At 48.4% G+C, this 71,109-nt stretch overlaps 1 protein-coding gene across 1 annotated transcript; it reads left to right on the top strand.

The window, feature by feature from the left end:
- Positions 1–27,078: 27,078 nt before the first annotated feature.
- On the top strand, positions 27,079–59,013 carry LOC137675738 (mitogen-activated protein kinase 4-like). Its single transcript, XM_068421935.1, has 5 exons — positions 27,079–27,624; positions 44,743–44,887; positions 50,258–50,419; positions 52,985–53,186; positions 55,523–59,013. The coding sequence occupies exons 1-5, from the start codon at positions 27,079–27,081 to the stop codon at positions 56,208–56,210; spliced, it is 1,743 nt and encodes a 580-aa protein (XP_068278036.1). The 3' UTR covers positions 56,211–59,013.
- The last annotated feature ends 12,096 nt before the right edge of the window (positions 59,014–71,109 follow it).

The following is a 71,109-nucleotide window of genomic DNA, read 5'->3' as shown; positions in this document are numbered from 1 at the left end:
GGGAAGATGAGCGAATCCATGTGCGTTTGCTTCTCGCCGGTTTTATATAGGCTGTGTGTGTATATATGTGCTTTATGTGTCTATACATCCAGACCTGGGGGCTTGCACAGCTAAATCTCCTCACAACCAAGTTGGCGACAGTGTGCCTGGCCCCCTTCCCCATGTCTGGAGAGGGAAACCTCCTTTTCTCCCTCTTTCCCTCTCCAAGGCAAGGTTTGTTCTCGGTCTTACTTATTTATTCCTAGCCTGAACCAGACCCTGGGGTCCGAGAGTGTGCGTTGGAGATGGCAGGTGGCGATGGTCCAGGCTTTAATAGCATCAAACGTGCTCAACGTGTGGTGAACGTGTCTTTGGCTGCTGCACCGGGAGGCACGGCACCTCAGGAGGATTCATGCCGGGCTGGGGTAGTGTGAGTATCAGAAACGGGGAAAAACCCAACCCCCATGTCCCAGCGGCTCTGACGGGTTGTTCCCGTGCAGTGCTTTGCTCAGCTGCATCCTTCAGCCCCAAGGCATGGGGTAGGTTAGGGGAGAGAGGTCCCTTAGGGTCTGGTGTGCATCCAGAGCTCAGCCTTTTCTGGATGTCGGAGGCATTTGGGTACCTCTGCTACATGTCCCTCGAGTCTGTCTCGTGTCTGTGTGCTTGGGGGATGTTGTGGCTGGAGAAGGTGATGTGGAGTATCAAGGGTTTCTCTTGATGAAGGAGGTGGCTTGGTTTTGGAAATACAATGCTTAGGTTACTGCTGAGAGGGGTTTTGGTCCCTGTGTTTAGATGTGCGTTGCTTGCTCCTTGCTGTTAATTAGGCACGTCTAATCCTACCTGGTGCTGGGAACTTCCCAGGAAACGCCAAGTGCTTTTCCCTCTCCTGGTCTGCAGCAGGAGCCCAGCCTCCTGCAGAACAAGGCTTGGGGACGATGACATCTTTTTCACCACCTTGGATATGATCAAGGGATGCAGCTGAGACTCAGATTCACAGGGCATTTCCCTCCTTTTGGATGGACAGACATTTATCAGGTTGAAGGTGACAAAGCAGCCCTGCGGAGGTGTGTGTGTGAAGGATTGCAGGGAAAGGGAGACCAGTACCGTAGCGAGGATATCGCAGGAGCTCGGGCTGGAGTTGCACGTAATATTTTGAGGATAATTCTCACACCCAGTAGGTGAGCATCAGCATTCCCCCTCCCTGCAAAAGAGGGAGAGGGTAACGGGATGTGATAACTCGCGTACCATCGATTCCCCTGTGCTTGGTAGAACCACTGCTGTGAGCCTCTGCCTGGCCTTGGAGCCAAAGCAGAGAAAAGTCAGGCTCGACCACAGTCCTTTCCCTCCTCAAGCTGAGCCCAGTCTGTTAGTGAGGAGCGATAAGGGCTGAAATCCCAATCAAATAACCCGTGGTCAGAAAGGACGCTGAACTGCGAGCGTCTCGGCCAACCTCAGGCTCTCTAGGTTGAGTGCTTCATGCAGGTGGTCTCTGTTTTTTTTCTTCTTTATACCTAGAAGAGTGACATGAAGACCTGCCTCCAGGTGCTGGAGTGTCTTCTCATCCTGCTTCTGGTTCCTGGGTGCTGGGCAGCTCAGCAAGGCAAAATCGCCAGAATTGGTATCATGAGCTGAAATTACCTCTTGGTTTTCCAGGTGGCATGAGGCAGCTCACTTGCAGTTGAAGCTGTTTTGGTGGATGCGGTTCGTTTGCCCTCGCTTGGGCATCTAAAAGTGTCTGGTCTGAGCTGCCCCCGCCACCCAATGGAGAGGACGGGCACCTCCCGAACGGCATTCCTTTTGCCCTGCGGTAAAGCTCAGACGCAAATGCCTTTCAGGGTGCCGGTTCTGACTTGGATATCTGAGTTTGAGGTCTAAATTTAAGTGAGATGAATCTCCCCCAACACTTGCAAACCTTAGTTTTTAGTCCTTTCGCCTTGATCTTTCCTTTTTTTTTTTTTTTTTTTTTAGCATGACCCTGCTGTTCTCCTACCACTCAGGCCTTTTTTGAGGCATAAATGATGCTTCTGAAACTTTCCATGTCCCCAGGTGGGAGATGTTGCAGAAATGCAACTGCAGGGAAGCATTTGCAGCTCATCTTCCTGCAGACACAGAAGGCTGGCTTAAAAACCAGCCTGTTAATTTTGTTTTAACGGCTCTAAGCGATGGTGAGCCCCCCCTCACCTTCCTCCAATACCTTGTGCCAACATTTAATTGTTCTCACTTTGGGGAGATGCTATCTCGTTTCAAGGTTGAACTTATCTAACTTTGACTTGCAGAGGGAGGATGTTGTCCTGCCCTTGTCACAAAGGTGACTTCTCACTCCCAGCTCCTTGCCTGCAGTGATGGGGTCACCTCTTCACCTGCTCCTCAGGAGGCTGAAGTATTTGAGGTGCTATAACCTCACGCTAAAAGGCTCCTGCTCCATCATGGATGGTTTTTGTGGCCACCCTTGGGACTTTGGTGGTGTGACCGCCTCGTCCAGGTGCCAGTCTGGATGCAGCTGTGACCTTGGCAATGCTGTGCGTTGGCGTGAGCTTGCTTTCCAACTTCTAAAGGATGTGTTTCCCATTGCACCTACAAGGACCACCTCCTTTTGCCCTGGCTTTGCTCTGGCAGCATATGCAGAAGAGATGCCCCACGCTCATCCCAAATCCTTTCCTGGCTCGGGCGGAGATCTCTTCTCGGGCTTTGTGTATCACTTTGCCGCATGAAAACATGATCTGTAGGAGTGTGACCTCCACCGAAGTGATTTGGGTCTCCATGCAACTGTGTCATCAACCAACCATGCATTAGTTACTCCTTTTTTTTGTGTGTTACAGGTTTATATTTAATATAATCCCCCAGAAGGAATCAGATGAGACTGAGCAGTGACAGAAATCCCTGAGGACCGTGCTTGGGTGCTGGCTTCCCTCCCTGGTCTTGTCCCGTCAACAGCCACGCTTGGGGCTGTGCCGGCACGTACCTAATGTGTGTGGGGTTCATTTTACCTGGTGTGAGATTTATCCTCAAAATATTACATGCTTTGGAGAAATTTGGGCAAATGCTGTGTTGAGGCAGTTGCCTGTGTCGTGCAGCCCGGTTGGCTGTCAAAGAAAAAAATAAGTCTTTTAAATGGACCTAATTCCAGGAAACTCAGCTGGCTGATCGGAATTGTATTTTTAGTCTCCGGTTCGTGTATTTACCTGAAATTTCTGTCCTGCTGTTCTAGCCAGAGCTGACCCCGGTTGCCTGCTGCTCTCCTGCCTTTCACCTTTCGTCCTTTCTTAAAATACCGCGACTACGCAGTTTCCCTGTCTTTTACCAATTTATTTTTAAAATGCTTTATTTTAGCAGATGTTTGACAATATTGAAATCTCTGCCATTAAGGGGTTTTAAGGTAGGTTATACAGGAGGTTGTTGGGAAAGCCCCTGCTTTTGCACAATGGGGTGCACATGGTTAATCTGTAGACAGAGTTTCTCTCGTCCTCTTTGGTCACTGTTTTATCCCATCGGCAGCACAGGCGCTCACTTCCAATTTTACTGATGGTACCTAATAGTGAATCTAGCAGCTATTTAATTCTCTATTCCTAGCATGCTTAAAAAGTGCCTTACTTTATAATTAAGTCTGTTGGCTGTTCAGATTTAATGGATTCCTTTAGAGATCCTCATCAGTCACCGACCCTGGACATTTCAGTGCCATTTCTTTTTCCTCTTCTTTTTCTTTGCCTTTTAGAAAGATCATATTCCCATGCATTTTCCACATCTCATTTTTGCCAGAATTGTTTTTGCCTGATTTAACTCTTGCTGCTTTTCTGGATTTGTAACTTTTGGGGTTTTTTACTCTCAGTGACGCTAACGATTGCTTTCGGCTTTGTAAAACTTACCCTTTTAAATTTAGACACTGCTGCCATTATTTTGGGCTTGTGAAGAGCACAGAAATGGAAAGAAGCTATAATGGAAGAGGACTTGCGTTAGACATGGCAGTTCATTTTGGCTTCATCCTCGTCACATAGATCTGCTGCTGCTCCGTGGGCAATTAACACTGAAACGTGAGCTACTCCACGCACCAGCAGCGGCTTTTCATCCGAAAGACTTACTGGTGTGTTCCTTGGCTTTGGTATTGATTGTTCATTAGCTGTTTGCATTGCGGTATTTTTATTTGCCTCTTTGGGTGTACGTAGGTGATGAATAGCGGCAAGATGTTATGTCCTCCTTGTACCAGTGCAGCTGAATGTGTAGAAGAAATTCAGTGCTTACGGCCTGCGAACGCCCGGCAAATGGTTTTCGAGTGTCTTTGGCACCACTGTGAAAGAAAATCACATACTTCATACAGTTTATTTTTGCGTGTTTAAGCACTGAATCTCTTCTTTTGTGCCCCGACGTCTTCATACTCCTCTCCTCACCGACCGCTGCACCTTGCAAACCTCATCGATTGCTCTTCCCAGGTGGGCGCGATGCCAACCGGTGCAGCTCAAGCTTGGCACGGGGAAGCCACTGTGTGTTTCCCGTAATCCGTGCTAGGGTGAAGTTAAACAGTGATCTGCTTCGAGGGCTTTCCAGGCAGAATCGCATGCGAGGATTTACAGGAACCGATTTCAGCCCTGCTGAAAGGTGCCAGGATGACCTTGCGGGCCTTCCCTGTCCCTGGGGCCGGGTCAGGAGCGGGACAAGCTCCCAAATCTCCCTACCAACAACGTCCCCTGGCTTGGAGGCTGCAGGGGGAATTAACACTGCTTGTTCCTGTGGCACTTTGCATCCAAGCTAAGCCTGTCTTTAAAAAGCAGCCGGCGTGGTTGTGCTTGGAACAAGCAGCTCAGTTTCTATATTATCCACAACAGTCATCTCTGTAGGAAGCCGGCCAGCCCACGCCGCTGCAGCAGCCCAGTGCTACATGGCTCTTAGCATGCTTGTCCTCGGGGCGTTCCTGGGAGGAAGGGAAGGAGCAGGAGAGCTCAAGGAAAAAGCTTTCCAATACGCTGATGTGAGTATCCCCAGTGGTGTGAGAAGTGGTGCCCGGGTACATGCGTGTCCGTTGGGTCACTGGCAGGGATGCTCACGTGTTTTTCTGGGTTCACTGTCGCTCTGCGGAGGGGAGAGCGGTCCCCTCCTGGGACCTGGTGTGGATCCGCCACGTGCAGGTGGGAAACCTGCGTTCTGCTCGTGTGCCCTTAGTCTTGCATCTGCTCTTGCACCCTTAGTGCCTTCCTCACGGGCTGTGACCTGCCACGGATGAAAAGTTCCCCTCTGCTGTTTTCTTACTCCCAGGCTGAGCAATGGGAGACTTTCAGAGTCTGTACGATTTCCCGGGGAAGCGGCTCGGCTGTGTCTCAGCTTCATGTTAGGATGCCTCTGGATTCAGGGAAGAGCAAACAACCCCCCGGGCTGATACCTGTTGGTGTCCATCTGTCCCAGCTGCTTGGATTGTTTGCACAAGTGGGTTCTTGGCTACACCTGATTTTACAGCAGTATTAATTACATGGTAACTGATACACCTGCAACAATTAGCTATGTAAACTAAGATAAAAAGCCTAATCAAATGTCATGTTTCAGAGTACAGGCTGCTTCCCTCTGGAGGCTTCCCAAGCCCTCCCCTCCTGAAATCCCTTCCTAAAGGAAACTCTGCAGATCATCTCCAGACCCTGAGAGAGGCTTGTTCCTACATGTAAGTGAAGCAGGGCAGGGGGAATGCAGCATATCAGCTACGGAGGCATGAGCCTTTCTGGAAGGAGTGGTTCCCCTTTTCCCCATCTCTAACTTTTGTGGCTGTGATGCTGCTGGTCCTTCTGGAAGGAGCTGGGGGTATTCCCCAGCCCCAAACCGCATGCTCCTGGTCTGGGGGTTTATGGAGGAGAAAAGGTGGAAGAAAATGCAGGCTGGATCACATTTGCGAGCGAGGTGGAATATCATCCCGCTGCTGCAAAGTAAACTGCTGATGTGGGGAGGAACTGCCCGGTTTGACCCACTCGGTGCCGCTCGGGGACGAGCACACGGACGAGCAGCCAGGCAGGTCTGCTGGAGGTAAGGAACCAGTGACCACACATGCCTCCAAGCAGGTCCCAGCTGTCGCTCCCAGTAGTTAATCTCCGCTTCGGGAGGTTTTCCAGTGCTTCTGATGCAAAACGCAAGCCAGGGCACAGCCTGCATTGTGGTCGGCCGCGGGGCGTAGAGGTGTCTCATTCCTTTTTATTCCCAGGAGACCCAAGCCTGCTCCGCACACTGGGCATGCTGCTACTTGGTGCCTACATCCTGGGGACCCGGCGTTAAATCCTTCCGGACTGTTCCCGAAGGACCTGGGGGGATGCCCCATCCTCGGCACCCCGGCAAACCAGATGGCAGTGCTACGTCTGCCATCACAGCACCGGTTGTACCTGGCCCCTCGCCGGGGCTGTGTGCTCCCTTAACTCCCCCTGCCCCGTCCTGTGAAATATGGAAAGTTTTTGAACTATTAGAAAGTGCCTTTGGGTAAAGGTAAATTAAAACCCTTGCCTGCTGTGAGGAGGCAGGGCTGGAAATGTGAATGTGGAAATAGGTCCTAGGCTTAAAATGACTTCAAGGACAGAGGGTAGGTGCTGGGCTTCTTGGGATCTGATTCAGCTGGGACCGGTTCCAATTAAAATGAGATCAAGGAGAATGGGAAGAGGAAAAAAAAAAAAAAAGTATTTCTGTCCATATTACTGGTTGTAACGTTAGGACTGGTTTGCATCTTTTCTACAAGCAGTGAATCTGATCCAGAGAGTATTTCAGATGATTTCTTTTAAGAATTACAAGTCTTTTGCTCTCTGGGAATTCTGCTTTCTCCCTGTTTTGTTTTTTTTGTTTGTTTTTTTTTTAAATTCAAGGTTGTACCAACTTAAGAAAGCCTTTCCTCAGAGCCTGAAACGAGCAGGCCAGCCTTAGTTTCCTTCCACATATCTCCCAGGCTGAGCATGGTCAGAAATGCCATAAATTAGAAATAATTATGTGCCTTTTAGTAAGGCAGTGAGCACGGAGCAGACTGCTGCTGTGTCTGTGAAGGTAGGCAAGGCTTGTCGTCTCGCTAAGGAAAGGTGGGAGTAGGAAATGGGTGAGCGGGTTTATGGGGGAGCTGAAAAAGGGAAGCCTCATGAAGCAGAAAAAAATGCATGCAGGGTGGAAAGGAGCAGCTCTCGCTGCTGGGTTGAAAGGGATGCTGCAGAACTGGAGCCAGATGTGCATACAGCCGTGCCAGCAACAGCAGGTGGCACGTGTTCCTCGCTCCTGCATGCCTGTGCCACTGTTTGCTGAACTCCAGTGAGCTAAGTTTTAATGCAAAGTTGAAATTTCATATGCACGTTTCTCTTTTTTTCCTGGGTTTGCTTTTACACCTGAGGTCAGTTTTGGGTTCTTTGGTAACAGAAGCAAAGAAGGAAACGTGAAATTTGATGAGTCTCTTTTAGGAAAATAAAGCTCAAGTCGTAACCGGTGGCTGTGAAGGGTACGGTATCATCATGAGGCATCTCCTTTCTCACTTGAATAAGGGGCAGGGAAATCTCAGCCGGCATCTCGATGGGCTTTACATTTGCCAAACAATATCACCGATTGGTATTACTGACTTTTCAACTTGTTTCACATTCCAGCTTTACCTGAGTCTTACCTGCTCTTGTTACTAGGCTCATTCTGCTTATTTAAAAAGAAATTCTGAGAATAACAAGATGGCCGCACCTGCTTCCAAAATACCTGCTCGATTTTCGGCACGACAGACATCCGTGCCATCTGCACACGCCTTCGGCGCTGGGTTTTGCCCGGGGTTAACGATTGCATCACTGCATCCCCTGACATTAAGGCAGGTGAGCAGGGAGAACCGCTCTGCACAAGCGACCTCGAATTTCGAGTAAAATACCGACTGATGAACAAAGTAAATGCTACAGAGAGCGTTTTGCTGAACTGGGCGAGGATGGTGGAGACACGAGCAAGGTTGTTAGCAGTGCTAATCGGGCTGGTAGGAAGGAGCTTGATCACGGCTTCATTATCTTGTGTGTTTGGAGAGCGCGGAGGCAGTTCTGCGATTGGGAAAGGCTTTTACAGTCTTTATCTCCTTAAGTCATTAGAAATGCCATGATCTCATCTGTTAGAAAGATGGGTCTAAGGATGAAAAATAAAAAATATATATATCTCTGAGCTGGAAAGCTAATTGCTGTCTGCTCTTTAAAGGCAGCAAAATGGGCAGTGTGTGTTTTGCATAAAGGGAAGAAGTTTGAAGGAAATTCTGATTATAACACTTGCAACATCTTTGCAGTACGTGAAAATGTTGTGTGTTTCAGCACATCGCAGGATTAACGCAGCAGCTGAATAGCTAGGGAAAAACTGATGGCAAAGTTTGGAAAACTTCTCCTTTTTCCCTACAGGGGAGTGTGGGTTAGTGCTTTTGCTCATCTCACCTGTTTCATTTCACCAGTGCTGTGAGACTGAGGAGGGCAGAGAGTCCCACGGACCCTGGGAAGGGGATGGGGATGCTGGACTTCCCCTGTCGGGGATGCGGGATGCCTGTTCCCTGTGGAGTATCCAAATCTCCACATGATTTAGGTTTATATCCTGGAATATAAACTTATCTCCTACACTGGTCTCTTTTATCTGAATAAATCTCATGTGCCTGCTACTGCTCAGACAGAAAAAATAATCTTTATTGCCGTAATATGTTTGTCAGCTTTCCTTTATCCCACCAAAGTACTGCAATATCTGCAAAATGCTTTAGAAACATAAGTGGTTTTTGAGCAATAGATATTGAAAAGGAAAAAAAAGTAAGTCTCTGAGACTCGAGTCTTGCAAACTAAACCACTCAGCCAGGTTTTCTTGGTATGCTTCCTTTTGCAAAATGGGTATCTTGCTGCCTGCTGGAGCCGAAAGTCAAGAAATGGATTAAGGCTGTGAAATTGCTCCATCCTCATCACTCTTTTATGGCCCTGTGCAGAGCAGAAGGCTTATTTCAGAGTGATATTTGGCTAAACGCTGGGCACTGGTGGCCTAGAGCCCAAGCTGGTGCAGAGGACTTTAATTGTGTTGTTCTCAATGAAGCAGGAGCAGCTCACAGCAGCTGAAGTGCTGCCACAAGGGCCGGCTGATGTATGGCCTACGTTGAAAGCATCACATCTGAAAACAGAGCAAACCAGCCCAGATCTTCAGCAGCTCGCAGTTCAGCCGTGGTGCTCCCTGCACCCAGGTCTTGATGGGGACCTTTTCACAGAATCACAGAATCAATCAGGTTGGAAGAGACCTCTGGGATCATTGAGTCCAACCATTGCCCTGACACCACCATGTCAACTAGACCATGGCACTAAGCGCCACGTCCAGTCTTTTCTTAAACACATCCAGAGATGGTGACTCCACCACCTCCCTGGGCAGCCTGTTCCAATGTCTAATAACCCTTTCTAAGAAGAAATTCTTCCTAATGTCCAACCTCAACCTCCCCTGGCCAAGCTTGAGGCTATGTCCTCTTGTCCTATTGCTAGTTGCCTGGGAGAAGAGGCCGACTCCCACTCCACTACAACCTCCCTTCAGGTAGTTGTAGACTGCAATAAGGTCACCTCTGAGCCTCCTCTTCTCCAGGCTAAACAACCCCAGCTCCCTCAGCCGTTCCTCGTAGGTCAGACCCTTCACCAGCTTGGTCACCCTCCTCTGGACTCGCTCCAACACCTCAACATCTTTCTTGAAGTGCGAGGCCCAGAAATGGACACAGTACTCAAGGTGCGGCATCACCAGTGCCGAGTAGAGAGGGACGATCACTTCCCTAGACCAGCTGGCTACACTATTCCTAATAGAGGCCAGGATGCCATTGGCCTTCTTGGCCACCTGGGCACACTGCTGGCTCATGTTTAGCCTGCTGTCGATCAGCACCCCCAAGTCTCTTTCTGCCCGGCCGCTTTCTAACCACTCTTCCCGCAGCCTGTAGTGCTGCATGGGGTTGTTGTGGCCGAAGTGTAAGATCCGGCACTTGTTCTTGTTGAACCTCATGCCGTTGGTCTCGGCCCATCTATCTAACCTGTCCAGATCCCTCTGTAGGGCCTTCCTACCCTCCAGCAGATCGACACTCCCACCCAGCTTGGTGTCATCTGCAACTTTGCTGAGGGTGCACTCAATCCCTACGTCTAGATCATCTCTAAAGATATTGAACAGCACCGGCCCCAGAACTGAGCCCTGGGGAACACCGCTAGTGACCGGCCGCCAGTTGGACTTTGCCCCATTCACCACCACTCTCTGGGCTCGGCCATCCAGCCAGTTTTTAACCCGTCGAAGAGTCCACCCATCCAAGCCCCGGGCAGCCAGTTTGTCTAGGAGGATGCTGTGGGAGACAGTGTCGAATGCCTTACTGAAGTCTAGATAGACTACATCCACAGCCCTGCCCTCATCTACTAAGCGGGTCACTTGGTCATAGAAGGAGACCAGGTTGGTCAAGCAGGACCTGCCTTTCATGAATCCATGTTGGCTGGCCCCGATGCCCCGATTGTCCTGCATGTGCCGTGTAATGGCACTCAGGATGATCTGTTCCATCACCTTGCCTGGCACCGAGGTCAGGCTGACAGGCCTATAGTTCCCTGGATCATCCTTCCAGCCCTTCTTGTAGATGGGCATTACATTTGCTAATTTCCAGTCAGCTGGAACTTCTCCAGTTAACCAGGATTGCTGGTAGGTAATCGAGAGTGGTTTGGCAAGTTCATTTGCCAGTTCCTTCATTACTCTGGGGTGAATCCCATCCGGGCCCATAGCCTTGTGGGTGTCCAACTGGCACAGCAGGTCACTAACCGTCTCCTCCTGGATTACGGGGGGTTCACACAGCCCCCCGTCCCTAACTTCAGGCTCTGGGGGCCGAGTCTCCTGAGGACAACTGGTCTTGACATTAAAGACCGAGGCAAAGAAGGCATTGAGCACCTCTGCCTTTTCCTCATCCCCTGACACTACACTGCCCTCCTCATTCAGCAAGTGGTGGAGGCTCTCCTTGACCCTCCTTTTGCTGTTGATGTATTTGTAAAAGCTTTTTTTGTTATCTTTGACCGTAGCAGCCAAATCAAGCTCTAATTGAGCTTTGGCCCTTCTAATCTTCTCCCTACACGACCTGGCAACATCCCTATAGACCTCCCAAGTTACCCGACCCTTCTTCCAAAGCAAATAGGCTCTCTTTTTTTTCTTAAGTTCTAGCCTAAGTTCTCTGTTTAACCAGGCCAGTCTTTTTCCCCGACGGCTTGTCTTCCTACACACCGGGACAGCCTGCTCCTGAATATTTAGCAATTCCCTTTTGAAGCACGTCCAGCCTTCCTGGACTCCTTTGCCCTTCAGGACCGACTCCCAAGGGACTCTGTCCACCAGCCTCTTAAACAGGCTAAAGTCTGTCCACCGGAAATCTAAGGCAGAAGTTCTGCTCTTGCCCCTCCTTACTTCCCCCACTATCGAAAACTCTAACATTTCGTGGTCGCTACTCCCAAGATGGCCACTGACCCTCACATCTCCCACTAGTCCTTCTCTGTTCACAAACAACAGGTCAAGCAGGGCCCCTCCTCTAGTGGGCTCATTTACCACTTGCATGAGGAAGTTGTCCTCCACACATTCGAGGAATCTCCTAGATTGCTTCCTCTCTGCCATGTTGTATTTCCAGCAGACATCCGGCAAGTTGAAGTCGCCCACGAGTACAAGGGCCGGCGACTGGGCGGCTTCTGACAGCCGCTTGTAAAACACCTCGTCCGCCTGCTCATCCTAGTTGGGTGGCCTATAACAGACTCCCACCGTAATGTCCGCCCTGCCGACCTTCCCCCTGATCTTTACCCATAGACATTCAACCTTGTCATCCTCACCATCTTCCTCAATTTCGACACAGTTGTTAAAGAAAATTGGCAGAGTCCGGGTCTCTAGGTTTGCTGGTTTTATTAAACAACTCAGAGTTGGACCACCACCGCAGTGAATGGTACCTGACTCAAATTCACTATCGGTTTATATAGAAACTAATAATCAATTACATCATAAACATTTCATAAGTTTCTGTTAAAGATCCACTAACTATTTCAATTCCTCTTTCTTCCTTCATCAAGAGTCCACAAAAGTCCATTCTTTTCCATTGTTTAGCTGATCTTTATGTTCTGGTTCCGCTCCGACTCCGGTCGACACCCCGTCCTCGATGTTCTTGCTGTGATCGGCGTCCTCGATGTTCTTGCTGTGATCGGCGTCCTTAATGTTCTTGCCGTGATCAGCGTCCCGTCCTGATCCAGGTTGATCAGAGTCCAGTTCCCACCGCCAGTGTCTCCTAAACATTCAACCTTAAAAACAACTGAAGTTATGTTTAAAACCTTATCTATACTAATTTTTATTTCTAAGTGTCCTATATTTCTTTTAAGGTAAAGAAAAGGTTAACCATACATCCCCTTTACTAAAATCATCAGAAGGTAATACTTCTAGGCCTACTCCTGCTTAGCTACTCATTAAGCTTTGATTGATGATTTGTTCAGTCCTAGGTCAGGATTACACAAGGAGCTTTGAGAACAATATTCATGGATTGTGAAAGCCCACCTGTGTTTATTCAGATAGACTTATATTAATTATTCTATTCTTCATTCTATTTCACCCTTATTGATCCTTGTCTCCCTAACTCATAAGAACTTTTACATTAATTATGTGAAAATTTCTATAACAACAGTCCAAGCACTCCCTAACATACAACGCTACCCCACCGCCTCTCCTGCTTCGCCTGTCCCTCTTAAAGAGCTTATAGCCATCCATAGCAGCACTCCAGTCATGAGAGTCATCCCACCACGTTTCTGCGATGGCAACCACATCATAACCTTCCTGCTGTACAGTGGCTTCTAGCTCTTCCTGTTTGTTGCCCATACTGCGTGCATTGGTGTAAATGCACTTCAGCTGGGCTAACGGTCTTGCCCCCAACGCAGGCCCGTCGCCCCTAGGTTCATTTGTGGTTGCCCTGGTCTTATCCCCCTCCCCCATCAAACCTAGTTTAAAGACCTTTTAACCAGCCCTGCCAACTTCTGGGCCATGACCCTTTTCCCCTTCTGACTCAGCTGTTCCCCATCCGGCATAAGCAGGCCCAGTGCCATGAAAGCCACCCTGTGGTCAAAGAACCCAAAATCCCACCTACGGCACCAGTCTCTTAGCCACGTATTAATCTGTTGTGTTTTCATAGTCCTTTCCCTATTTTCACCTAACACCGAAGGAATCGAGGAGAATATAACCTGTGCACCTACCCCCTTCACCAAACGCCCCAGGGCCCTGAAGTCCCTTTTGATAGCCCTGGGACTTCTCCCTTCAATCTCATCCCTACCCACCTGGAATACTAATAGTGGGTAGTAGTCAGAGGGCCTCACCAGTTCAGGAAGCCTCCTGGCTACATCCCTTACCCGAGCCCCAGGGAGGCAGCAGACTTCCCTGTGAGTTGGGTCTGGCCTGCATATGGGGCCCTCCGTTCCCCTTAGCAGGGAGTCACCTACAACAATTACTTTTCTTTTCTCCTTTTTGGAGCTGGTTGCAACCCCTCCTACTTGGTTGCTTCTGTTTACGTAGCCCCTTAGAAGGTTCTTCACCTAGATTTGTGTCTTCCTGATGCTCAGGAAGACGCTCAGGCTCCAGCACCTCATACCTATCCTTCAGAGGGACACGGGGAGGGGAGGAAGGTTGGGATGGGATTTGCCTACCACCCCGAGCAGGGACCTGCCTCCATTCCCCCCCCATCCCCTAGGTCTCCTCCTGCTCCTTGTGGAGGAGGAAGAGGATCCTCCACTACCTGGGGAGCATTAGGCCCATCCGTTTTCCCCAGGACAGGCAGGGAACAGCACTGCCCGCCAACCTCTTCCTGGGATGCTCTTGTGCTCCTTAACCTTTCCACCTCCTCCTTGAGTTGTGCCACCAAGGAGATCAGGTCGTCGACCTGTTCACACCTCACACAGGCGAGGTCTCCGTTACCCTCGAGTGCCAGGGCCAGGCTCTGGCACTCCCTGCAGCCTGCCACCTGCACTTTTGTTCAACAAAAGTGGGGTGGTGGAACATTTCTCCTCCTGAGTAGCGGTCAACTTGGACACGAAGTGCTGGGCAGTGTCTGTGAAGCACAAACCCCACGTGGGATGGAGCACATCTTCCCAGGGCTCTGGAGGACCACAGTGCGTGGTTACACCCTCTCAATTTTCTCATTCTGGTTAAGACCACTTCTGACATGACACTAGGGTGAGAGGAAATGGCCTCAAGTTGTGCCAGGGGAGGTTTAGATTGGACATCAGGAAAAATTTCTTCACTGAAGGGTTGTCAAGCATTGGCACAGGCTGCCCAGGCAAGTGGTGGAGTCCCCATCCCTGGAGGGATTTAAAAGCCGTGTAGATGTGGTGCTGAGGGACATGGTTTAGTGGTGGCCTTGGCAGTGCTGGGTTAACGGTTGGACTTGATGATCTTAAAGGTCCTTTGCAACCAAAACGATTCTATGATTCTAATATCAACTTTGTAACTGTCTTAGTTGCATCTAGGCAGCAGCCTGGGTGGTGTGTCTCAAAACAGATTGGGTGCCTGCAACGGGGGGCCTGTGGTGGAGCAAACCCAGCAGCGCTGAGCCTGGTCCTTGTTGCACAGGAGCCGGTTACGAGAGCTGGAGGACTGGCTGGATCTGTTTCCTCTCTCGCCACGACCCCATTAAAATTTAAGGGTAAAAGTGGGAGGAATGGAACAGAATTTGCTTTTTAGGGCTTTAATTCATTTTTAACCTCAAGCATTAGCTGGAGTTTGTGCAAACCACTGGCAAGGCAATTAAAGTGACTTTTTAATGGGTTGTTTTTGTCGCTTTACCAGTGTGGGAGCTAAAGATCCCAGGCTGTGAGCTGCCTGGGGTAGGGGCCATCCTTCCGCTGTGCTGCTCTGATGTTTAATCCCTAATTGGGTTTTATTCATGAGCCCTGGCTGAGTCACAACGAGAGGGAAGGCGCAGAGATGAAGCTGGGGAGCAAAATGTCCAGGCTTTGGTCCCTAAGGCTCCAGCTTGGATCCATCCTGGAAAAGAAAAGGACTTTGGACAGTGCGGTGTCCAGTTTATTTTGAAGTTGCTGGGTATTTTGCAGGAGTAAGCTCCAAAAAACAATGAAAAAAAACAAAAGGGTTTATCTGAGAATTCCTCTTAAATCCTGACGATAGTTAGAAGAAAATGAGTGAGTACATGAGCATTGGGTTTTTTGAGTGGGATGGGGGAGTGCAGGTGCCCCGAGGGCACCGGGCACAAACTACAGTGCGTTCATCCTGGATCATCCTGGCTTCGCGTTTTCCTCCCTTAGCAGAGCGTGTCCCGTGTCGCTCATTCCCTCCAACGTTTGAGTACGTTTCACAGCATTGGAGGAATGCAAGCTCGAGTCCGGCTGAATTAATTTCTTGTGCGAGAAGATAATTTCTCGGCCAAGAGAAACCAGGGATGAATCTGGCCCTGTTTTTTCTTTGCAACATTCATTCGTTCAGCTCCTGCCTGCATTAACGCACCTCTGTTGCCTTGCCATCTCTCTCCACCTAGGTTACTTAGAGGAATGCTTTCTAAAAATAGCCGCCTGGTTTGATGTCTTTCCATTATTATTCTGTCCAGCGCTAAAAACCTGCCTAGAAAGGCTGTGCAGTTCATTGACGTTCCCTTAAAATACAGCTAATCCACATAATCTCATTATAGTAGTAGGTGATTATACTGAGAGCAAGCTTTAGCAGTGGTCCAGCAAAGCCTTTTATTCCCCATCTATTATCTGGATGGCTAACAGTCACTGGGAGTGTGGTTTTGGTTTTACTTGGGCTATTTTAGGACCGCAACTCACAGCATTTTTGTTTTAAATCTCTAGAAAATCTCCCGCATTATTTTTGACGATGCTGGCACATTTCTTCCGCTGCCGCTGGCTTTCAGCTTTGCCGGCTGCTGACATCCCATGACTACACACCCCAGTCTCCCAAAATCCTGCAACTGAGAAGGATTAAAACAACAGAGAGCTTTTTCCCAGAGCAGAAGAGGGGAAGCTTTGCCATGTGAAGTTGTTAGCGTGGGATTCCTGGTCTCCAGCGTCTGTTTGCAGGTGTGAGATGTCGTGGCCCCACTCTTTAGGGAGTCAGACAAACAAAAGGGTTGAAGTTTGGGATGCTGAGTCCCCGTCGTTGGGAAGGACCTGCCTTGCTCCCCCAGGCAGGTTGGATGTATGGGGTGGGCAGGCTGGATGTGTGGGTAAGGCTGGGGTGGGGGTGCTGCCCTTTCGGTTGTGCCAGGAGATAACGCGGGGCAGAGGTGTGCGCTGGGGCAATGTGACTGTGAGCGAGGGCTTGTGTGTGTAGGAGCAGTGAAGCACTTTGGGCTTGAAACGTGGCTCAAGCCTGCCCTTGAAGAGGAACATCTTCCAGGAGACGTTGCTGCCTAAATCCCTGTACGCTTGGATCAAGGTGGCCAAATATCAGAGAGCTTATGGTTAAATACCACCTCTGAGCGGTCTCATGGACATATGATTAATTCTCCTTGAGGTTTGAACGTCCTGTGTTGTTTATCATAGAATGGTTTGGGTTGAAAGGGACCTTAAAGATCATCTAGTTCCAACCCTCCTGCCATGGGCAGGGACACCTTCCACTAGACCAGGTTGCTCAAAGCCCCATCCAGCCTGGCCCTGAACACTGCCAGGGAGGGGGCAGCCACAGCTTCTCTGGGCAACATGGGCCAGTGTCTCACCACCCTCACAGGAAAGAATTTCTTCCTAATATCTAATCTAAATCTCCCCTCTTTCAGTTTAAAACTGTTCCCCCTCATCCTATCACTCCATGCCCTTGTAAAAAGTCCCTCTCCAGCTTTCCTGTAGCCCCTTCAGGTACTGGAATGCTGCTAGAAGGTCTCCCCAGAGCCTTCTCTTCTCCAGGCTGAACAGCCCCAACTCTCTCAGCCTGTCTTCATAGGAGAGGTGCTCCAGCCCTCTGATCATCTTCGTGGCCCTCCTCTGGACTCGCTCCAACAGCTCCATGTCCTTCTTCTCTTGGGGGCCCCAGAGCTGGACGCAGCACTGCAGGTGGGGTCTCATGAGAGCGGAGTAGAGACAGAGAAATGATGGGTTACAGGTCATGTTCTCTGCGTACTCGGTCTGGCCGTGCTCAGCGGCCACGTCCCTCGGTCCAGCAGCCCCGGCGCTTCAGGGGAACGTTGGTTCGGCGATGGCTGCCATCACCCTCCCCGAGGGTTGTTCATAGATAGGTGTCTCTGATTGCTCGCTCCTCTTGAGGACGATGGAGGCAAGAGCATGCGACTGGAGGTGCAGCTCCCCCAAGCCCCTGGTGATGCCGCCTGGGAGGAGAGAGGGGCATCGGGGGGGTGTTTCTGGCTGGGGCACTGGGCAAGTCTCTGCACCACGTAGTTTTACCCCCTTTCTTCTCGCCATCACCGGGGGAGCATCTCTCTTGCTGCTTTGGGTCTGCGGCAGCGTGGGGCCATCACTGCGCGCCCGCGGTGGGAGGACTGGGGGTGGAATCTTTTCACAAAGTGGTTTCTGCAGACAAATGCAGGTTTTTGGTTGTGTGTTTTTTTTTTTCCATAAAGCCTGTCTTCGTTGTTTTCCCAAACTGAGCATGCAGATCTGCAAGCGGTCCAGCCCCGTCCCCCAAAATAAACTGGATGAGATTTGTCAGCAAGCAGAGGGATTAAGGGGGAGTTTAATCTCCAACAGACACAAGTGCAAGCACTTTTGTGAGATCCCAGCACAGTGTTTTGAGAGGATGTCGGGCTCTGCTCACAGAGGTACCTCTTGGGGCCCGCGGAGGGTAGGGGCGAGCCGAAGGACTCGCTCTGCCATCGCTCCGGCTGCCGGTGCGTGTTGCACATACCTCCTTTGGGGCAAATTCCTGGCGCGGGCTCCTCAGTCAGCACAAAAACCTCTAGGGCTGTTTCTATATATATTTTTTTTAATTATTTTTTTTTAATAACCATCCTGCTTTTGCTTATCTTGCTCCAGCCCCTCCAGTGATAACACAGGCAAAGCCCTGACCCGCGGTGTCCTGGGGAGCGATGAAGTGCCAGCAGAGAGTGGTTCTTGTCTCTTTTTGAGAAGAAAAGACTGTAGGTGTGTCACGGTTTAAAGCTGGGCCGGCTATTAAACCTGTGGCAGATGCTCTCTGTTATCCCCCCCCTCCCCCCAAAGGGAAAGGGAAAGGGAAAAGGGAGAGAGACTTCCGGGTTGGAAAGTTAAAACAGTTTTAATAAACTATAATAATTAAAAAGAGTATAATAATAATAATAGAAATAATCAAATATATACAAATATATATACAAAACCAAGATTGAGCTCCCCTGAAGGCAGCCACGTCACCACCAGCACTGCAGGGCAGGCTCCGGGAAGGCCCAGGCTGGGCCTAGCGACGGTCGAGAGCTGGATTCAGAAATGCACCGATCGGGATCGGGGGCAGCAGGAAAACAGACGGAGTCCTCTTTGGACACCGGCCATAGCAGAAAGAGAGCAAGACCCTCGTGATCCCCCCGCTTTATACTGAGAATGACGTGTATGGGATGGAATACCTTCATTGGTCAATTTTGGGTCACCTGCCCTGTCCGCTCCCCCCTGCAGCTGCGACCCCCCTTCGACTCTTCACTCGTAAGCAGTGAGGAATTCAGCAGTGACCTTGGTTTCTCTAAGAACAAGTACAGCAAGAGCCTTTCTGCACAATATCCCTACCGGTGCCTCAGTGATAACTACAAACTTTGAGCGTTATCAGTCCTGGAAGCAGACACTGTCTGCAAAACATGCAGTTAGTTTCAGAAAGTGCAGTTACTTAGAGGAGACTTAGCTGAAAGTAAAAATCACTGAAAGGAAAATTGGCCTGGTTTAGGCCAAACCAGGACAAGGTGCCAAACCAAAAGGGCAAAATGATTTGCCCCAATGAGGTATCGTGGTTCCGCTCTGATTTATGGCTAGGGGAGAGGCTTCTGAGTCGTCCATTCAAGGAATTGCTTTATTTAGGTGACGGAAATAATTCTGCTGGTTTTAAATCAATGTGTTGCCAGCCATTAAAAGCATGTGTGGCAGGAAAACCACAGCTGTCAGGACTAGGGCTGAAGAGGGAGCAGGATGGAGCCTACAGGGGCAGCAAAATGCGCCGGCTATGATGCCTGTCCGTCCATCATGGATGGCTTGACACAGGTAGATGCCTTCATAGAGATGGAGCTGGGCTTTTCCAGCTTAATACCATGTCAAACAAATGTACTTAGGCTGGTGGGAGAGGGTGCGTTGGCTGCGGGGCGCATGTGCTGAGCCGTGTTTGTTCAAGGCACTGTCTGGTTGCTGTCTGGCTGCAGACTGCCAAGCCCAGAGCAGTTTCATGTGCTGGATCCCGTTGGGAAACGAGACCTTTCCCCACGCCTCGTGTGCGTTCAGCTGCTCGCAGCCCTCTGCCACGGCTGATTTACCAAACCCGGCTGTCTGGCCCCAGCAGCCAGGTGCTTTTCCCCGCACCGCTTCAAATCTCTGCGAGTGTCAGCAAGTTCTTCATTGTTTTCTGTTCTTTCCATGAGCTAATGAGCGTTGTCTGATTTTTCTTTCTTTTTTTTTTTTTTCTGAATGTAATTTGGCCTGGCCACAAGCGCCCTGGCTGCTAAGGAGGAAAATTCCTATTTTCCTGCGAGAGGTTTGGGCGGCAGAGGTGGATTTGCAGTGCTGAGTGATGCTGCTCCCCTCGCTTACGGTATGGTGATATGCATGGGAAAATTGTGTGTGTGTTACTACCGTTCAAGCCAGGACTCTGGGGTCATTTTTGCGCTGCTTCCCTTTGGTTTTGCCTTCCTCCTCCGGCTTTTTCCACAGGCTCACGGAGATTTCACCTTCCTTCTGGCCTTTTGCTGCTGGCAGCTCTGCTCATCTCCTTCTCAATGGGTTTCCCTTTGAATCCTGGCATTAAAGGCACCTGATAAGTACTATTTTTGGAGAAATAGGTACATGATCCACTCCTGAGCAGGTTGCATGGCTGTTGTTTGGTACAGCTGGGTTGTCAGGGCATGATAGATCCTGAAAAGCAGGTTACTTCAGATCACCCAGGATATATGATGTGCCATGCATTGGCAGCTTTAGCGAAGCTGGGAGGATAAAACCCATGTTCAGAAACCCGGAGTGCGCTCATCGATTTGACTGTAGTAATCTGTGACTCTTTGCTATAAGCAGCTCTGGCATAAGAGGGTCTGATTCTGCCTAGGGGCAGGACTCTGCCAGTGATAATTAGCAAGAGCTTCACTCAGAGGAGCTCACAACAGCAGTCTTCTGACTTTGCAGCTTGCTTTTAGACAGGTCCAAGTGCTTACCAGTGTCTTTGCGATGCTTTCTGGGATACCAGGGTGGGGTGTCCCTGGTGGAGACCCCAGCACCGAGGTAGCTGAGGACACAGAGCACAAGAGCATCGCTTGTTCTTCAGCATCTTTCAAAGGCTGAGCGGTTCCTCTCGTTGGCTTTATTCATCATGAGGTTTGGGGAAGAGCTCATTCCTCTGAGATTGGGTTTTGCTGGGGTGGGTTCTTGCCCCCCGTTTTCCTGTTTCCCTGGGATCCCATCTGCCAGAACTGGTCTCCTGTTGTGCTTCTCCTGGTGTGGGGCTGGTGCACTGGGGCACGTGGAGGGTCTCAGGATAGGCAGAGCATGGGGCCCCCAACTCTGCGATAGAAACCTCGTACTCCTGGGAGGTGCAGGAGGTTGCAAAGCAGGGAACCAGGTCCTGTAGCTTACAGCTTGAGCTGCAGGAGGGAAGGGAAGAGAGTGTTTGCCAAGACGAGAGCAGAAGCGGTGCCTTTACCTGCGTTCAGCCCTGAAGAGTGACCCTCCCTGGGGCTCTCTGCAGGATGTTCCTGCAGAACCGAGCACCAGGAGCCCGTGTTCATCGATGGGAAGGACTAATTAAGTTTCAGCCTTGAAGCAGTGGCTGGCCTGGGAGCTTAGAGCTACAGGAGACTTGCCCTTATTTCCTCCTGCTTCAGTAACTCCATTACTGTGACTAAAGCTCGGAGAGATTTCCTAAAGATGTGCAAGTCCATCACGGGAGCGGCGGGCACCAAACTCCCCGGTCTCGGCCCGCTGCACCCTCTGACGTGGGGTCTCTGCTGCTCGGCTCCTCTGGGTGGGAGATGGTCCCCACCATGCATGGTGGGGATGCTGCTGCTGCGGCGCGGGGAGCGGCGAGGCAGAGATAAAGGATGTTTGAAAGTCTTTTGCTGGGGTGGGGAGGGATGCTAGGGCGAAGAGAGGGAACAAAAAAATGAGTCTCATCGTGCTGCTGCCAGATCTACCCAATATGGGGATCAATAAGCTAAGCCCGTGCGATGAACATGGCCCCTGCTAGACCCCTCCTGCTTTGCAGCGTGGTGTTTAATCTCGGGCCCCGTCGAAAAGGCTGCTGAGATGTAATGGCTTGCAGGATCCGGCCCTTTACAAGGTGTTCAAGTGAGAGATCACGGTTATCCTCCTTTAATTAGCACCTGTGGTGCTCTGTTAATAACAGGCATCTTGTTACGACACTTGAGCTTTAGTGAATTAATCCAACTAGAGAGATCATTGCCACTTGGAGTGTGTTTGGTGAAAAGGAAAAGCTCATCACAACCTCGTGGTTGGGTCTTGCGCTGGGAAATGCTGGGAGACAGCAGCGGAGAGCCCGTGCGAGGGTACCCAAAACCCGCCCTAAGCCTGTGCGAGGGCACCCAGAGCCCCCCGAGCCCTCGGAGGAGCAAAGGGAGCAGAAAGGTCAGTGCAAATCCCAGCAGCAAGGCGAGGGCAAATGCTTTCCTCACACAGAGTGGTGTGGGGGAGAGAGAGAAGGGATGGAAGAATAAAAGAAACTTTCTTCATTCCCTCATCCTCATATTTTATGGCACGAGGGGTCCCGATTATAAAATCTCAGGGGTGATACGCTGTGCGAACAGTGAAACAGATCTGCTGTGCTCAGTGGAAAAGCAAGAGAGAGGTAAATTGAAACTGTAAAGTATGTTCAGTGTTCATAAAGAGGGAACATGTCTCTACATTTGCGGCATTATTCTTATCCTCACAATGTTTCTTGGGAATCTGTGTAATTCTCTGTATAAGCAACTGCATCCCTTCCTCGGTCGCCTCTCCATGCGCAGGAGACTGGAGGGCAGGCTAGTGGGAGCAGAGACATCGCAGGAGCTCCTGACCCTGCCCTCTGGCTGAGCTGCAGGTTTGAACGATGACTTTGACCTCACATGTACTTATTAAACGGACAGATTTATTGTCTGCAGACCAGGAAGATTTTCCAACAGAGAAAATTTTCAGTATATGCTTTCTGAAAGCACCCCAAAGCTTTCCTAGCTTTAAAACTAGGATAGATAGAAGGTGGGAAAAAGAACTCCTGGAGCCTTTCAGGGAAGGCTGGTCAGCCTGATCCTGTCCTCTTGGTTGGAGGAGGCGGAGATAAGAAGGACAAACGGAGATGGTGGTCAGTCCTGCTGGTCCCTCAGCCATGGTGCATCTCCCTGTATTCACCGACAACTTTTCCCTGGGTGATTCAGTGAGAGGGACCCAGCTGTGAGAGCGAGGACAGGAGCACGTCTTGCCATCCTCTGGGGCCATCCTTTTAGGGGTGATTCTGCCTCAACCCCTCTAATTGCAGAAGATACTGCAGGGTCATCACTCAGCTGGGGACTGAGATGTAGCCAGGAGCACTGCGAAGGCCATCGCTTTGCTCGTGAGATGGAATAGGGCTCACTCTTCCCTTGTCTTATGCATTGCATTTTCCCTTTCCGTGCTTCTAGAACTGTACTAATTATTAATAATTAAGCTGACAAGGCAAAACTTGGTTTCCTTCCATTGCATCTAGAGTAAGCCAAGAATCTCGGTGTGGGAGCTAGCACCGTGTCCCATCCAGCCCTATCTGGTCTCGGCAAACCCTGTGGACTTTGGCTCGTAGTTCCAAAAAGCTGAGAAATGTGGTGGGTCCTGGGTGATGGGGCTGAGAGGTGAGGTACAGAGATGGATCTCAAACCCAACGTGGCACCTTGTTGAACCCAAGTGTTATTTTAGAGTTCCCTTTGCCAGGAGAAAATTTTTGGTACTTTTCTTGGGGTTTTTTTCCTCCCCAGACTGAGGTCTTCAGCGCGGGCTTAGGAAACTCAGGTTAGTCACCACAAGTGGAAAAGCTCCGTTTTTGCTGCAGCCAGATGAACCTCTTGCAGCTCCCTGGTTGCTCGTCAGATCCAGCCTGTCCTTAAACCTCCCCGGAGTCCTCAGACCCCTGACTACCTTCTTGGGGTTTAAGCAATGTGTGTTCCCTTTCCACGGCCATGCAGCAACGCAGGGGTAACCTTCCCGCACAGGGTGCTCTTTCCTGCTGTCCTTGCAGAGCCTCGGGATTTATTTACTTTCCTTTTCCCCTTCACTCCTTGTTTCTCATCCTTTTTTTCCCCTCCTGTGACTATGGACCAAGGCACCTCTCTGGCTTGCTCCACAAGAGTGGCTTTCTCTGTTCAATCCTTGCATGCAAAAGCCGGCGTTAGATAATTGCTGAATTGAAGAGAGGCTGTAATTATTTTTGCTTCCAACTAGAGGAGCGAGCAATGTTTGCCAAACTGCTTGGTAACTGCTGGCAGATGCTCCTTGGAGGGTATCCCTGCCCTGCCTACATCCCTCCTCGACGTCATATGGTCCGTACGTCTATTTTAACCGTTAACTGGATCCCTCTTCAAATAGCTGCTCTGTCTTGGCCTGAAGCATTATGGTTCTCTTCCACCTTTAATGATTGATGGTTGCAAACCAAAACAAAGCTCAGTATTTAATATTTTCCCTATCATTACTCTGGATAACTTCTGCCAGAGAGCAGGAGGGCACTGTCGGCAATGCCCGATGCTTGGGGATTGCAGAGTGAAGGACCAGACTGTGAACCCCCTGCCAGGTTAATAGAGCAGCTCTGGTCATTAAAAGCTATAACAGAGGCATTAATCTGGCGTGGAGAACACAATGGGAGCAGATCCACAGTAATTTTAGTTTATTTTCCCCCTCTGAGCAGCACTGGAACTGGTTGGTAATCTGGGAAATCCCCATGCAAGGTCACAGCCCTTGTCATGCAGCTGGCTGGTCCCTGCAGATCTCCCCAGCTTCAGAAGGACTTGGTGGTCCCCTTGGTGGGTGGCACAGGGCATTGGTCTGCACGGGGGTCTCATGGCAAAGAGAGGGTGCAGCAAAACAAGGTGTCGGGGTGGTGTTTGGGAGCAGGATGGGGGCCAGGGTCAGGCAGGAGAGGGTGTCCTCGCTTGTCTGAGATTCATAAACATCTGCAGGGAGCCGTGGTAGGTTGAAAGCTTTGATGAGCTGATCATCTGAAAAAAAGAAAAGCCCATTTCCTAACACTTCATGCCTTTTGTTTAATTCTATTTCTAAATGAAGTAATTGTGGGTGAAAAATCGCAGTGTTTTATCTGGAAGCTTGAAGTGCTTTGAGGGCTTTGAGCTGTCTTTTCCCAACTGAAACATCTGCAAGAGATGGTCCTTTGCTCATGGCCACCCCTATGTGGTGACCTGCCACTGGAAAATTACATTTCGTCAGGAAAATCCCCAAAATATTGAGATCCTCCATGCCTCTGGCTAAATCTGCATCCTCATCCCCAGCAGGCGTTGGTATTTACCCATTATGCCATTGCCAGCAGTTGGGTGAGGGGTCTGCCATGGTGCCAGCAGGTTCCTCTGTGGCTTTTCTTCTCTTTAAAAGCCAATGCATCTCGATAAGAGATTCCTCCATTACTCAGGGGAGCACGTGTTAGCAGAGAGAGGCTTTGAAATACGGGGTTACGCTCCTGAGACGCAGCAACTCGTTGCTGTTGCTCACCTTGCTTGCGTTGGGTCCACGTTCCTTTGTTCCAGCTTCTTAATGCCAAGGGTGTTATAAAGTCTTTTCATATTAATAGGGGGTGAAAAAAACACAACTTAAATTTTATCATTCATATATTTTTATATAGATATTTATCTATTCAGCTGTACTTTCAAAGAGGACCGTAGGACCCGACGTCTACCTTGTAGCATGTTTTTGCATGGAGAAGTTCTTGGGTCTGTGAAACCACGACCTCCTGGAGCAGAAGAGCGAAGCTGTGAGGCTGCGAGCTGGCTTGTGCCCCTGAACGGAACAGCTGCTCAACTTGGACAGACGGGGGAAGTGTTTTTGCGGCATCTGGGTACCAAGCGCATCCTCACGGAGGAGACAGTGAGAGATGAAGTCACCTCCTATTTCCATTCCACCCCTGCGTTCATCACCGGCAAAGCTGTTGGAGAAGCAAGGGGACACAGCCACCCATGCCGAGCGGCTCTCGGCAGAGCCGGGCGCCTGAGCTGCGGTCGTAGGCGCTGCTGATGGATGGTAAATCCCCGCAGCTAACGACATGGCTTGTCCATCTTAATGAGGATGTTCTCCTTCTTCTCCCCCAGCACACTGGAGGAGAAATGAGCCCTGTCCTTAGCTGCTTGTGTGCTCCAGGCAGAGCAACACCAGAGCATCTCTCTTTATAAAAGCACTAAAATGATGTGGTTTGCTGCGTGAAGGAAGGGCTTGGCAGCTCCCCATGACCCCCCAGTTCAAGAAAGACAAGGAACTACTGGAGAGAGTCCAGTGGAGGGCTACAAAGATGATCAGAGGACTGGAGCATCTCCTATGAGGAGAGGCTGAGGGAGCTGGGTCTGTTTAGTCTGGAGAAGAGAAGACTGAGGGGGGATCTTATCAATGCTTACAAATACCTTAGGGGCAGGTGTCAAGGGGATGGGGCCAGACTCTTCTCAGTGGTGCCCAGTGACAGGACAAGGGACAATGGGCACAAACTGAAACATGGCAAGTTCCATCTCAATATGAGGAAAAACTTTCATTTGAGGGTGCCAGAGCACTGGAACAGGCTGCCCAGGGAGGTTGTGGTATCTCCTTCTCTGGAGATATTCAAAACCTGCCTGGACACGACCCTGTGCAATGTGCTCTGAGTGACCCTGCTTTGGCAGGGGGTTGGACTAGATGATCTCCAGAGGTCCCTTCCAACCCAACCAGTCTGTGATTCTGCGACCACGGGCATGGAGCCAGCGGCATCCCTGAGGTTTGCTGTGGGACCCCGAATTCAGGCGGTGTCCCACCCTTGTAACCGGTTTTTAAGGTTATTTGCAAAACCACACAGGGTGCCACCGCCTCGTTTGCCCAAGCGATTTTGGTCATTATAAGCTGAAAAACTCCGTGAGCCCTATCTGAAAAATGCTGGTAACGATGCATGCTTTTGGAGGGGATAACTAATGAGTCTCCGAAAGGTCAGAGTTTTACTCATAGTTAACCTTCAGCAAGCTGTTACGTAGGCAGGGCACAGGCAGTGCTGCTATCAAATGAATCCATCTCCTCTTTTCTTCCAGGAGCGGGACTGAGACATGCTGAGGGATAACTGGGCTGTGCGGCACAGGGAACTCCTCCGGCAAGCCATAACGATCCGATGGTGCTTGGCTTCACCAGCGAAAGACCTACAAGGGGAAGGTGTTGGAACTGCAACCGTGGAAATGTGTTGTGCTGAATGCAGCCGATAAAGTGAGTTTGGGTCTGCAAAACGTCGAGATTTCTATCTGCTGATGGGGAAGATGGGGTCTGCCCGTACCAAAAAGGGAGAGGCGAGAAGGGCGAAGCTTTGCTGATTGTTGGGAGAGTTTGGGGCAGCAGAGGGGCCATGGGGCTGCTCTGGGCTCTGCCCCGTGGCGGGGCTGGCTGGCTGTCCCAGCACTGAGACGCCGGGGACGTGGGGCCGGGCGTCCAGCTGCACCGCCAGCCCCACGCTTCGGCATCATCTTGAGGATATCGCAGAAGGAAAACAAGAAAGTGGCTGAAAAATGTAGCAGCGCTGATCTTTAAGTCTCAAGAAAAAGAACCTTTCTGTTTTGCTAGAGATCTCTGGGTTGTGTTTATCCACGCTGCTTGGAAAGTCTCTTCTACCCCTCGATTTCTCACCCAGTTTAAAACATTTTATTTGTGTGTGTGTGTGTGTGTGCTCGCAACTATTTTCACTGCATCTGCTCGTCATCTTGAAGCAATGGGCATCTGTAAGTAATAATGAGGCACCTGATTTCAAACCACACTTGTGATCTGGAAGCCCTTCGGATCTCCCAGCTCTTCAAGTGACGAAGAGGAAAAAAGCCGAAAGAGAACGGAGCCCGCGATGGCCGAGAAGTGCAACTGTATCGCCAGTGTGTATGGGTACGACCTGGGCTGTCGCTTCGTTAATTTTCGCCCTCTGGGCTTTGGGGCCAACGGGCTGGTGCTGTCAGCCCTCGACAGCAAGAGCTGCCGCAAAGTGGCGGTGAAGAAGATCACCATCAGCGATGCGCGGAGCATGAAGCACGCTTTCCGGGAGATCAAAATCATCCGACGCCTCGACCACGATAACATCGTGAAGGTGTACGAGGTGTTGGGGCCAAAGGGGACTAACCTGCGCAGGGATTTTTTCAAGTTTAACATGGTGTACATTGTCCAGGAGTACATGGAGACGGACCTGGCGCGGCTGCTGGAGCAGGGGAAGCTCGCCGAGGAGCACGCCAAGCTCTTCATGTACCAGCTGCTGCGCGGGTTGAAGTACATCCACTCGGCCAACATCCTCCACCGCGACCTCAAGCCGGCCAATATTTTCATCAGCACGGAAGACCTGGTGCTGAAGATCGGTGACTTCGGGCTGGCCAGAATCGTGGATCAGCATTACTCGCACAAGGTAGGCGATGCTGAATCAGCGAGGCCGGTGCTCTCTTGGCGAGCTGCTGGAGGGCACAGGGAGACGTAGATCACATGTAGGGTGAAGCAGTGAGACTGTGGTAGATCTTCTCAGGAGAAACTGGTCCTTGAGGCTGTTCGGGCAGCTGTAAGTGCTGCTGGGGTGGTCACTGGTGGTAGTTGCTCTCCCTGCCCCAAGCCAGGACGTATTTCCTGGGCAAAGCCCGTGGGTTGAGCTCTGCCAAGCGCGCCCCAGGGCTCTCCAGCGCCGCAAAGCACCGAGCAGGTCACGGGAAGGGTTCAAGTGCTATTCAGGTGTCTTTCATTGCTTTATATCATATATATCTAATATATACTTATATATTTTATTCCATCCCAGCAACGGACTGTGGGGAGGCGTGCATTTGCTCGCTTTACTTAAAGGACTAAACTTTCTGTTTCTTGCTTTGCTGCTTTTATAAAACACGAGCTGCCATTCATCCCTGCAGCGGAAGCACGTGGAAAGGGTACCTGGCTCATCCGCATCCACTCTGCTTGTCTTTGTCCTTGCTTCGGTGCCAGCCAGCTTTTTAAAAACCCAACTCTGTCTGAATTACACTTATTTAATTGTTGGGAAAGAGGGATGGGTCTTTCAGATACATATTCTTTCATCTGAGGTCAAGATCCAAATAATGTATAAAATTTTTTGCGCTTTAGTACTTACATAGTGTATTATAATGCCATAATAATTGTGGGTGGCCGGGTGCAGCCTGGCATGCCCCACTGCTGCCCTGCTCAGGGCAGGGGATGCCCAGAGCCCCCTGGGACCCCCAGCCTGGACATCCCCTGCGATCCCGTCCATCGATCTGCACACGCCTTCTGTCAGTGTTCGCGAGAGGGCACGGAGACACCGCACACAGACCAATATGATCGTTAAGCAGATCTCATTTATTTACGTATCTGAGGGTACATTTATACTATTCTATTGAGGGTACATTTATACTATTCTATTTTTGTACACACTCTGTGTACATGTCATTTCTATTATGATTGGTTAGTATGCTTTGTTCACACACCTCTATATTAGTTCTGATTGGCTTATGCTAAAAAGTTATATCTTGCAGGTGCAGCATTCTTTCTTATTTTTCAGCTTCCCCATATCTTATTTTTCTCATAGCCAAGGTCCTCAACTTCCCCCATATCTTGTTGGTCTCATAGCTAAGGCCCTTGTTCTGTATTATGATTGGCTAATTCATTACCACCCCCTGGACATGCCTGGACATAGCTCGTTCAGTACCTCGTTCCCACCATTGTCCTGTGGGAACCCCACAAATCCCCCTTTTTGTTTTTGAACGAGCTATGTCCTGTTTTGTCTTTGTTTTTTACTTAACCCTGATTCCCTGTGTCTCGCAGAGCCCAGTCAAAGAATCCCAGCCTTGGTTACCCATAAATCCTGCTTTTTGTTTTTGAACAAGCCAGGTCTGATGGAACATTTTCAGCAATGCCTGCTTGATACAACTCATCATACATCCCATTATTAGCAAGACAATTATTACAACAACCAACACAGTCATTCCTTGTACTAACAAGTCCTGTATCCATCCTGTGATGCCAATAGATTGTAGACAGTCCAGGAAAGGTGATGTTGATACAGTAAGTTTGCGCATGTTATCCTTCAGTTGACGAAGATGCTGATGAACAGAAACAGAATGATCTGAAAGATTCATGCAACACATTCCTTCCACATCCTCACATCCATGCCCTTGAGCTAAAAGCAAAAAATCAATTGCAGCCCTATTTTGTAATACTGCATGTCTAATGCTATCAACATCAGTAGCTAAAGTTGAAAGTATCTCAGAAGTTAGATTTAATTGCTTCGCTGTCCAGCACCCTAATGTTTTTGTTAGTTGTAATGCTTTTGCAATTCCTACTGGCGCAAACAAAGCAGCAATAAAATTAGTAGGTTTGTTCCAGAACCGTACATGATCGTCGCATTCTGGTCCTAGCGGTAATACGGCACGCTTTTTTCGAGAGGCCATGTAATTCCATAATGTTTTGTTTAGCAATTCCCCCACTGAAGGTCGAAACAAGGTAAGTTTCCCTAGGTAACATGGACCTCCAATTGGCCTACTAGGAATCCCTGGCCAGGCCCGATCACCACAAATTAAAAACAAGCCTCCTGGTAACTTCCGGCCTAGTATGTTGTTTCCCTTCGTGTCAGAATATCGACACCCTAATGGACAAAAGTCATTTTCCCTTATTCCTGTATACAATTCATTTTTTGGAGATACATCTTGTACAGCATATAGTAGTGTATTGTCGTTAATGAGGGCGTGATCAGTTGCTTTGTCACTTTTAAACATAACTGCCCCATAGGTAGGTCCTAAGGCACCTAACAAATCTAGCTCCTGTGGTTCTATCATAGTGTGATTAAGTGACATGATTATCTGTCCCTGCCACCATGCAGTATAGTTGACACCTGGATTCATGGAATTTGCACATTGACTAGCTGTTGTTGCACTCATTGTGGCAAGGGCAGGGTTTTGTATGTAACCTTGAAAACTAATTGGATCGAAAACAGGAACTCCTATCAGGCAAGTACGAAAAGGCTCTCCAGGGGTTGCCATGGACAAGCAAAATGATTCTTGTCCGGTCGCATTTGCGATGGTAACCCAGATATTTTGTCTGATATCTATCACTGCCTGCCCAATGGTTGTGATACATAAGACCATTGCGATTGCTGTCGCTCCCAATCCTCGGGAGAAACTTCCCATGATCGTGGTATGTTAATTTGCTCCCCACACTGTACCTTCACCACACTGCCTGCCAATATAATTTGCTGCTCCAGCACACGTCTTTGTAATGAACTAGCTATTTCAGCTATATGAATTTGTTGACAGTCACCAATTCTATTTGCCACATTAAGTGCTGGAATATCAAATCTCCCAAGCGAGTTAGCCTCTCTCCCTAATAATTGAATTGCCTGTCTCTCTAGCGAATTTTCTGTTACCCACTGTCTTACACACGGTACACACCCGACATGTCTCCACCACGGCTCAGATTGTCGAATAACCCGCCATTTACTTTCCCCACATACATTACAGTTTTTTAGAAACCATGGTTCGCAACAATGTCCATGTCCATCACAACCACGTGCCAATTTTTCTTCTACTTCAGCTGTTGCATGTAAAGGTGGTAATGACGTAAAAGGATCCTCAAGGTGGCTTATCGATGGCGTTGCAATCCCCAGAGTCTTTAGGTACAGGGCCAAGATCCTCAGTGCTCGGTGCTGCTCTCTCTGTCGGATCTCCGGATCTAGATTCCACCTCCACATATGGTTTAATACACTTGATCGGAAACCACCGTACTCCTGTGCCTGTAGAGACAGAAGCATAACCTCGACCCATTAGTAATAGTTCCCCTGGTCCTAACCACTCGTTAGTACCTGGTTCCCTATACCACACTTTGCCTTTGTTTTTCACATAGCTTGCTCCCTGTCGAACTGCCTCCCAATGTATTACAATTGGGGGTCGCTCCTTATCTCCTGCTAAAGTTAAATGGTTAAGTACATAAACAGCTTTTGCAAGTCTCTCAGAAGGTTCAGTCACCTCTCCCCCTTTTTGTTTTTGCAGAAGCTGTTTCAATGTACTATGAGCACGTTCCACAATCGCCTGACCTGTAGGCGAATGAGGAATCCCAGTGACATGTGTAATACCCCATAGTTGACAAAATTGACGAAAAATCTGTGAACAGTATACTGGTCCATTATCAGTCTTAAGTTGTTGTGGAACCCCAAGACTTGCAAAGCAAGCAAGTAAATGTCGTTTGACATGACGACCTGTTTCCCCAGTTTGTGCTGTTGCCCATATTACATGTGAAAACGTATCAACAGATACATGAACATATTTGAGCCTTCCAAATTCTGCAATGTGAGTAACATCCATTTGCCACAGTTGCAACGCACTCAACCCTCGAGGATTTACCCCTATCCCAATTCCCACGCCAATTTTCTGACAATTAGGACAAACACTAACTAATTCACGTGCTTGTGCCATGGTGAGCTGAAATTGTTTTGCTAGCATTTTCGCTGATTGATAAAAGAATTTATGGGATAGGTGTATTTGTTCAAATAAATTTGGTGATATTTGCGTATAGGATACAAGTGTGTCTGCTTTATTATTTCCAATGCTCAAACCTTGATCAAATTGATGACTACGAATGTGAGTAACAAAATAAGGTACCTCTCTGAGGTTTATTGCCTGATGCAACTGTAGCAAAATGGTGTAAAGTCGCATATTCTTCACTGGTCGTATAAAAGCTCTTTCAATTCGATTTACAATGCCTGCTGCATAAAGAGAGTCTGTTACAATATTTACAGGTAAGTTCTTCCATTTTATAAAGACCTGGTATATTGCAAAAAGTTCAAGTGTCTGCAATGAGTCCTCAGTTTGTCCTGAGAATTTGCAATGTTTCCATTGTCCATCCTCTTGCCAGGTAATAACTGCTGAGTGTGATCGCTTTCCTGCATCAGTAAAAACAGTTAGTCCAGTCACAGGTATCTCTGATCTGATAGGTTTTTCTTCCCAATCCTGTTTGCAAATAAACTGTAGCTTTTTATCTTTTGGTAAATGCGTTAACAATTGTCCAGTAAAGTCCTGTAAGGCTATTTGAAAAATAGTTGACTGATTTGTTAACCACTGTAGATATTCCTTCTTGATAGGTAAATAGATAACATCTGAGTCTAATCCAGTAATGTCTGTAATTCTTTTACGCACTTTGACAAGCAATTGTGCTATTGCTTCCACTCTGGTACAAATTGTTGTTTTAGGATGAAAAGGTGGAAAAACCCATTCAATAATTCTGAGAGTTGGTTTTAACTGAACTATTAATGCTTTCAAATGCTTATCTTCCATTGATGTATTAGCAATAATTGCTGAAAGTGGCTCATTTTCAGTAATTCGAGCCACGTCCTGTGTAGCCACCTTGTGTGCAATTTTGTTTATAGCTGCTTGTTGGTCTGCAGTGAGTGTACGGCTCACAGTGACATCAGGGTTTTGTCCAAGCAATGGCATTAACGGTGCAATATCATCATTTGTAATGCCACAAGTATTCCGAACCCACTGTAATTCTCCTAACAATTTCTGAGCATCAGCCAATGTGGATATATCAACTTTCAGGGTGATTTTTTGAGGTCGAATGGTTTGCTTAGTTACCTCCCAGCCTAAGTATCTCCAAGGCTCTGATCTTTGTATTTTTTCAGGGGCAATTTTCAGTCCTCACTGTTTTAGCATTTTTTCTAACAATGGTAACACAAATTCCACCTTTAAATCCTGTCCAGCAATCAGAATATCATCCATATAATGATAAATCAAAAGATTAGGAAACTTTTGACGAAAAGGTTGTAAGGCCCATGCAACATATAACTGACATAATGTAGGAGAATTTTTCATACCCTGAGGTAAGACTATCCACTCATACCTTTTAGCAGGTTCCTGCTTGTTAATACTCGGAACTGTGAACGCAAATTTGGCACAATCTCTGTCATGTAAAAATATCGTGAAAAAACAATCTTTTAGATCAATTACTAAAATTTGCCACCCTTCTGGAATCATGGTAGGAGTGGGTAGTCCAGGCTGTAATGCTCCCATATCTTCCATAACATCGTTTATGGCCCGCAAATCATGAAGCAATCGCCATTTGCCTGATTTTTTCGGAATCGTGAAAATTGGAGTATTGTAAGGGCTTGTGGACGGTCTGATATGACCTGCTTCTAGCTGTTCTTGGACTAACAGTTCAATCTGTTCCAGCCTGTCTGATCTAAGCGGCCACTGATCCACCCATACCGGTGTTTCTGATTTCCATTTTAAAGGTAGGACAGGCCCTTTTTCAGTGACCGCTCCTAAAAAGGCGTTATCAATCGTGCACCTAATTGTGTTAAGACATCTCGTCTCACAAGCGATACTGGCACTTTCATGACATAGGGTCTAACATTTACACAGGCTCCGTCTGCAAATTGCAGCTGTATCGGTTGTTGACTCATCATTGGCAAAGTACAGCCTCCAACTCCTGCTATCGTTACTGGAGCCGCTTGCACAGGCCAAGCAGAGGGCCAGTGTTGCTGTGCAATGATCATAACATCAGCTCCTGTATCGATTAGCATAGAGATCTGTCTTTCTTCCCCATTCTGATTCCGCAATGTTACTCTTTCACGCGGTTGGTTTCTAGTGATGTCAATAGCAAGATTAACCAATGCTTGTCCGTCGATCCGAAACAACCCTCCCCCCTGTCTTTGTTTTCTGCGTTCGGAACACAGCCCTTAAAGGGAACTAACTGAGCAATCTTTTGGCCCTTCGGAATAAATACAGGCGGGGATAGGGTGTATACCATAGCACATATTTGACCTGTATAATCTGCATCAATAACCCCTGGCAGTACAATTATTCCCTGCTTGGAAATAGATGATCGCCCAAGAAGTAACGCACTCAAACCATGTCCTAAAGGTCCTTTCATGTTAGTTTCAACTACAGTTACTTGTTTGTCCGTTAAGTATATGTCTAATTTTGTTTCCACATCCACTCCGGCACTTCCTCTTGTGGCTGCGGAGTGGCGGTCCAAGCACCCTGACTTGTTGTCTGCGCGCGCGGGTGCAGTGCGCTCAGCCGGGAGTTTCCCTGTAATCGTTTACACTCTGCTGTATAGTGATTTGATCGTCGGCAGTGAACACACCACCTCCTTAATTCTTTTTTGCAATCTTTTCTAAAATGCCCTGTCTGTCCGCAGTTGAAACATTTCTTATCTCTATCCTTCACTCGCAGCAAAGGTCTCACTGCTGCTCCGACTGCAGCTGCCATAACTTGAGCCTGTTCCATTCCTAACATTCTTTCTACTGCTTCCAGCATAGCCGCCACCCCCGCACCTCTCGGTAAATGTGCCAATGCTTTTCTAGTTGTCTCATTAGCATTATCAAAAGCAAGAACATCCAATAACTTGTCTCTAGTACTTTCATCTTAATCAGGCGTGCTTCGCAAAGCTGCATACAGATGATCTATAAATTTACCATATGGTTCTCCTATCTGTTGAAAAACTCTGGTATACGCTTGTTGAACACCTTCGCTAGGAACTGATATTAATGCTTGAAATGCACTGTCTTGAGCTGCCGCTAATGCCTCAACACGAAACTGCGCTTGCCACTGTACAGTTGAAAAAGGACCCTCTCCTAACAGCATTTGTGCCGTGATGTTAAAGAGAGGATCATCCCGACCCCTAGGTGTATTAGCTATTCTATGACAAGCGCTATTCCAGGCATTAAGAAAATGTAGAACTTGAGAAGGAGACAGCAGCATGGACGTTAGTTGTCGAATGTCATTTGCCGTGAAAAGGTTAGTTGCAAAAATATGTTTAAGCAAAGCCTGTGTATACTGAGAGCCCAAGCCATTTGTCTGTATAGACTGGCGTGTTTCTTTTATAATTTTCCAATCTAACGGTTGCCAAAGATTTTTTCCCTCAGGACCCGCACCCACAATCACAGGATATGCTTGCGGAATTATAACTCCTTCTAATAACGCATCTCGAATGATCCCTTTCCATTTCACTCCTCCCCCCCCTCCCCTGTATACGCGGGCGGACGCTGACCCTCTCCCTCACCTCCCACATTACCAGATGGATGCAAACCTCCCCCCCCGCCCTGATCTAAAGGTGGAGTAGGGATTTGCAAAGGAGGTTGAGGTGGCCCTAATACTTGTCCCGAACACAGAGGGGGGTTTTGGGGAGACATAGTCACGTGTCCCGAGGCGTTGGCTGTACGATGCTGCTGCAATTCCGTCTTTAATTCTTCCAGTCGTCTACCAAGCTCTGTCATGTCAAGTTCATGTCCATTTCGTGATGGTAACGGTCCTTTAAGTCCTTGTGACTCTGGTACTGCTGACTCCGTAACTGGAGACTTTAACGGTGGTTGTTTAGCGCCGGAATGTAAACTTTGTTCAACAGACTCAGGAAACGGCGAATCCGGTAAAGGTGGATACGAAACAGTTTTACCCTCCTTCTTGTCCTCCTTCTCAGCCTCATCCGTAGAGAGATCAATGAGAGGAGGAGGGGGTTTTGGCCAATTCTCCTGTTCAGCGTCTGAATCAATTAGTCCAAATCGAGTTCGTGTTTTAGGGCGCACTACCGGTTCTGATGGATCTGTAGGGCGCACTACCGTTTTTGATAGATCTCTATCTATTTTACTCGCTCCCCACTCCTCAGCTTTTTTCACAGCCGTCCGTACCGACGGCGATAAAGGAGCTGCCACTGGTACAGCCACCGGGGCCGTGGGAGGTGTTGGTCCCACAAACAGTGAGGGGGTAGTAGACATCTGCGGTCCTAAAGCCATAAAAGCTGAATGTGTGACTTCTCTCTCTGCTTTTATTCCCTTTAACGCTTCACTAACCAGCTTCCATGTAGCAGACAATTTAAAGGCTTCCTTATCACCACTTGACACCGCATTCCAGAGAGAGTCACCAATCTTCTCCCATAAAGGCACTTCAAAGACATCATTAAAGGTTGTAAAATGTCCTTTGTCTTTTGCCCAAAGGAGTAACTGCTTTAACGCAGCTTCGTCATATTTAATTCCTCTCTCAGAGAGTATATGTTGGAGGAGTTTCACCACTGTCACTTCTGTCTTGGTCAGGGTAGACCCCATTCCTCCCCCAGCTGCCTGGGAAGCCCTACCCAGGTTTTCCTTTGCTAGCAAGACTCGGGCTTACCGCATCCGTTCCTGCCGGTGCGAAAATCCAGTGCCGGGGCAGCACTCTACAGCTGGCTTCCTCTCATCCCCCTTTCGGTCCGCTGTCCGCTGCTTCTCCGCAGTCTCCGGGCCGAAGAGTCCCTGTCCCGGGCGCCACTTGTCAGTGTTCGCGAGAGGGCACGGAGACACCGCACACAGACCAATATGATCGTTAAGCAGATCTCATTTATTTACGTATCTGAGGGTACATTTATACTATTCTGTTGAGGGTACATTTATACTATTCTATTTTTGTACACACTCTGTGTACATGTCATTTCTATTATGATTGGTTAGTATGCTTTGTTCACACACCTCTATATTAGTTCTGATTGGCTTATGCTAAAAAGTTATATCTTGCAGGTGCTGCATTCTTTCTTATTTTTCAGCTTCCCCATATCTTATTTTTCTCATAGCCAAGGTCCTCAACTTCCCCCATATCTTGTTGGTCTCATAGCTAAGGCACTTGTTCTGTATTATGATTGGCTAGTTCATCACCACCCCATTACCACCCCCTGGACATGCCTGGACATAGCTCGTTCAGTACCTCGTTCCCACCATTGTCCTGTGGGAACCCCACAGCCTTCTCGCAGCAGCCTGGCTGGGATGGAGAAGGAGGGAAAGGAGGAATGGAGCAAAATGCAGGAAAACAAATACCTGCCCTTGAGTAGGGGAAATTGTCCCTTCCTTGGGGGGTCTTTGGGACTGACTCAGTTTTCCTCTGCTGCTGCTGTCACCAGCTCCTCTCCTTCTGCCCAAGGAGGGCTGAAACTCCTCCAAAGTGGCAATTTCTAACAAGCTTTAGTGAGCCACGGGCTGTGGGCTCCTCCGCAAAGGGTCGTGTTCCCAGGCAGCTGCAAAACCCTGCAGAAATAATTTAAGGTACTGAAACCAGTTCTATACTCAGGCAAAGATGCAGCTATTAAAAGAACTGCATTTTTCCTCTAACAAATTTAATTCGGCATGGCAGCCTCTTGCAATAAAACTCTCCCAGTGGGAGAGCCCTGGATGTGTTTGGGCTTTCTTGGGGCAAGGGCCTTCAGAGGGACCCGGCATCCCACAACTGCTGTGACCAGGCTGTCCCCTGGAGGAAACCCCTGCAAGCAAGGCAGTGCTACGTGAATGCAGAAAATTACTGATTTAAGGAGCATCATCTTGTCAGAGACTGCAGGATCAGGGTAGGAGTCATCTGTCCATGTCTGCTGCAGAATTATTCTTATTTCTAAGCAATTCTCCATCGCCTTAATACCAGTCAGTGCAGTGGGAAAGAGCTGGTAGGAGGATGGCCAAGGCTGCGGCTTTGTGGTGGGATGTAACTTTGCAAGATGCCATTGTGTGAGCATCCTCTGATTCCTCCCAGGGGTGGGAGGCTGGAGCATCAGTGCAAAAAAAACCCAGCAGTTCCCCACTGTGCAGAGACCTGGATACCACTCCGAAAATAGCAGCGCTGCGGTGAGCATCCAGCACCACTGGCGGTGGGGGGGATTGCGTTTGCCAAAGCCGGGTGATGGGGCACTGCAAAGGTGAGAGGAGAGCTTGGATGGGGCTTGGGTCAGTCCCGACTTTGACTTCCAGCTCTTCTCAGATGACTCGGAAAAATCAATTATTTTCCGTATTTCTCTTTCAACCTTCGCTTTCCTCAAGGGCTCATAGAGATTTTTTTTCTTGATCTGTGCTCTCACAGAAAGCATCAGCAAGAGGGAGAGGACCATGTCTGAAGCTGCTGAGCCTCCACCCCTCTGCTGAGCGGCATTGAGCAAAACAGGGATCCTTACACCCCAAATTTAGGTGTCACGAGTGAGTGCTAATGCAGAGCTGCACAAAAGCAGATGAAATCCTGTTCCCTGGGTAATTAATTGCTGTAAAGACCTGGTAGATCCAAACCTCTGAAGGCAGCGCAGAGCTACACCTCTAGCATGATGTTTTCTTGCAAGCCTTTGCAGCGAGGAAGGGTCATCTTAAGCGCTTGGATTTTATTCCTTTAGGATGTTTTGTATCTGGAATATGCTTAGACTGATGGCTGGGTTCTGCTAACACAAAAAATTGCAGGTTGTGTGTTGTTATTCGTTTAAAAGGTCAGCTCTTCTGACCCGATGTTTCTCAAATCCCAAACCATTCTGCTGAGTGTTAAAGTGGCAAATAATAACTGTGGTAGGTTGTGAGCAGAGTTTTAAACACAACTTAGAAATGCATATACCACCTAAATAATAGCCCTGACTTGGCAATGAGTCTTGTTTACATGGCTTGCAGCAGACAACCATTTAATTAGGATAATTTGGTAGGAAAGGGAGAGCTCTCCCAGCTCTGGGAGATGCCCTGGACTCCAGCGAGGTGCTGGCCTTCACCAGCTTCGAAGCAGAGCAGCTTTGCCTGCGTTTCTCCCACCATTTGGCCAGTGTTTGCTGATAAAATCCCTTTCTCCATGTGGTAGGAGCAGCATGGGGACATCTGTTCGTTTGAAACTTCCCAGTAGCAAATGAGATGAATTTCAAGCTGCCAAGGTCACATCCAGATCTGGGTCTGCACCTTCACAGGCTGCTTAGACCTGACGGCTTAAATTTTAGCCCTGTCTCAGATAAACACATTTCTAAGCTCCCTGGGCACTCACGTACTCGCAAACATCTCTTTAGGGCACAGAATATCAGATCTAGCAGGAGAGGACCCTCGGGAGATGATCCTGTGTGTGTCCCTCTCTCTGTCACCCTGTCCCTTCCCCGATGCTCTCGCCATCCAGCCTTGCAGGCTCCTTTTTTTTCCCTTCTTACTACTCTTTTTATCCCTGGGAGTTGCTAATCCTGCTGTTTATCCCTCTAGAACATCTCCACATTAATCCCTTTTTCCCCAGTCGCTGCTGTTTGTGGTCTGAAAATCCATCCTCACTCTTATGCCCTAATAAATATCTTTGATTCCAAATGAGAGTCCAGATGTGAACTACCCCAAATTTAGGGGGGAAGAGATACTGCCCTCCCTTGAGCACCCTCAGGTCGTGGTGGGCAGGAGGGATTGGCAGAGCAGGGAGCAAGCAAAACCAAGCTTGAAAAATTGGGATAAATACCAATGAACGTCGAGAGTTAATTTAAAAATAAATGTTTCAGAGGGCAGACTCAGCCCTGGCTGTGAATCCCATGTGGCATGTCGCCCGGCGCTGGTCAGAGAGGAACCGCTGGGTTGGGTGGTCCCACCTGGAGAAGACAACAGAAGGACCTGCAATATGGGGATACGGAGACTTGCTGAATCTTTCCTTAGGTGACGAGATGGTGAAGCGGGACGCTCCTTAGCCTGCCCGTGTTGTACAAGATAGTCAGGTTACTTCTTCTGGGGGCCTGGGGACTCTGCCTGGCACCCCAAAGCACTTGAGGGCATCTGTATGGGGCTGCCAGGGGACCCTCTCTCCCATTACCTGTTGGCAGCATTAATTACAGCATTAATTGGCAGGAATTCCATGCTAAGGAGGGTACAGCAGCCCTTTTAGGGGGTGATCTCGTGGTAAATAGTTTCCAGAACATCTTCAAACCTTTGAAGTCCTCCCTTTGTTTTGTACTTGTTGATCAGTGCGAACATAATAGCTTCCAGTTCATCCAGTAAAATAATAAAATTCCCAGGTGGGTCATCCTGAGGAGGTTTTCAAAGGAGATGAGGATGTGGGATGTGCTCCGTACTCACCCTGGAGAAGACCACCCTCTGCGTTCAACCCTCGGGCAGCCAGTGCTGAGCCTCTCCACTGTGACCCCGACTCGGTTATTCTTCTTCTTTGTCCTCTGATGAAGCACGTAATAGTCTGTGGTTCTGAAATAAACGCACTCTGTCATCCCAAAACGATGCGAATACATGTCACGTTGCTGGAGCTGTGCACAACGGCAGTTTTATTATATTATGGAGCAACATTCCTGCAAGCCCGGCGTCTTTCCCAGAGTCTCCTTCTCTGGAGATATTCAAACCCCGCCTGGATGCAACCCTGTCCAACGTGCTCTGGGTGACCCTGCTTTGGCAGGGGGTTGGACTGGATGATCTCCAGAGGTCCCTTCCAACCCCAACCAGTCTGTGAGTCTGTGATTTTTTTGGTGTGAAATACTCTTGGGAGAGGCTTTGAGCTCTGCGGCATTAGGGACAATTTGATTTGCACTAGGTGGGATCCTGAATTTCGGCATCCGCCTCGAGGAGACATGCCTTCGGTCCCTCCAGCTCCAAGGAGGAGCTCTGGGCTTGGGCGACGGTTGTTTCGGAGCACCAGCGGGTCTTGCCGTGCTTCCCACGTGCTGCTGTGCCAGCTTCCCTCAGGATGCAGGCAGTCCTGCGTGCCGTGACCACCGTGACACCGGGATGCAGCAGCACCCGCACCCACCCGAAATTGTTTCTTCTTGTGTTACAAGCAACGCACAACATCCATATTGGGTAAAAATTAGGAAAAGCATTCATTTTTCTTTGCTTTTCAGTTTCCTTGCCATGCTGTTTGATACGACTTGATGCTTATCCTACCTGTGGCAAACTCATCACCTTGATAGATGGCCTGAGCGGTTCCTGTGTGTGCCGCAGGAGCAGAGGAGAAGCAGGAAAATGATCCTTGGAAATGGCAAACAAAATAGCATGGGAGGTGCTTGAGAGCAAGCCTTGGACTTGAAACTACTTCTGTTTTTAAGTTAACTCTGTTATATTGTTTTTTAAAGAGATTCCAGTGGTTCTTTGGTTCAGAAAGGGCTGTGCTGAATCCACAGGATATTGTAATGAAGATGTACGTTCCATTTTAATTAGGACTAATTAATACGCCTCTGCTCATGGTCTTTCTATCTGATTGAATCTACATAAATGGTGAAATTGTGGTGCTAAAGCCCATGCCTTGCATAGGTGATGGCTGGAAGTGCTCGGGCTCTCCATCCTGGCACGACTGCTGCCCTCGTGTAAGCCTTGGCACCACAGGTAGTGTCACGGTTTAAAGCTGGGACAGCTATTAAACCTGTGGCAGATGCTCTCTGTTAACCCTCCCCCCCCCCCCCAAAGGGAAAGGGAAAGGGAAAGGGAAAAGGGAGAGAGACTTCCGGGTTGGAAGGACAGGTAGGAGCTGAGCCGGTACCTAACCTGGGTTTAGGTGGATCCCACGGCTGTGCCAGCAACTGCATGATCCCAGCTCCCAAAGCTGTGATGATATTTCTCCATAGGATTTGTAGTCCTTGATAGTCCACAGGACTGGAGTTACCACCTGGAGGAAGTAGGAGAGGAATTTTTCTTATGTATTTTATAAAAATAAAGATCTAACCCATGTTTTTAGCCACCATGGAAGCAGAGCAGATGTAGGTGGTGGGGCTGGATAAGCTGCTCAGGACTGGGGTGCCGTGCTACCCATCCAGGGAGCACCCCCAGCCGCTCCCACTGGAGGATCTTGGGCCAGGTCGGAAAAGTCTTGATTTTCAATCCTCCCATCAGCCCTTCCCAGTATTTTACCCCCGAGGAAGAGGAGAGATAACCCAGAGCCCAGCAGTGGAATGCCATGGGGTCCAACCCTATGGTCCACGAGTCGGTGGGATGGAGAGAAGCTGTTGGTTGCTCCTCTCCACGGGTCCTTCCTGGGCTTGGTGGTGGGTGCCAAGATGAAATGCGATGGTCTGGGTTATTCAGCAGATGAAAGCAGGGAGATGACAGTCAAACACATGGGAATTTTGCAGGGGATTTTCTCCGATACATAAGAGATGCCTGGGGAAGAAAAGGTTTGGCTTGTTGCAACGTATAGATATTTGCAATATGTTGCTCCTACATTTTGCGTGGTGCACACACCCCTGAGAACTCAAATCCATCTTGCTGTCAGAGGGGAGAAACGTATGAACCGAGCATTAAATCTGTAAGGAGAGGGGCATTCCTTTGCTGGGAAAGGGAGGAAATTGCTCTGGCCAGGAATTGCCCTGGATTGCTATCCCCAAAGTTTATTTTTGTAGGCTTTTCCAATAAATACCAACGTCTCCGTTGTTGGGAATAATTGCAGTCGCTGAAAAGCAGCAGTCTGATCGGATAACACCCGGGGGCTTTTGTGCCGGTTCTGATTCAGCAGCGTTAGCAAAAATATAACGGCGTGAAGTGAAACGTCTCAGCTAATCAGGCTCCATTACAACTTATCTTAAGAAGACCCAAATTAAAATGTACTTTTAAAAGCAAACTCTTTATGATTAAAAATTTGATGACTTGCACGTTTGGTAATTGGAACAAAAACCTGCATTGGGGGAAGAAGAGCGTTATAAACCTTGTAGTGTTTGTGATGGTGCACGGCTCCCGCGTTTAGGGTGAGAGATGTGTCCTGTAACATCCTAGGAGGTGTTATATAGCACAACTGCATCCGCAGTTATACTGCAACTGAAAACAGTTTATGAAACTATGTCGGTTAGGATGGAGTTTTTAAGTGAGTTTTTACGTGAACTGTATTCATGCTGTCATTGCATTTTGATACTCTCCAAATGCTTCATGGCATTTAAATGCAATTCAACTTTATAATTTCATTTTATTTTCCCTTTTCTACTGTGTTTCAATCTAATCTACCTCATTCTGTTAATGTGTTATATTTAATACACAAAATGCCACTTATGAATATTCCACTATTATCCTGATGAAATAACCATTCAGGTCCAGCCCTGGCATGGCACCTGCGCATCCGGAGCTTGGCCGGTGAGCGAATCCGGGGGCGCTGGGACATCTATTACGATGCCGGCATTATTTACGGGATTGAACGCATCCCCTTGATTTCAGCGGGAGCTGCTGAGCACTTGACACTTGTCTGAAACCTCCCGAGTGAGTTCAGGAATGGGAGGGCTGAGGTCCAAAGAGACGACAGCGCTCGGTCTTTGTCCCATGAGCCGCTGCTGAGGGCATCTCCTTTACAACCAGGTCAAGCATCCCAACCGACCATCCTCACTGTAGGATGAAGGATGAGGACCTGCCCTATGCCACCCGGCTGCCGGCGGCGATGCCGGGGCCCCAGCGGCCGGGTGGTGAGGGCAGGAGGTGATGTTTTTAGGCAGGACTCAGGCTCAGTGCAGAAAGGGCAGGGTTTCCTAGCTCTCCATCAGCTAGCTAATCCCCAAAAGCTTTCCCACTGATCCCTCAGCATCTTCTTTTCAAGTCTTGGCTAGGAGTTACCTGCTTGGTGATGCTTGAAGACATCCACGGGTCCAGAAGACTTTCCTTCCATGCTGTAGTGATTTTTCTCCATAAATCTGTTTTTCTACCCGTCCCCTTGTGATCCCATGTCTCACCCCTGTGAGATGCTGCGTGGACTCGTCCGCAGTTCCCAGCACATGCCCTGAACCGAAGCGGGGTTCCCTGCAGCAGCATCCCGAGGATGCAGGTGAGGTGAACTCACCTGGGGCTTCTCTGCAAGGCCTCATTCTGCTGAGCACGTCCTCTGCCCACTCGGGAGCCCTGTGTGCTCCCCATGCCACCTCTGCTCCGATCTTGTGTGTTCCCCGGTACTCGCTGTGGGTTTGTGCCCAGCCAGGGCTGACCCACGGGCGGCTGCTCTTGCATGGGCTCCTCAGGGAACTCCTGCCCTTCAAAAATTCAGTCCAGTGCTGGGATCCTTGGGAACTCAGCACCACGTAGCTTGCTGTTACTAGAGGTTTAGGTAGCTATGGAGGGACTATAGATATAGGCTTAACTAGAGATGGAATCGGTGAGAAGGAATTGCCCAGAGAAGCTGTGGATGCCCCCTCCCTGGCAGTGTTCAAGGCCAGGTTGGATGGGGCTTTGAGCAACCTGGTCTAGTGGAAGGTGTCCCTGCCCATGGCAGGGGGGTTGGAACTAGCTGATCTTTAAGGTCCTTTCCAACTGAAACCATTCTATGATTCTATGAAAGATTGCAAACTGGTAACGTTTGGAAATCCAAGCACTGTGCTTGTGGGTACTGAGCTGGGAAAGGCGTCCTTCATGCACCGGTGGGTTATAGCTGGGACCCAACAAAGTACCTCAATAATGTGCTTAACTTCCAAAATGTCTCAGATGGGCAAACTGGGATTTATATAATACATCTAAGTCCTCTAAGAGTGACCTGAAATAACTTTTGCAGGTATGATCTGCAAATCTGTGCTATTAAAACCATGTGTCCTTTGCAGAAGATGCTTCAGTACCATGGTGACAAACCGCAAATAAGTTTTTGGGGAGCAGCAAGTGCTTTGCCTCCTGGAGCACCGAAGCATCTCTGTTTCCAGTGGTGTATGTCTCACCTCTTTGCTTCCTGCAAGATATACAACCGCAACCTGCTATAGGTGCAACACAAGCATGGTGGGCAAGTTTCTCTGCAGGATCCGATGGTGGGGCCACGACGGGCAGCGAGGGCTGACCAGGGAGGAGCAGAGGAGCTCTCTTGCAAGGTTGCTGACGTCTCTGTCTCTGTTTTTTCAGGGTTACCTTTCCGAAGGCTTAGTAACAAAATGGTATCGCTCTCCCCGTCTCCTCCTCTCACCAAACAACTACACCAAAGCCATCGACATGTGGGCGGCCGGCTGCATCCTGGCTGAGATGCTGATGGGAAGGATGCTCTTCGCTGGTAGGTGTCTGGCTCCTGTAGATTAATTTTTTCCCTCCCTCCCTCCTTCCTTACTACTCAATTAAAAGGCTTTTTAGCATGGCAGAGGGAATTCCCCTATGGGGATCCTACGCTTGGTTATTAGACATGAAAGCTGTCTCCAGAGCAAACTTGACTTGCACAACCTCTGCTCTTAGAGGGTCCCTTGGTTGGTGCAAACTTCCCTGGTACAGGCAGGTCCTTGGGGCCGGAGAAGAGTTACCATCTGGATTTTTCACTCTGCCTTATTTCTGACAGAAAATAAGAGCTTCTGGTTGGGAGAAAAAATGCTAAAAAAAAAATCATAGGGTGGAGTATAAGGACATAAGATAATGTAGCCTTGTCCCAAGAGGTTTGTGCTCTGTGCCATGGATTTAATTGCGATCGGTGTCTTCAAGGTATTTGTTCTCTTTGAGGGAAAACATTTGGATGCTGCTACCCATTTTCAGCCATTTTCAGGGTTTTCCTATAAGCGGGTGTCGGAGTTGTGAAGGCGCAGTGTAAGGAAAAGGAGACATAAAAAGTACTGGCAAGGAGCGCGTAATTATCAGTGCAGCATTTGAAGCTCAACTCCAATGTTCTTGAGGAGCAAATCTTTATTTAATACAATTCCAAAAATGCTACTGGCGGGTGCAAAGCTGCGCTTCCCAAGCTGGGAAGTGGCGGCGTTCATTCAGGAATGAAGCAGCTGTCCTCCGGCTATCGAAGAAGCTGCCCAAGGTGTGGCGATGCTCCTCCTTGGTCCTCTCTGCCGTCACCCATTAGTGTTTTGAATGACAAGGTTTAACGCATTTCGTGAGCAGCTGTTCGCAGAGTTGTGTAAATAATTAGACCCATTAATAATGGAGAAGGAGATTTTCTTCACAAATATTTCAGTGCACCGCGGAGCTCCATAGCCGGTGCTTGATTGCAGCTGCTCTGTCACTCCCTCCCTGCTCCTGCTTGCAGCTTCTTTATTTCTTTTGTGAAAGCTGAAAATTAAGCAGTCAGTATCATTTCAAAGAGATCATTAACATTGCCTCTCTCTCCTTCCTTCCTCTTGTCCTTGGTTTCCCCTCCCCAAAATTTTTGAGTCCAGCTCTGTAAATTCTGTATCAGACCTGGCTGTTCCTGCTCCCTCCCCAGGGATATATTCCAGGAGCAGGGATGTCTCCACGTGCCGCTTGTCCCTGCAGACGCAGGGCATTTTCTGGTCTCACTGGGAGATGCTGCACGTGAGCGAGCTCCCAAGGCAGCTCTGCCAGCCACCTCCCCTTGCCTAGCCGTGGTTTGCACCGTGGAAGGGTCTCAAAGCTTTTTGGGTGGAAGCCAACTGGACAATGCCTTTCCAGGGCAGAGCTAAGGCTCTGCCAGACCAGGGCACCAAATCCAAACTAGCCCCAGGTAAACCAGAGCAGCAGAAGCAAACCCCAGTGCAGGTGGCAGGGTCCTGGTCCTGCAGGAGTTGCACCAGACCGGAGCAACGTGCCGCCTCATATTAAACTGTGTGTAGCTGGAACCCCTGGGAAATCTTTTTGGACTCTTAAGTCGATCTCTGTTTTCCTGTACTTGCTCCCCATGTCAAACAGCAAAACAAGGGTAGCCTGTCCAGGTCCTTCTCTGGCTATCCCCACCATCGCACCCAAGCACTCATCTTTATCCTGGCTTTTCAAACTGTGCTTGACCCCTGTCTCAGCTCCAGCTTGGGTTTTTTTGTTGTTTGTGGACCCCAGGGTAGAAGTTACATTGGCTGACACCAGCTATCTACCACCCAGGTGTCCGAGCTGGTCCTTAAAGCTCCCTTCATGGTCAAGGCAGAGGCGAAGGCAGCTCCAGGATGTGATTCATCTGCCCTCTGTTAGCTCTCTGCCTTAGATGAGATAGACTGTGCCTTAGAAATATTTATTTTTCCAATACTGCTCATAAATTGCATCTGGAGAACAAGCTGAAGTGCCCATGCTGGGGTTACACGTGGCTACAGGTGAGATCAATCCTGTCCTGGCTGCCTGGGTGGGATGCCCCAGAGCAGCTGTACGGGAACCTGCTTTGGAGGTTGGTTCCTGAGAGTCCACAGCAGGTTAGAGATCAGGAGATGGGATTTGGCAGATCAGACTGGGCTCAGCTGGATGCGTGCTGCGAGCATCCCTGCTTCTCTGCTTTCCAGCCCTGTGCAATCGCTTAAAAAGCCCCAAGATGATGGCAGAATACTTAGTTAATGGGTGGGGATCAAAACCGGAGCTCAAAATACATATTCCTTTCGGGTTGCTTTAAAAATAGTCTGTGGAGTTGTTACGGGAAGGTCTTGGCCCCGTGCCCCGTTTTCCTGGCCTCCTCCTATACCAATAAGTAAAGAAGAGCTGGGGTGGGAGCCTGGCAGTGGGGCAGGGTGCCCGTGGTGTCCCATGCCACGTACCATCTTTCATCTGCTGGTGTCCAAAAAGGAGGAGAATAAAAACCCAATCACTCAGAATAGCTAAAACTGGTAAACACTTGCACAGCAGCGGGGGTTCATCTTTGCTTTTGCTTTTCTCCTCTTTGCTTGGGAGAAGGAGTTTGTCCCTGTCCAGACGCAGCCGCGCTCTGTGGCTGCAGGATGAGACTTTCGGAGAGTCCTGGGTCGCCGGCAAACACCCCGTGGGAAATAACAACAATGCAGTTCCCAGAAAGTTGCAAACCTCCAGTAATTGCCTTACGCTGGATAAATTGTTTCTTGAGTGTGCATCAGTGGCACAATTTAAATTGGGTGCTTAGCATAAGTCACTATAATTAACTCAGTAGTCTGTCTGGGGTGCTTAAGCAAGGCAGTTCAATTCAGGTGATCGGTTATTAGGAGTAGATGTCACTCATTCTTCTCCACAAGTTAATGAACACCCAGCGGAGTGGGACCCCCCAGCCCCCTTGTCCTCCCTGCAGCCCCTTCTCTGGGTGATGCGGTGGCAGGAGCAGCTTCAGGTTTGGCAGAGCCCTGGGAGGGCCCAAGAAATTCGGCTCACCCGAAGCTCCCAGGAGCATTGCACGTCTCCAACAGCTCATATCTGGTTCGCAGACCTTTAGAGAGCTTCCCACCACGAGCAGCATGGAAAACGGGGAAGAGCATCCGTAACTGAGCGGCTACAGCTCCCTCCAGTGACTTCTCCACCCTCTGCTGCCGAAGCATATCCGAAAGCATCTCCCGTGGAAGCAAGAGAAAATAGGAGGAAGAAGAAAGCTGCCTGTCCTCCCAGATCTCCGTGGCATTCACCAGTGGGGCTGTGGGGTTCACCAAGAGCAAGGAGGTGGTGGCGCGGTGGCTTTTCCCTTGGGATCGGTGCTTGCTCCCAGAGGATTCGCTAGCAGGGCCTGGGTGCTCACCCAGGACTTGGCTGCGAGCCCGGGGAAGGGTTTCCTTTTCCAAGACGCGATGCAGAGCTCCTCATTCTCTCCTCGGGTAACAACAGCACGTTGCATTTATTCTGTCTGTAGTTTGTGTTTTTCTTTTCAGGGATTAGACCTCCAGAAGGTCCCTAGGAATTACATAAATCGAGGAGAATGGTGGGGAATTGCGTTCTTGAGAGCTATAATTCAACGCTTCCAGCGTTGCATTAGCACCTTCTTTCCGTAACTAAACATGGTGCCAGGTACCTTCGGTGAGCGGTGGCTGGAGCTGCACCAAGAGGAGAGCAGCCATAAAGCCTTTGTGACTTTTAATACCCTGTAATTTTGATCACAATTTAGGAATTAGCCTGACTGACGAGGTGTTTGTATCCTGGTGGTCATCTTTATTTTCTCCTGGAGCCATGCTGCGAACCTCTAGATGACCTAAAATTAGTTTTTCTGTAGGAAAGTGATTTCATTTGCCCGGGACTGATATTAGGTGGGTGCCCCTCTGTCTTTTTTGCTTTTCCTATTGCTCTATCTTCTTCTGAGGCTTTGTTCTGAGCGGACGTGTGGTGTGATGGTGACCAGCTGTGCTCATGTCAGTGTTGGTTTGGAGTTGTCTAAGTTCATTGCCATGTCCTGGCTTGGAGCAATGCCATTTGAGATGAAAGTGGCCACGACTGCATTGAACCAGACCTTGTTGGAGTGATGAGGCTATGATGGATGGAGACCCTTTCCCAACCCCAATGTTTGGACCTACCCTTGCCCAGGTTGGTTGTGATTGGTGTCAGCTCCATGGATTTGAGTCTGGAATCCTCCTGCAGACCCACAGGGAGCTCTGGGCTGGGGAGGGCAGCCCCTGCAACGTGCCAGGAACCTCCAAAGGGACAGGGTTGCCTGAGGGCGTGAAGCCAGCAATGGTCTCCGCCATTCCCTCCGAGCTGGCCTCTCCACCCTCCCTGCAGACTGATCAGAAGTGCTATGGAGTATATGAGGTTCACTCCTCTTGCTGTGGATCAGCCGGGCACTGCTTGCCAGTGAAGCAACCTGAAATCCATCAGTGGGACAACAAGGGGCTTGGTAGCCCAAAAATCCCCATTGGTTTGTCCGCCCCAGCCAGCTCGCGGTCTTAATGGATAGTCCCGCCTCTAACGACAGCGTATTTATAACCGGCGTTTCTGGCAGACAGAAAATCAGTAGTGTGACTCAGTATTTCTGCCAGGCTGCTTCTCTATACACATAGGAAGCTGGAAATGAGCCATGGAGCTCTTGGTCACATCCAATAGTGCACTAAAGAATGGGATTAACGTTCATTAATGAGGTGGTTGGCTCCGCTCCGCTGGCGCTGCCGCTTCTCTCCTCTCACTGAGAGGTAGCAAGTCCTGAGCAGGAGCTTAGGGTTGTGTGGATAAATATGTCCTGAAGGAAAAGAATTAAAAAATATATGATTGCTCATAGCGGTTGTGGGGATCGTCACCATCAGAGCCTTGACTTGGTGCCCAGCAGCCAGGTGGGACCTGGTCAGAAAACCCTTTTTCCCATCAGGGGAGCACAGAGGCCAGGCACTTGCAATCATTTAAAGATGAAGCTTTGGGACCCCTGGAGCTGGGTTCACCATCTTCTTGTTCTCGTTGGGGTCATGGCAGCACTTTTTGTTGCCGCTGCACGGAGGGGCTTTGCTTCTCAGTGTAGCCCAGCGCGTGGCAGGGACACGTGGTGACGGCATCGGGCATTGCCCTGATTACAGCAGAAGGGCAAATTGTCTCGATTAACTCTTTCACCCTTAAAAAGAGATGACCCGACTGGGAGTCCCGCCACATTTTCCTTGACGCAAAGAGTGGTGGCTAATGCAGGGATGCATCAGCGTGGAGGGGCTGGTGGGAGATGCGACTCTGCGGTGACGTGGCTCATTTCAGAGGGGTGGCCATGCAGGAAGGTGGCTGATAATACCAACCCCCTCCCATTCCTGATTTAACTTCTGGGTCTCATCTCACTGCCTGTTTTCTACCCATTTAGGGGGTCACGAGCTGGAACAGATGCAGCTTATTCTGGAGACTATCCCCGTTATCCACGAGGAAGACAAAGAAGAGCTGCTCAAAGTGATGCCCACGTTCATCAACAGCACCTGGGAAGTGAGGAAGCCACTGCGCAAGCTGCTCCCTGAAGTGGACAGTGAAGGTAATGTAGTGTTTGCTGACTTAGAATAATAGAATCATTTTGGTTGGAAAGGACCTTTAAGATCATCAAGTCCAACTGTTAACCCAGCACTGCCAAGCCTACCACTAAACCATGTCCCTAAGCACCACATCTACATGGCTTTTAAATCCCTCCAGGGATGGGGACTCCACCACTTCCCTGGGAAGCCTGTTCCAATGCCTGACAACCCTTTCTGTGAAGAAATTGTTCCTGATATCCAACCTAAACCTCCCCTGGCACAACTTGAGGCTGTTTCCTCTTGTCCTGTCACTTGTTACCTGGGAGAAGAGACCGACCCCCCCCACCTCGCTACAGCCTCCTTTCAGGCAGTTGGAGACAGCAATAAGGTCTCCCCTCAGCCTCCTTTTCTCCAGGGTAAACACCCCCAGTTCCCTCAGCCGCTCCTCATCAGACTTGTGCTCCAGACCCTTCACCAGCTTCGGCAATGTTCTTCTCCTAGGACTTCCCCCGTCTGCTGTGTTTTCAGACTTATTTCCCCAGGGGGTCTCAGGAATCATCCTCTAAGGCCAAGTGCATCAACACTGGCCAATGGGATTCAGATATCTGGGGGTCTGCAGTGTGTGCTCCCACCTGTAGCTCACGTGTCCCCACCACTGTGCCCCCAGGTCCTGCTCATCGTCCTTCCATGGAAGGCGTGGGCTTCAGGACAGCACTCGTGATGCAGTAGCTTTGTCACAGATAGCTCATACAGAAATAAGGGTGAAATAGTCTTCCAAGGCACTTTCAAGGTGCATCTCCTTTGCCTAACCTTGCTTCCCTCCCTTCCCATTCCTCTTCTGGAGGGTTCAGCCCAGAGTTTATTTTCATGCCCCGTTTATTTCCTTGCTGTGCTTTTTGCATGAATGCAATTGTGTAGTACAAGAAAACAAATGCTTTTACTCCACAAATAACTCCGTGAGATGGTTGCTACAGGCAGAAACGTTGTCCAAGTGCTCTGAGGCTCGGACATCGCTCGTGTCGGGCTGTCACAGCCTGCAATGATCAAATACCACTTCAGCCACTTCCCTTCTTTGGCTTAAAGCTTAAAAAAAATCCCAGCAGCATGTTGTTGCGAGGGGGCTGCAAACCACAGGACCTGAACTTGTGCCTGCAGCAGCTTTGTAGGCAGTGAGAGCTTGCAGGTCGGCAGCCAGAGTTGAGCAGTGTTGGACCAGGGCACGTCAGCTCTTCTGAGCTCCTTCCAAGGCTTAAACCGGGCTGGTGGGCCTGCTTGTGGGAAAACGTCAAGACCAAGCCTGGCTTATGTTCGCTGGTGTAATTCTTCATTATAAGATGTCCTCTATATGGGCTTGGCAATGCGATACCCGTCAGCCTGGGTTACCCAGGGACCGTGTCAGCCTCTGGCAAGCAGGAACGGATTTATTCCCTGTCGTTACTGCAGGAAGAAAGGTCACCTGCATCCCTTACATAATTCATCGCCATTTTCCTGCCTCTCTCACCCGTAATATATCGTAATATATAACATGCAATATATCGTTCCACCACGCTTCTTGCCTGCAGTCAGTGACCTTACAAAGCTATTAATTCCTTCCTACTTAATTAGTACAAGCAATGAAATAATCCCGTGGGAGACAATCGGATATTGGTTAATGTTTAAGCACAGAGTCAATAGGTACGGCCCGCCCTTTCTGCTGAGTGATTTTGCCCCTAAAGAAACAGCCCCGTTCACACAATTACATCTTTAATGGGGATGTTTCTACAGGTACAATGTGAAAGTTGTAACTGAAGAAACACATATTCCTTTTTATATTATCTGAACTCTAAGAGACTCTTCCATACACTGAGAATCAACTGAATAAGCAACATCTTTAATGACGGGATTTGATCTTTTCACATAATGTCAGTAAAAGGAATCATCAAAGAAATCACAACAAACCCTCTACGTTTAGATTTAATTCTAGTCATTTTAATTGCACTTAATTTCCTCCTTCGTCATTGTAGAAAGAGTTCGTGCTCCACAGTCTTTCTAAAATAATTTTAGGCACTCGGAATTCTTTAAATATTAATGGGGAAAATAATTTCGTAGTGTTGGTCACACCAAAGACTTAAAAATTGCACTTTAAATCTAATCCCACTTCAGCTGCACATAAAGATGTGAAATCAGTTGTCTGAAACTCAGTGTGCTTGTCAAATGAATCTGAGAGCATGGAATCGAATCCCAACACCATCCAAAGGTCCTTTTGGGGTACAAGCTTAGCATTCTGGCCCGTGATTGCAGCGCTGGGTATAACATGTATACACTGTCCTGTGGAGGTGTGATGCTCTCCCCATCATTTCTCCTGCCTTGCTAGATGAGGTGAAACCTGCAGGGTGCAGGATTGCTCCGCCGCAAGCACACAGCTCCCATGGGGGGTAAGATGGATGCATCGAGGAGAGAAGTGCCCGTTTGAGATGCACGTGGGATGTGACCTTTAATTCCTTCCTTCGAGGGGATTTGTTATGGGGGGGATTCGTGAGGCTCATCCTGGAAAGGAAGCTGGTATTGCTTTTGAGGAATTAATGAGCTTGTTTCTCTCTGCTTCACAGCTATTGATTTTCTGGAGAAAATACTGACGTTTAACCCTATGGATCGATTAACGGCTGAGATGGGTCTGCAGCATCCTTACATGAGTCCGTATTCCTGCCCCGAGGATGAACCAGTGTCTCAGCATCCGTTCCGGATTGAGGATGAGATTGATGATATTTTACTGATGGAAGCCAGCCAGAGCCAGATGTCTAACTGGGACAGGTACGGTACCCAGGGCTGGGCCAGAGACCAGATACTGGCTTAAATTCTTTAGGCAGAGCTTGACTGGTGAGTCTCTGACCTGCTCTTGATTGGGTTCAGTCACACGTGCTCCACACTCACGAAGGACACTTGCTTTTCCTTCTTTGTGCCATAGTGTAATTCTAGCTCGAGCTGGCACCTTGCTGAAGCCAACGAGAGGTTTGTCACTGATTTCCACAGAGAGTAGATGTTGAGTCTGCACGTTCCAGTTACTTTCTTTCCGCTCTTGGTTTTATTCACAGCCTATATTGTCTTCATTTGAGTTCCATCTGTTTAAATGACACTACGGTTCTTCCCTCTGTCCTCTGTTCCTGTAATACCAGTTATAAAGTGACTGGTAATTCTTGTACCTTTTGGGGACTGGTCCTGATTTGGAGCTCTATATTTATCACTTTTCAAGGTGCGTAAGCCCCAGAGGCCACAGATCTGCGGTCTTTTAAAAAAAAATCTTTAATTGTGTTGACTTTTAAATGGTTTGCTGAAAGTCGTACAGGAAGTTTAGAGCAGATCAAAGCCTTGAGCTGAGGTCTCTCCTGTCCTAGATGATTACCCCAGTTACTAGGCCAGTCCCAGCACCAGAGCAGGTAGGACAAAATAAGCAGCTAAGAATTAACTAGGTTCACTTTCCTATAGAGCTCCTTCCAGCTGAGCTGGCTGAACATGCCTGCAGCATTATTCCTCTCTGCATAGCAATTAAATCTCCTCGCCATCTTAATCCACTATTATTTTACCAGCATTGAAAAAATAATCTAAAGAAATCCCTTGCCTTCACAGTTATTAATCTCCTTGCCTGAATGAATAAGTATGAGGACGGAGGCTGGGGGGGACAACCAGGTAAATTAGGTAAAGAGGAAAGCTGGAAGCTTTTCTCGGGATATCTGTCTTCAGTGTATCCCCACAGCTCCGGGATCCCTGCCACTTATAGTCCCCAAAGAAGCAAATCAGCTGCTGGAGGTCACCTTGTCACCCTTTTATCTCTTGTTGTGACACAAGAAGCTGGGACCTAGGCTGTTGGTCCTGCCACCCATCTGGGGACATCTGCTATAGGGCTGTAAATTTTGCAACATAGAATCATAGAATCATTTTGGTTGGAAAGGACCTTTAAGATCATCAAGTCCAACTGTTAACCCAGCACTGCCAAGCCCACCACTAAACCATGTCCCTAAGCACCACATCCACATGGCTTTTAAATCCCTCCAGGGATGGGGACTCCACCACTAAACCATGTCCCTAAGCACCACATCTACATGGCTTTTAAATCCCTCCAGGGATGGGGACTCCACCACTTCCCTGGGCAGCCTGTTCCAATGCCTGACAACCCTTTCCGTGAAGAAATTGTTCCTGATATCCAACCTAAACCTCCCCTGGCACAACTTGAGACTGTTTCCTCTTGTCCTGTCACTTGTTACCTGGGAGAAGAGACCGACCCCCCCCACCTCGCTACAGCCTCCTTTCAGGCAGTTGGAGACAGCAATAAGGTCTCCCCTCAGCCTCCTTTTCTCCAGGGTAAACACCCCCAGTTCCCTCAGCTGCTCCTCATCAGACTTGTGCTCTAGTAACACTCTAGCTGAGTGTTTTAGAAATGGGAAATGATTTTTGCCTGTGTGTTGTGGGACACCTGAAGAGCGTTTTGTTGCCGGGACGTAGAGCCCCGATACCTGGGATAACACATTGTGTAAAGGCATCTCAGTTAGGAGCCAGGAAATTAGATGTCACTTTGAAAACCGTGTCTAAGAGTGGGTGTTGTCGGGTAATTGTAATTAAGGGAGTTCGACTGGCTTGAGAAGTTATCACTTAGCAAGGTGACCCTTCAGGTATGCTCTTGGTCCGTGACGTCAGAGTAGACTGGTGATGTCTAATCTCAGTGGGGATTTAAGCTCGTCTTTTTTACTTTTATGGCAACAAACAAGGAGCACTTGCACTGCAGGTGCTTGTTTCTGGGCTGAAGGAGAGTTTGATTATTAATATTGTTAATCGTGTTTTAATCCCAAGTGGAGAGAAGGTGATGATCGGCTAAATGAAGTGGCCAGTTGGTTTGGTTGTTGGGCTTTTATTCCCAATACTGGTCCTGCCCATGCAGCCTGGACAAGCCTGAGACTCCTCATAAATTACTCACAATAAATTAACACACAAGAAAAAGGTCTTTAATATTAATAAGAACTTATAAATCTGTAGGTCAGCAGCATATTAGCATGAAAAAAGTAAAAATAGCAGCAGCAACGCGCATATCTGTTTGAGCGCTGCTGTTTCTAACGAAGCCATCAGCTGTCCATCTAATAACAATGTGTCTTTCGCAGGTATCACGTAAGCCTCTCCTCCGATTTGGAATGGAGACACGATAAATACCACGACATGGATGAGGTTCAGCGAGATCCCCGGGCAGGGTCTGAATCCATTGCTGAAGAAGCACAAGTTGATCCACGGAAATACTCACAAAGCAGCTCGGAGAGGTTCTTGGAGCTATCCCACTCCTCCATGGACCGAGTATTTGATGCCGATTGTGGGAAATCGTGTGATTACAAAGTGGGGTCACCTTCCTACTTGGACAAATTGCTGTGGAGAGACAATAAGCCCCATCATTACTCAGAGCCCAAGCTGATTTTAGATTTATCCCACTGGAAAAGAGCAACCATAGCACCCGCAGCTGAGCTATCGCTGGAAGAAGAACCATCCAACCTCTTTCTGGAGATTGCTCAGTGGGTGAAAAGCACGCAGGTGGGTTTCGAGTGTGCCAGTCCTCTTCCAGAGATTCAGGAACGGAGCCTGCCATCTTCTCCTCACCACCTCTACAAAGAACCCACAGAGGTGAATAGTGAAACAGACCCTGGCTTTGACTTGGACGTCTTCATCTCCAGGGCACTGAAACTTTGCACAAAACCCGAGGATCTTCCAGACAACAAGCTCAATGACATCAATGGGGCCTGCATATCTGAGCACCCCGGTGAGATTGTACAAACAGAGGTGTACCAGAAAGAGCGATGGTGAGGAACTCACACTCGGGAAACCCCGCTGTATCTCCCTGTTCCTCTCTGATGGTATGGCCATTGCCTGGGGCTGAGTGGCTTCCATCTGTCATTGAGCATCCGTTTTTTTACGCTGTACCGAATGCCTTTTTCTGAAAAGGCAAGCACAAACCACGTGCCCCTTTTGATGCCTTAGAAATACCTTTAAGGGAATCAAGAGGTGTGAATGAAATACTGCGTTTCTTCTACTGCCTTAACACTCTTGCCTTGCAATCTCTGGGACCTGTTTGAAACTTTAATGTACGAGGGAAAGATGACAGTACATGATAAGTTTTCAAACAGAAGTCAAATCAACTTCTTTTCCTTTCTTTTTCTATAGCATCTTAAAATGACGAGGACAAAATCAGCATTTTCATTAAGGTCAGGTACGCTCCTGGTTTGATGGGTTCCCAAAACACCAACCTTTGATCTCCTCTGAGGCACCCGTGTGAGTACAGGCGGTATGGAGAGCAGCGATGCCAGGCAGTGTCCGTGGTCAGCCGTCAGTCGGCAGAGAATGGAACTAGAGGTAGAGTTTGGCCATCAGACAGAAAATAACTCTTCGAGAATGTTAATGGGGAAGGAATTTGACCTACAAAATATGGGCCACTTGGGATTTTATTTTGTTTTTTTTTTTTCTGATTGTAAGACAAAATTTTTGCTAAGCGCATTCTCCTCATTTGGTTTCTTGCACATAAATTCTCCCTTCTGTTGTACGGGGCAGATCTGAGCTCTCTGAGTACTTACAAGGCCCCATACAATGCATTTCAGTGTCACAATCTGGTGCTGCGAGTCCTGTCTCGGGCAGCTGCCCAGCAGACCAGCAAATTCTGGTGGTAAGGGCTGGACAGGAGTTGAGAGCTAGAAACAGGGTGTCTCATGGTGCAATGCTGCCTGGCATCACCAGCTACACAGACTCGGCAAGGGCACCCACCTTTGCTAATAAAAAAATAAATGAAAGTACTACTATTTTACCTTCTGATAAAGATGTTGTGAAGAAAACGCCACTTCCCGTGGCATTAGGTTCGTAACTGGCCACTTTGCTTCCAGCTTCTTTGGAAGATGCTGGTGTCAGCAGGCAACTGAGCACGGTTTGTAAATAGACCCAAACGCAACTGATCTACTGTAACTTCTGTTTTCAGCCACACTTCTGAGCACCTTAATAATTAATCAGCTAACAAGAGTTTGTATATGGAAGAAATGTTCTATACTTATATTTAATCAAACTCAGCAGTTTTTTAAATGGAAAACCTGTAAATAGTGTCATAAAAGCCAATCTCTGCTTTCTTTGCCATCGTGTCACTGTGGTTTCCAGCACAGCGGCACTACTTTCATTTGTAAAAGATAAACTACTGTGCTTAGTAACTCCAAGGTCCATATTTAACTAGTGTTCCCATACAAATTATTTCTACCTTTTTAACAAGCAATCTACTAATTGTTCTGAGATGTGAAGAAAACTCACGTGAGACTCGGATGACAACTAACAGCAGCATTTACTGTATTAACCCTGATTTCTGTTCTTGGTGGGATTAGGTACAGGTTCAGCTGTAGGAGAGCTTGTGCAAGGCATTGACAAGCCCCCAAACTTGTTCTTATTGTGAAGATCTCTCCTTCGGTGGATTTGAAATGCCATTACTCCAGCTGATTAGCAGCATGGGTATGAAGGCTGCCGGCTGCATGGATGGGATGGGGTGGAGGTCCTGGGGCAGGGGTGGAGAAGGCACCTGGAAGGCAAAGCCATTGGAGAAGGCATCTGGAAAGCAAAGCTGTTGGAGAAGGCATCTTGAAGGCAAAGCTGTTGGAGAAGGCATCTGGAAGGCAAAGCTGTTGGAGAAGGCATCTGGAAGGTAAAGCCATTGGGCTCTGGTCTTTGCTTTGGGTGTTTGGACATCCCCCACAGTGGTTTAGAAAGGGGAAACAAGGGAGAAACAGAGGGTTGGTTTCCAGCGTGTTGCAGATTATTGATATACCTCAACTAAAGCTCAGCACTTTTACTCGTGGTGGAAGAAACTCAGACGCCGAAGAAGCGGCCGTCCCTGCAGTGGAGTGGATCCGAATCCGGCCCCGGCAGCCCACAACTCACCACCCAAGGTACCACTCAGCTTCGCCATGCACCCGGCAGCAGCCAGCAAAGGCTGGGAAGGGGATTGTGGCACTCAAGTGAGTGTGTGCCCAGAGCGGAGGAGGTGGCAGCAGCTGCAGTTGTGCCCTGTCGCGCCCTGGTGCCACCCAGGAGAAGCCCAGGCTCTGATGGGAGATGTGCAAATGCTGCAGCCGGAGGCGTCAACTGCAAATTAGATGTTTGGGAGCCGACAGAGTTTAAACCTGAAGGATAAGATCAGCAACGCAAGAGCTGACTTTTAAAACTCTTTTCTGACAGATTCAGCAACTATTTGATATTGCTGGGTTAAACACGGAGACACGCTGACACATGAAATCAGCAGCGATCAAACCACACCAGTGTTTTCTTCAGCGGACATCAGGCGCCACGTCCTCTGAAACCAGAAGCCGTTTTCTGTGGGTTGTTGCATTCAGCCTGAATGTCTTCGCCAGAGATGTACGGGACTATTTGTTATGGCCATGAAAATAACAGTTTTGGTTTTGAATATTGTCTTCTAAGGAGGAGTGGGAGCTTGGGGGCCCACAGTTAAACTCTAATATTAACTTCACAAGAAGCAAATGGAGTTTATTGCAGCTGCTCCGGATTTTCCATCTCGGTTCATGAGCTGTTATTTAATGTTGTTTCCAAAATGTCGGTGTCACATTCTGGGAAAGGGGGGGAACGAAAGGGGTGGCTTTAATTTGTTACCTGAGTGTGCTCAGCTGATCACAAGCCAGATTTATTTCTCATCTACAACAATAAAATTTAAGGCCTGAGCCTTTCTCGCTTGGTAGCTTGTAATTATTTTGCTTATTATGAGACTTGAAATGTTTATTCCGGTACTCGCATCTAGGTCGCTTCTGCAAATGATCACGAACACCTGAATTCGTGACCTGCAGTGACCTGCTGTGCCAATTGGACACCCACAAGGCTATGGGCCCGGATGGGATTCACCCCAGAGTAATGAAGGAACTGGCAGATGAATTTGTCAAACCACTCTCTATTATCTACCAGCAGTCCTGGTTAACTGGAGAAGTTCCAGCTGACTGGAAATTAGCAAATGTAACGCCCATCTACAAGAAGGGCCGGAAGGATGATCCAGGGAACTATAGGCCTGTCAGCCTGACCTCGGTGCCAGGCAAGGTGATGGAACAGATCATCCTGAATGCCATTACACGGCACATGCAGGACAATCGGGGCATCGGGGCCAGCCAACATGGATTCATGAAAGGCAGGTCCTGCTCGACCAACCTGGTCTCCTTCTATGACCAAGTGACCCGCTTAGTAGATGACGGCAGGGCTGTGGATGTAGTCTATCTAGACTTCAGTAAGGCATTCGACACTGTTTCCCACAGCATCCTCCTAGACAAACTGGCTGCCCGGGGCTTGGATGGGTAGACTCTTCGACGGGTTAAAAACTGGCTGGCTGGCCGAGCCCAGAGAGTGGTGGTGAATGGGGCAAAGTCCAACTGGCGGCCGGTCACTAGCGGTGTTCCTCAGGGCTCAGTTCTGGGGCCGGTGCTGTTCAATATCTTTAGAGATGATCTAGACGTAGGGATTGAGTGCACCCTCAGCAAAGTTGCAGATGACACCAAGCTGGGTGGGAGTGTCGATCTGCTGGAGGGTAGGAAGGCCCTACAGAGGGATCTGGACAGGTTAGATAGATGGGCCGAGACCAACGGCATGAGGTTCAACAAGAACAAGTGCCGGGTCTTACACTTCGGCCACAACAACCCCATGCAGCACTACAGGCTGGGGGAAGAGTGGTTAGAAAGTGGCCCGGCGGAAAGAGACCTGGGGGTGCTGATCGACAGCCGGCTAAACATGAGCCAGCAGTGTGCCCAGGTGGCCAAGAAGGCCAATGGCATCCTGGCCTCTATTAGGAATAGTGTAGCCAGCTGGCCTAGGGAAGTGATCGTCCCTCTCTACTCGGCACTGGTGAGGCCGCACCTTGAGTACTGTGTCCATTTCTGGGCCCCGCACTTCAAGAAAGATGTTGAGGTGTTGGAGCGAGTCCAGAGGAGGGCGACCAAGCTGGTGAAGGGTCTGGAGGGTCTGACCTACGAGGAACGGCTGAGGGAGCTGGGGTTGTTTAGCCTGGAGAAGAGGAGGCTCAGAGGTGACCTTATTGCAGTCTACAACTACCTGAAGGGAAGTTGTAGTGAAGTGGGAGTTGGCCTCTTCTCCCAGGCAACTAGCAATAGGACAAGAGGGCACAGCCTCAAGCTTCGCCAGGGGAGGTTCAGGTTGGACATTAGGAAGAATTTCTTTTCAGAAAGGGTTATTAGACATTGGAATGGGCTGCCCAGGGAGGTGGTGGAGTCACCATCTCTGGATGTGTTTAAGAAAAGACTGGACATGGCACTTAGTGCCATGGTCTAGTTGATATGGTGGTGTCAGGGCAATGGTTGGACTCGATGATCCCAGAGGTCTCTTCCAACCTGGTTGATTCTGTGATTCTGTGAATTAGCATGTACGTCGCATGAATATTTGCATTCTGGGGTTATCACTCTTCTTGGTGACATCCATTGACAGCACAAGGGGCAATGGGTGCAAGCTGGAACACAGGAGGTTCCACACAAATATGAGGAAAAACTTCTTTACAGTGAGGGTAACTGAACACTGGAACAGGCTGCCCAGAGAGGTTGTGGAGTCTCCTTCTCTGGAGACATTCAAAACCCGCCTGGACGCGTTCCTGTGTGACATGATCCAGGTAATCCTTCTCCAGCAGGGGGATTGGACTAGATGATTTTTCGAGGTCCTTCCAATCCCTAACATTCTGTGATTCTGTGATTTGGTGTCGGGTGGCTTTTCACCGAGCTTTGCTTTGGCTGGTGCTGTCTGTCTGAGTGTTCAGGGTCATGGGGAGGGAATTCAGACCTCGTCAGCAACACGGTGACTTCTGCAAACAGCTGCTTCTTGCAGTTGTTTGAAGAATCATTTCAGTGCAAGGTTAACCATCAGGTATTTCAATAAATTTGCATGTTTTACTTATTTGCAAAAGAGAAAAAAAGGGAGCGTTGCAATCCTTAATAATATAGATGGTGTGTTGGGCCACTGAGACCACATGGCAGTGGGATGGGTGGATGCCCTGGATTTAGGGTGTGCTAAGCAGAGGCAGGAGGAACGGAGGCTGCTCGTTGTCATCTCCGAGGCTCAGGAGTGAGGTATGTGGTCCTGTGTGGTGCTGTCGGGAGGCACCGCGATGACAACGCAAGGGACTTCACTGAGGGACTGCGGATGTCTCTAAGCTGAGGAGGACCTCAAGTTTAGAGACTGGCGTTTAAGCCAGCGATCAGTTATATAAATGCCCGTGCGGGTCCCAGCCGTTGGGGCTGGCCTTTTACATGGTTTTATTTGCAGAAGAATGGAGGGAGCAGCATCCCACCACTCTGAACCTATGGGAGCTGCTCGTGGTGGTCTCTATGCAAGGATCTGTCCTTCCACTGCAGCCACCCACTGGCCACAAGCTGGTGACTGGGAATCCATCAGGGAGACGAGGGTGCAGCTGCCTGCTCAGCTGCTCCTAAAAACACCTTTAAATATCAAAATGATGCCTCCGGGAGAAGGTTGCTGGCCTGGTGATTGTTCTTCCCCAGCCACAAACACATGACTATTTTTACTGCAGTTTATTTTTAATCGTGTTGAGATTCACCATCACAGAGCTGCGTTAACCAGATCTTCAGAGCTTTACCATTAAAGTCATGAAAAAAATCAGCTTCAGCTTACTTTTAAATATGGTTTTAGGGACATCCTGGGAAGTGTTTCCTATGCAAATCACACCTGGATCCCAGAGTAAAACTGCAACATAGTGTCCATGAATATTATAAGCGAAGACTGGACTGCTAATGATCATTTCTGTCCCTTTTAATCCACCGAACACATATTTGAGCAATTTCATGCCCCTAACATTTTAGAGAGCTTGCAGTGATAACACTGTATAGTGTGGCACGCAGTCATGTCAGGTCTGAAATGTTCCTATTTTTTTCTATTGATTGTAAAAGGGATTGAAAAGAACAAATACACCATAGGGTTTTTGCTCGTGAATAGTTGCCTTTGACATTGTCAAAGGCAGAGTTTGATTTTGTAGTACATACTCGGGTGAGCGTAGTCCTCTCAAAGTGCATTTTTGCTTTCCGAGACCATGCTCACCACAGTGTTCTGAACTGCCATCTGGCCGCTGTCGGAGCTGGTTTATAACAATCACATTGCTAAATTCAAAGAGTAGGATTTTATTTATCAAAGAAAGGAGAATTTATCTCAAGAAGACGACCTTTTCTCACGGGGGCTTATTCCATTGGCTCTTGGGTCGCGGCAGAATGGATTGCAACGAAAGGATCTCAAAAGGGTTGCTTTGATTAATGTTGCGGTGAAAATAAGGTGGTTTAGGAAGTCTGTATAAATTTTTATTAAGCTTTGGAGGGAGTATACCCAAGTACATCTTTGACAGGACAGACTATAGGTAAAAATATAATTAATTCCTGTGATACGTCACTGTTGCACAAAGTGTTTGTGTGCACGCACAGATCATAAGTTGTTTTAAGTTTAAGCAATATATAATATTCCTCCCAGAAAATGGCAATAGATGTGGGTAAAGGTGCTTCAGGGTGTGATTTGAACTCTCTGCTTACCCTCTGTGCTTCAGCGACACGGGTGAGACCCACTCGGGGCACGTCTGATGCACCGGTTAGTGCTTGGGTGCCAGCTCTGTACTCCTGTTTGTGGGAATTCCTGTGTAGATCATAATGGTGGTGGTATAAATATCTGGGGCAAAATGTGGGGTAATTAAAAGCCTTCACCCCTGTTTTGCATCCTCGGTTGGCACAGGCTGCTTGGGCACGCGGGGCTGCCACCGCCTTGTCCATAGCCCTGTAGACACCCATTAGTGACCGCCAGCTCTGCGCGGGGTGCGCGGGGAGCGGGAGGGAATGAGCTGGTGGTGATGTCCTGTCTCAGTGCCATGGCCCGTGCTTTTCCATCCCTCGCTGCCTGTTACGGCAGTTCCTTCCATAACTGCCACCAAAAACCAGCAAGGCACTGATGGGCAACTCTTAAACTATTTAAAAGTTTGGCATTTTACCAGCAGTTGGTGATTTGACATCAAGCTTTTCCTCCTGTCGGAAGACATAACAGGATCACACCTATTTGGCGTATGTGTGAGCAGCGAGGAGCGGCTGTAGGTCTGGGCTTGCAGGGTGGTGAGCGTTCCCCGCTCCTGTGAATGAAGCCAGGAGATGCTTCGTCTTGCTGAATGGCATCTGGTAGGTTTTCTCCAGCAAAGTTATTTCAGTACTGTCACGGTTTAAAGCTGGGCCGGCCTCCTCCCTGAAAGGAAAGGGAAAGGGAAAAGGGAGGGAGACTTATGGGTTGGAAAGTTGAGAAGAAACATACCTCCACACAATCCAATATGAATCAAAGTGAAGACCCTTTATTAAGCATAAGCTGTCCCTTTTATACATTTTGTACTTTCACTGGCTTGTAAGCATGTGCATTGCTACTGGTTAATATTACTAAACATACTCTTTGATGTGTCGATTGGTCACTGCTCTGCCACTGGTCCTTTCTTAATTGGCTCCATCAGTTCTTGTTTCTTCTCCTCCGTGTTCGGTTCCCACCGGCTACTCCCTCAATTCTTGTTTGCTCAGCTACTGTTTTTCCTCATCTCTCCAAGGTCGGCTTGTTGACACTAGCTACATGAATCTTGTCACGCAGCTAGGCCCTCACTCCATACTCTCATACTTCTGGCTCATTACATGACCATTCTCCTCCAAAAACCCCTCTACAATTCCCCCTTTCTTTTCTTGAGCCAGAAAGGCCGTGTTTATTGTCCGCTGCAGGGCCCTTTGCAAGCAGGAGAATAAACACGGTAATACAAGCATGATAATACAAATCATGAACAATCCCATCAATAGCATTGTAATCAATCCGACCAGCCATCCAGGAACCCATGCTGTTCCTGTATTTTCTGTGTGGCATCCATGAGCTCTTTGATCTGCTTATGAATTGACTTGGAGTGATCATTCAGATCCATGCAACACATCCCATCAAACTCCTGACATCCATGACCATGCACTAATAATAAAAAGTCTATAGCAGCTCTGTTTTGTAAGGTAGCATGTCGGATACTATCTACATCATTGGCTAATGCTTCTAAAATTCTAGAAGTTTGATCAGCTCTTTTTGCAACCCAGCAAGCTAAATTTCGCAATTGTGTTAGTCCTTGTGCAGCATCGTTACATTCTATCCCTATGTTAGTGACACTTCTTTTTTACCTGGCCTTATGTAGGTTAGTATGGTTAGTATGACTTTTCACATAGGCATTAGTAAACTTAATTTACCTATGGTACACGGACCTCCCAGTTTCTTACTGGGCAACTTTGGCCAAGCCCTATCCCCACAAATTAGGAATAGACCCTTTGGTAATTTTTGCTTTCAGATCTGTTTAAGGGGACCCCCACTAGACATGTATGAAAGGGTTGTTCAGGCTGAGCTAAGGAGGCACAAAACTGCGTCTGGTTCAAGCTCCGCATCAGAGTCACCCAAACGTTGTGACTCCCCTTCCATGGTGTCGGTGGAAGGACTATCGGTTGATGACCTTTTGTCAGGTCCAGGATCCAAAGCAGGCTTAACACAGAAAAAACAACCCCTTGCTTCATCATGACTGCGCCTTTTGTTCCCTTTTCTACACCTCCCACGCAAACCTTTTTTCACACTTCCCGCAGTCAGGGCACTGGATCTCTCGAGAGGTCAGTGTTCCGAGGCAGATCCTGAGTTGGCTCCTGTAGTTCGGGTTGTTTTTGTAGCCACGGCTTCACCCACTTAGCTGGTACCCATTTGGCTCCTGTATCTGTAACGACACATGCATACCCTCGACCCAACGTTATTAATTTCATTGGACCTTCCCACACACCAGTCACCCCATTTTTTACCATCACTTTGGCTTGTTCCTGTTCTTTCTGAAAATCCTCCATACCTCCCTTTAACCCTGCACCATGTTTTACCGCTGGAGGTACAGAGTAGTCCTGTGGCAAGCGTAAAAGGTTTAGTACATAAAGCGCTTTACACAACCTGTCAGGAGGAGATAGCCCTGGCTCTCCCCCTTTTTGTTTTTGTAAAAGGTGTTTCAGAGTTTGATTCATGCGCTCCACAATAGCTTGTCCTGTTGGTGAATGTGGGATGCCCGTTACATGTGTTATACCCCACAGCTGGAAAAAGTCCTGTGTGGCACGTGCCACATAGCCTGGGCCATTGTCCGTTTTAATCGTCTGTGGAATGCCCAGGGCCGCAATAGCAGAACGCCTGTGTCGTTGAACGTGTTTGCTGGATTCGCCTGTTTGCGCTGTAGCTATAATCAAAGAAGAAAAAGTGTCAATTGTTACATGAACATATTTTAACCTGCCAAATTCAGCAATGTGAGTTACATCTGTTTGCCAAATGTCCAAGGCCTGCAGTCCTCGAGGATTGGTTCCTTGTATCTGCGTAGGTTGCAGCAGTTGCTGACAATCAGGACACATAGCCACGATATTCCGAGCATCACTGTGTGCCAAATGAAATTGTCGTCGCAGTGCCCGATGTCCTTGATGAAAAAACTCATGTGATATACGTGCCTGCTGTTTAATGTCCGGCACCTGTACAGTCATTGTAGTGGAATTTGTGGGGTCAGAAACCAAAGAGTCCACTCGAGCATTGCCTTCTGCAATAAACCCAGGCAAATTAGTATGATTTCTTACATGTAAAACATAAAACAATGCAGTTCGGATTTGAATTTCTTGCCACAGAGCTCGCAGCAATTCAAAAACACACTGATTACGTGTATGCTCTATAACAGATCTATCCAATTGCTTTATAATGCCAGCTACATATGCTGAATCAGTAACCAAATTAAAGGGAATGGGAAAATTCTGAAATACTTCTAATACAGCTCCTAATTCTACCACCTGAGGTGAACCCTTTTGTTGTACTACCATAGATTCCCACTTGCCGTCAGAATACCAGACAAGGCCCGCCTTGCCTGTTTTTCCAGATCTATCCATAAAAATGGTAATTCCATCCACAGGAGTGTCTGCGCACAACACTCTCGTGGCAATTGGAAGTTCCGCACTCAATTTTACAACAGGATGGGAGGGCAAGTGGTAAACAACCTGTCCCGAGAAATTCTCCATGGCTGTTTGCAAAGCAAAGCTATTGGCCATACACCACTCAAAATATTGAGCTGCAATAGGAACGGTTAGTGATGCAGGATCTCTGGCCACAAGCTCCCGACATCGCATCTGTCCTTTGATGATAATCTGTGCCAATAGCTCTGCAATCATGGGGACAGTTTTCTTTGTTCTTAAAGGTAGAAACAACCAATTCCAATACATGTAACAAATCTGATTATTCTGAATTCCATTGACCAATTATTGCACATGGAATTTGCCTATCAAACAAAGTGATAATTTGTATTTCCTGATTCAAATCAATACGATGTACAAATTTGGAATGTAGCCTGCTTTCTATTTCTGTAATCAGTTGCTGTACCTCTGCGCTTTAGTGTGTCCCTTCTTTCCACATCCAAAACATTGCATCTCCTGAGTCTTATGTTCCACAGTACCCACTTTTGCACAAACCTTTATCATAGCATTCAAATCTGGTTTTCCAGGTAAAGCTTCAATGATCTTTTGACAATCAGCATTAGCATTATCCCTAGCTAATTGCATAACTAGAGTATCTCGTAAACCAACATCAAAAATTTGCTTTTCAACTGCTTCTTGTAGCCTCTCAACACAGGATAAAAAGAGCTCCTTGGGTCCTTGTCTTACAGTAGTATATAATTGCATTCATACCCAGCGCGCTTTTTTTTTTTTTTTGTGATTGAACAGATAAAAACAGCCACTCTAGAACGTGTAGTAGATCCTGCCAGCGCTCATTCCACTGGCCCAGTAATCCCATGGGATGATAGTTGGCAATGGCTACATGTAAACTTACTGGTGTCTCTAAATCCACACGATGTACCTTTTTCTGTTGCATACCATTGACATATTGTGGGATTGTTTTTCATGCCTTGCGGTAATACCGTCCACTGATATCGTTGACAGGGCACCATGTTGTTCCTACTAGGTATTGAAAAAGCAAATTAGCATTTGTCAATTTCATGTAAAGGGATAGTAAAATAAAAGCTTTCAGATCAATAACTAAAACGTATAGTCTGCATCAATAACTCCTGGTAAAACAAATAGACCTTGCAAGGTTACACTAGGGTGTCCGAGTAATAGTGCACTTAACCCGTTTCCAGTGGGTCCCACGGTCTTCAGTGGTACCTTATGCACTCTGCTATTCTCTATTGTGATTGCGGTTGCTGTGGTAACATCCAGTCCAGCACTCCCTGCGGTTCGGGCTGTGAGTTGACTGTTTAGGCCTGGAACTGGTTGGGAAGATTCATTTGTGTCAGCACACGGTTCCCCCCCGCGTTCTTTCTCGTTTCCCTGCACTCTGCAGCTGGTTGTTATCAGCTGACCTTGAGCATTATACTTAGACCTGCACAGCTTCACAAGATGCCCCAGCTTCCCACAGCAATGACACATCAAAACAGAGTTATCTCTCCCACTCAGCTTCGACTTCTTAAGGCAGTTTTTCTTAAAGTGACCTTCTTGCCCGCATGTATAACAACAATGAACTACCTTAACTGCTGCCGCAAATTTTTTTTATTAAATGCTCCATCTGAAATGTGGTGGTTCCTACTTTCCCACAAGCATCCATTAGTTCGGTTAAGGTGGGGTTACAATTTGCCATCCCTGCAATAATTTTCCTGCAGTCCTCGTTTGCGTTGTCCTTTGCTAACTGTAACAACAATGCTTCTTTAGTAGCCCCGTTTTGTATTTGTTTGTCTAAGGCAAATCACTCCCCAACTGAATGGCTCCCATTCGGGTGGGCTGCTTCCATCCCCTCGATATACCGAGCAAGCCAATAGCCCACCACCCACAGCAGCCGCGGCCCTGAAATCACCGTTCGCAAGTGCATGCTCTCTTAATTTTCTCCAGAACCTGTCCGGGTCCAGGCCAGACACAGTAACCTGGACTGGCTGCAGTGTGAATAACTCCTCCTCGCTACCGCCTGACTTTCCCGACCCTCGGGCTCTGCAGCAATTATGTCCCGCTTCCACCTCTTCAGAAAGGTCTATTAAGGGTGGCTCAGTCTCAGATTCAGGTAACAGGACGGTAGAAGGATCAATGTTCCACTGCTGTTCCCTGGGCGGGGGGGGGGGGGCTCTGGCGACACGGAGGGCGGTGGGGGGGGGGGGGGGGGGGGGGGGGGAAAGTCTAGCGGCGCGGAGGGTGAAGTCACTGTGAAAGGAGCTGTAGCCGCCTCAGCCGCCACCTTTGCCTGTCCGCCTTCAATTGCTCCAGTGAGTCTATAGCTAATCTCCACGTCATCAAACGACACAGTGGCGATCTTGTCCCTCCTTGAGGCAGCCTCAAACAGAGAAGTTCCAGCGCTTTGCCACGTACTAACTTCGAAAGCGGTCTGCGTCGTAGATGGCAAATTATTCTTTTTACACCATAATTTACAATTATTTACACCAATTATTTACATCAATAGTCTCCGGAGCAAATGCTCATCGTATTTTACCCCTCTCTTAGAGAGGATATGTCGGAGAAGCCTTACTATCACACTTTCTTCTTTAGAAATATTTTGGCCCATCTCCTTTTTCCCCCGGCTGCTCACCTCACTGGGTGTCCCGTTGCAACGTACTTTTCTTTTCTTGCGAGTCGTCCTCCGGCCCGCCCTGGTCTTCAGTCCCGCTGAGCCGTACTCCAGCCGGTGTACCTCCTTCTGGGCTATTCCCCGAACTTGCCGTCGATCAATGTCTCATCGGGGTCACCATCTGAGGAGAAGAAACACACCTCCACACAATCCAATGTGAATCAAAGTGAAGACCCTTTATTAAGCATAAGCTGTCCCTTTTATACATTTTGTACTTTCCCTGGCTGTAAGCATGTGCATTGCTACTGGTTAATATTACTAAACATACTCTTCTTTGATGTGTTGATTGGTCACTGCTCTGCCACTGGTCCTTCCTTAATTGGCTCCATCAGTTCTTGTTTCTTCTCCTCCGTGTTCGACTCCCACCGGCTACTCCCTCAATTCTTGTTTGCTCAGCTACTGTTTTTCCTCATCTCTCCAAGGTCGGCTTTTTGACACTAGCTACATGACTCTTGTCACGCAGCTAGGCCCTCACTCCATACTCTCATACTTCTGGCTCATTACATGACCGTTCTCCTCCAAAAACCCCTCTACAGAAAGTTAAAACAGTTTTAATAAACTATAATAATGAAAAAGAGTATAATAATAATATTGGAATAATCAAATATATACAAATATATACAAAACCAAGACTGAGCTCCCCCGATGTCGGTCACGTCACCACCAGCACTGCAGGGCAGGCTCCAGGCTGGGCCCAGTGACGGACACGAACTGGATTCAGGGATGCACAGATCGGGATCGGGGGCAGCAGGAAAACAGACAGAGTCCTCTTTGGACATCAGCCATAGCAGAAGGGCGAGAAGGGAAAAGAAAGGGCCGAAGGCTCAAGCAGCCCGAAGGCTAAAGCAGCAGAAGCCGCCCGAGACCCTCGTGATCCCCCCGCTTTATACTGAGAATGACGTGTATGGGATGGAATACCTTCGTTGGTCAATTTTGGGTCACCTGCTCTGTCTGCTCCTCCCTGCAGGTGCGACCCCCCCTTCGGCTCTTCACTCGTAAGCAGTGAGGAATTTAGCAGTGACCTTGGTTTCTCTAATAAGTACAGCAAGAGCCTTTCTGCATAACATCCCTACCGGTGCCTCAGTGATAACTACAAACTTTGAGCGTTACCAGTCCTAGAAGCAGACGCTGTCTGCAAAACATGCAGTTAGTTTCAGAAAGTGCAGTTACTTAGAAGGGACTTAGCTGAAAGTAAAAATCGCTGAAAGTAAAAATCACTGAAAGGAAAACTGGCCTGGTTTAGGCCAAACCAGGACATTCCACCCCTTATTCCATACCATTCACATCACACTCAGGTCACCACTACCTTTTCATTTTCAAATATATACATATCACTAGTTTATGATTCATCTCTATACAAAAGTTCATCAAGTTCATTTAGTTCAGGATTGTGGGTTTCCATCTGGCTAGCAGTCTCTCAGGGCAGGAGAGATGGTATGAGTTTTGTCACGGTTCATGCCCACGGGGTGCAGGTTAAAGATGTCAGTCTCGAGGAGGTTACTGGACGCCACTTGCAGCTAGCTCTAGTCTCATCACCACTGCCTTAACCTGAAAGACACTTATGAACACTGTTAGTATTATGCATCAATTAACATCATACAGTTCAGAAATAAGTATTCTCACCCAAGATTAGATCACCTTCAGGGACACATCGGACTTCACCATCCTGCAGCATCACCCACCAAGTACATCCAGGTCCCTGAGCAAAAGCAATCCCACGAATGGGTTTACCTTTGCCCGTAGCAGGAAGAACCCAGACAGTTTTTCCCAGCAGATTCCTTTCATGCACCACAGGGACTTTATCCCCTTCTACTGTATGTAAAAGGTCTGACTGAGCAGGGCCAGCTCAGTTGATAGATCCCCTGGTGTTAACTAGCCAGGTAGCTTGTGCCAAATGCTTATCCCAGTTTTTAAAGGTTCCACCCCCCATTGCTTTTAGGGTAGTTTTTAACAGCCCATTATACCATTCAATTTTCCCAGAGGCTGGTGCATGGTAGGGGATGTGATATACCCACTCGATGCCATGCTCTTTGGCCCA

The sequence above is a fragment of the Nyctibius grandis genome, chromosome W (genome assembly GCF_013368605.1).
Source record: "Nyctibius grandis isolate bNycGra1 chromosome W, bNycGra1.pri, whole genome shotgun sequence".
NCBI classification, from domain to species: Eukaryota; Metazoa; Chordata; class Aves; order Nyctibiiformes; family Nyctibiidae; genus Nyctibius; species Nyctibius grandis.
Note: the sequence above shows the minus strand (reverse complement) of the source record. Positions and strands in the feature narration are given on the sequence as shown.

What these genes read in the sequence shown, in the direction of transcription:
- LOC137675738 (XM_068421935.1), top strand. Translation starts at nt 27,079, where the DNA reads ATGGCCGAGAAGTGCAACTGTATCGCCAGTGTGTATGGGTACGACCTG. An exon ending in GGGAAGGATGCTCTTCGCTG is followed by an intron (nt 44,888 to 50,257) that starts GTAGGTGTCTGG and finishes CTACCCATTTAG; the next exon opens with GGGGTCACGAGCTGGAACAG. An exon ending in CAGATGTCTAACTGGGACAG is followed by an intron (nt 53,187 to 55,522) that starts GTACGGTACCCA and finishes TGTCTTTCGCAG; the next exon opens with GTATCACGTAAGCCTCTCCT.